This window comes from Hyla sarda, unplaced genomic scaffold (assembly GCF_029499605.1).
Source record: "Hyla sarda isolate aHylSar1 unplaced genomic scaffold, aHylSar1.hap1 scaffold_1945, whole genome shotgun sequence".
Lineage (NCBI taxonomy): Eukaryota > Metazoa > Chordata > Amphibia > Anura > Hylidae > Hyla > Hyla sarda.
The window spans coordinates 1-55000 of record NW_026608601.1 but is presented as its reverse complement, the minus strand read 5'-3'; the positions used below and the strand labels follow the sequence as shown (position 1 = coordinate 55000).

Genomic DNA, 55000 nt, shown 5'->3' with positions numbered 1-55000 from the left:
ATCCTGATCTCATATCTCATCCTCATATCCCGACCTCATATCCTGATCTCATATCTCGTCCTCATATCTCATCCTCATATCCCGACCTCATATCCTGATCTCATATCTCATCCTCATACCTTATCCTCATATCTCATCCTCATATCCTGATCTCATATCCTGATCTCATATCTCATCCTCATATCTCATCCTCATATCCCATCCTCATATCCTGATCTCATATCCTGATCTCATATCTCATCCTCATATCTCATCCTCATATCCCATCCTCATATCCTGATCTCATATCCTGATCTCATATCTCATCCTCATATCCTGATCTCATATCCTGATCTCATATCTCATCCTCATATCTCATCCTCATATCCCATCCTCATATCCTGATCTCATATCCTGATCTCATATCTCATCCTCATATCCTGATCTCATATCCTGATCTCATATCTCATCCTCATATCTCATCCTCATATCTCATCCTCATATCCTGATCTCATATCTCATCCTCATATCTCATCCTCATATCTCATTCTCATATCTCCTTCTCATCCTCATATCTCATCCTCATATCCCGACCTCATATCCTGATCTCATATCTCATCCTCATATCTCATCCTCATATCTCATTCTCATATCTCCTTCTCATCCTCATATCTCATCCTCATATCTCCTTCTCATCCTCATATCTCATCCTCATATCCCGACCTCATATCCTGATCTCACATCTCCTTCTCATATCTTGTCCTCATATCCCGACCTCATATCCTGATCTCATATCTCATCCTGATATCCTGATCTCACATCTCCTTCTCATATCTCGTCCTCATATCTCATCCTCATATCCCGACCTCATATCCTGATCTCATATCTCATCCTCATATCCTGATCTCATATCTCATCCTCATATCCCGACCTCATATCCTGATCTCATATCTCGTCCTCATATCTCATCCTCATATCCCGACCTCATATCCTGATCTCATATCTCATCCTCATACCTTATCCTCATATCTCATCCTCATATCCTGATCTCATATCCTGATCTCATATCTCATCCTCATATCTCATCCTCATATCCCATCCTCATATCCTGATCTCATATCCTGATCTCATATCTCATCCTCATATCTCATCCTCATATCCCATCCTCATATCCTGATCTCATATCCTGATCTCATATCTCATCCTCATATCCTGATCTCATATCCTGATCTCATATCTCATCCTCATATCTCATCCTCATATCCCATCCTCATATCCTGATCTCATATCCTGATCTCATATCTCATCCTCATATCCTGATCTCATATCCTGATCTCATATCTCATCCTCATATCTCATCCTCATATCTCATCCTCATATCCTGATCTCATATCTCATCCTCATATCTCATCCTCATATCTCATTCTCATATCTCCTTCTCATCCTCATATCTCATCCTCATATCCCGACCTCATATCCTGATCTCATCCTCATATCTCATCCTCATATCTCATTCTCATATCTCCTTCTCATCCTCATATCTCATCCTCATATCCCGACCTCATATCCTGATCTCACATCTCCTTCTCATATCTTGTCCTCATATCCCGACCTCATATCCTGATCTCATATCTCATCCTGATATCCTGATCTCACATCTCCTTCTCATATCTCGTCCTCATATCTCATCCTCATATCCCGACCTCATATCCTGATCTCATATCTCATCCTCATATCCTGATCTCACATCTCCTTCTCATATCTCGTCCTCATATCTCATCCTCATATCCCGACCTCATATCCTGATCTCATATCTCATCCTCATATCCTGATCTCATATCTCATCCTCATATCCCGACCTCATATCCTGATCTCATATCTCGTCCTCATATCTCATCCTCATATCCCGACCTCATATCCTGATCTCATATCTCATCCTCATACCTTATCCTCATATCTCATCCTCATATCCCGACCTCATATCCTGATCTCATATCTCATCCTCATATCTCATCCTCATATCCCGACCTCATATCCTGATCTCACATCTCCTTCTCATATCTCATCCTCATATCCCGACCTCATATCCTGATCTCACATCTCCTTCTCATATCTCATCCTCATATCTCATCCTCATATCCCAACCTCATATCCTGATCTCACATCTCCTTCTCATATCTCATCCTCATATCTCATCCTCATATCCCGACCTCATATCCTGATCTCACATCTCCTTCTCATATCTCGTCCTCATATCTCATCCTCATATCCCAACCTCATATCCTGATCTCACATCTCCTTCTCATATCTCGTCCTCATATCTCATCCTCATATCCCGACCTCATATCCTGATCTCACATCTCCTTCTCATATCTCGTCCTCATATCTCATCCTCATATCCCGACCTCATATCCTGATCTCACATCTCCTTCTCATATCTCTTCCTCATATCTCATCCTCATATCCCGACCTCATATCCTGATCTCACATCTCCTTCTCATATCTCATCCTCATATCTCATCCTCATATCTCATCCTCATATCCCGACCTCATATCCTGATCTCACATCTCCTTCTCATATCTCATCCTCATATCCCGACCTCAAATCCTGATCTCATATCTCCTTCTCATATCTCATCCTCATATCCTGATCTCATATCTCCTTCTCATATCTCATCCTCATATCCCGACCTCATATCCTGATCTCATATCTCATATCCTGATCTCATATCTCCTTCTCATATCTCATCCTCATATCTCATCCTCATATCCCGACCTCATATCCTGATCTCATATCTCCTTCTCATATCTCATCCTCATATCTCATCCTCATATCTCATCCTCATATCTCATCCTCATATCTCATCCTTATATCTCCTTCTCATATCTCATCCTCATATCTCATCCTCATATCCTGATCTCATATCTCATCCTCATATCTCATCCTCACATCTCATCCTCATATCCTGATCTCATATCTCATCCTCATATCCTGATCTCATATCTCCTTCTCATATCTCGTCCTCATATCTCCTTCTCATATCTCGTCCTCATATCTCGTCCTCATATCTCATCCTCATATCTCCTTCTCATATCTCATCCTCATATCCTGATCTCATATCTCCTTCTCATATCTCATCCTCATATCTCATCCTCATATCTCCTTCTCATATCTCATCCTCATATCCTGATCTCATATCTCCTTCTCATATCTCGTCCTCATATCTCATCCTCATATCTTATCCTCTTATCCTGATCTCATATCTCATTCTCATATCCTGATCTCATATCTCATCCTCATATCTCATCCTCATATCCCGACCTCATATCCTGATCTCATATCTCATCCTCATATCCCGACCTCATATCCTGATCTCATATCTCATCCTCATACCTTATCCTCATATCTCATCCTCATATCTCATCCTCATATCTCATCCTCATATCTCGTCCTCATATCTCGTCCTCATATCTCATCCTCATATCTCATTCTCATATCTCCTTCTCATATCTCATCCTCTTATCCTGATCTCATATCTCCTTCTCATATCTCATCCTCATATCTCCTTCTCATATCTCATCCTCATATCTCGTCCTCATATCTCATCCTCATATCCTGATCTCATATCTCGTCCTCATATCTCATTCTCATATCTCGTCCTCATATCTCATCCTAATATCTAATCCTCATATCCTGATCTCATATCTCATCCTCATATCTTATCCTCATATCTCATCCTCATATCCTGATCTCATATCTCATCCTCATATCTCGTCCTCATATCTCATCCTCATATCCTGATCTCATCCTCATATCTCGTCCTCATATATCATCCTCATATCCTGATCTCATATCTCCTTCTCATATCTCGTCCTCATATCTCCTTCTCATATCTCCTTCTCATATCTCGTCCTCATATCTCATCCTCATATCTCGTCCTCATATCTCGTCCTCATATCTCATCCTAATATCTCATCCTCATATCCTGATCTCATATCTCATATCTTATCCTCATATCTCATCCTCATATCCTGATCTCATATCTCATCCTCATATCTCGTCCTCATATCTCATCCTCATATCCTGATCTCATCCTCATATCTCGTCCTCATATCTCATCCTCATATCCTGATCTCATATCTCATTCTCATATCTCGTCCTCATATCTCATCCTCATATCTCCTTCTCATATCTCATCCTCATATCTCATTCTCATATCTCATTCTCATATCTCATCCTCATATCTCATCCTCATATCTCCTTTTCATATCTTGTCCTCATATCTCGTCCTCATATCTCATTCTCATATTTCATCCTCACATCTCATCCTCATATCCTGATCTCATATCTCCTTCTCATATCTCATCCTCATATCTCCTTCTCATATCTCATCCTCATATCTCGTCCTCATATCTCATCCTCATATCCTGATCTCATATCTCGTCCTCATATCTCATCCTTATATCTCGTCCTCATATCTCGTCCTCATATGTCGTCCTCATATCTTATCCTCATATCCTGATCTCATATCTCGTCCTCATATCTCATCCTCATATCTCGTCCTCATATCTTTTTTTTTTTTAAATCAGATATTTTTATTAAGGTTTCAAATTATAACACATTTAAACAGCAACATACAGTGCCCAACAACTCCCCCCCCCCCACAGAACAAATCCGTCTCAACCCACCCCCACATAAACTCCTCAGCCCTTAATAGCATGAAAGTACAATCCTGCTCCCTCAATCCCACCATAAAAGTACAGACGAAAAGTGAAGCTCACACTCCTACACCCATGCAAAAGCACACCATCAGCCAGTTCCCACCAGGTCACCCAAACTCCATCCTCCACACATAGCACGAGGGCAAGCACATTCACAGGTCACCACCTCCACAGCTCACTAGCCATCCCCACAGCACAGAACCACATACTAACGGCATACCTCCCCTTAAGTGGCCCTCACAGGGGGATCAAACCTCCATACCCAGGGACCCCAGATACCATCAAATTTTTTCTCCGCTTTGCGTTTGACATAGATTCCTTTTTCCAACCGAACCACATGCGTTATCCGCGTGATGAGATCAGCCACCTCCGGAGGAGAGGATCTGATCCAAAATTGCGCTATCAACTTCCTGGCCTGATAAAAAATTCTCAGAATCCCTATCTCCACCATTGAAGGCTCCCGACTACATCCTATCAGCCCAAGCAGACATTTCCTGGGGTCCCTAGATACAGTTATTCCATAGACCGATCTAATGAGCTGTAGCACCCCAGTCCAATATGCAGTCAAACAAGGACACGACCACATCATATGTACAAGGTGTGCCTCCACCTCGCCACACCTCGGGCAGGTAGAATCAGACCGCACCCCAATTCTGTGGAGGAAAAGTGGAGTCTTGTACACTCTGTGTATTAAAAATAGTTGAGACAGACGGTAAGCTTCAGACACCGACAGAAAGGGGGTAAGCGCCAGTACAATACTCCACTCCTCGTCAGTCAGAATCCCAAGGTCTCTCTCCCATTTGGATCTAACTGTTAAAGGGAAGCCCGCATGATAAAAGGAAAGTAACTCCCCATATAGCCCGGAAATTACCCCAGCCGATTCTCGCTTCCGTACAACTGATTCCAACACCCCATTAGAATGTACAGCTAACTGTCCCCTCCGATTCTGAGACTCATAGGCATGACGGAGTTGTAAATACCGGTAAAAGGAGGAGCGTGGTAGGGCAAACTCCACCCGCAAGTCTTCAAAGGGCCGAACTACCCCCTGATCAGCTAATTGACCCAGTTCACAGAGTCCCCTCCTCTCCCAGAACTCAGCATCAACAAAAGAATTAAAAACAGGTAAGCCAGGGTTGTGCCACAGCAGGGTGCAGGCAAGATAACCAGGTATGCCCAACAATTTTTTGTGTGACCCCAAAGCTTACATAACAAGCGAGTCGTGGGGGAGGAGTCCGGAGGTCTGGTAAGAGCCCCAATCTCCAAGACATGTAGAGGTATTCTGCCCCCGTGCTTAAGCATAAACAGCCGACCTGTAGGACCCAATGTAGATAGTGCAGCCCACCCTCTCACCTGATGCAGTTGTGATGCAATATAGTATAACCACGGATTCGGTAGAGCAAGTCCTCCTGCTAATTTACCCCTCTGTAACGTTTCTAGCCTAATCCTGGCAGTCTCGCCCCCCCAAACCAACTGTCTGAAAAGTCGTTGAATCCTCTGAAAGTGAGCCATCGCAATCCAAACCGGAGAATTCTGCAGGATATACAATAGCTGAGGCATAAGGACCATTTTAGCTAGATTAGTACGACCTACTACCGAGATTGGGAGCTTACACCACACCGACACTTTTTGAGAACTCCTGTCTAGAAGGGGGAGGAGATTGCAAGGAACAAAGTCATGTATGTAGGGAGTAATGTTAACCCCTAGGTACTTAAAACTAGAGACCACTTGTATTTTGGAAATAGCTATTTGAGGGATATCTGGCAAAGGATCAAGAGGTCGTCCTCATATCTTGATCTCATATCTCCTTCTCATATCTCATCCTCATATCCTGATCTCATATCTCTTTCTCATATCTCGTCCTCATATCTCATCCTCATATCTTATCCTCATATCCTGATCTCATATCTCCTTCTCATATCTCATCCTCATATCTCGTCCTCATATCTCCTTCTCATATCTCATCCTAATATCTCATCCTCATCTCTCGTCCTCATATCTCATCCTCATATCTTATCCTCATATCCTGATATCATATCTCCTCATATCTCATCCTCATATCTCCTTCTCATATCTCATCCTCATATCCTGATCTCATATCTCCTTCTCATATCTCGTCCTCATATCTCATCCTCATATCTCCTTCTCATATCTCATCCTAATATCTCATCCTCATCTCTCGTCCTCATATCTCATCCTCATATCTTATCCTCATATCCTGATATCATATCTCCTCATATCTCATCCTCATATCTCCTTCTCATATCTCATCCTCATATCCTGATCTCATATCTCGTCCTCATATCTCATCCTCATATCCCGACCTCATATCCTGACCTCATATCTCATCCTCATATCTCATCCTCATATCCTGATCTCATATCTCATTCTCATATCTCATCCTCATATCTCCTCCTCATATCTCCTTCTCATATCTCATCCTCATATCTCATCCTTATATCTCCTTCTCATATCTCATCCTCATATCTCCTTCTCATATCTCCTTCTCATATCTCCTTCTCATATCTCCTTCTCATATCTCATCCTCATATCCTGATCTCATATCCTGATCTCATATCTCCTTCTCATATATCGTCCTCATATCTCCTCCTCATATCTCCTTCTCATATCTCATCCTCATATCTCATCCTTATATCTCCTTCTCATATCTCATCCTCATATCTCCTTCTCATATCTCCTTCTCATATCTCCTTCTCATATCTCATTCTCATATCCTGATCTCATATCCCATCCTCATATCTCCTTCTCATATCTCATCCTTATATCTCCTTCCCATACCTCATCCTCATATCCTGATCTCATTGTTACGCCGAGCGCTCCGGGTCCCCGCTCCTCCCCGGAGCGCTCACAGCATTCTCCTATTCGCAGCGCCCCGGTCAGACCTGCCGACCGGGTGCGCTGCGATTATGTTCCCAGCCGGGATGCGATTTGCGATGCGGGACGCGCCCGCTCGCGATGCGCATCCCGACTCGCTTACCAGACCCGTTCCCCGTCTGTGCTGTCCTGGCGCGCGGCCCCGCTCCTTAGGGCGCGCGCGCCGGGTCTTTGTGATTTAAAGGGCCGGTGCGCCACTGATTGGCGCATGAGGTTTTAATCAGTACCTTCACCTGTGCACTTCCCTACTTATACCTCACTTCCCCTGCACTTCCTTGCCGGATCTTGTTGCCATTGTGCCAGTGAAAGCGTTTCCTTGTGTGTTCCTAGCCTGTGTTCCAGACCTCCTGCCGTTGCCCCTGACTACGATCCTTGCTGCCTGCCCTGACCTTCTGCTACGTCCGACCTTGCTCTTGTCTACTCCCTTGTACCGCACTTATCTCAGCAGTCAGAGGTTGAGCCGTTGCCGGTGGATACGACCTGGTTGCTACCGCCGCTGCAAGACCATTCCGCTTTGCGGCGGGCTCTGGTGAATACCAGTAGCAACTTAGAACCGGTCCACCAGCACGGTCCACGCCAATCCCTCTCTGGCACAGAGGATCCACCTCCAGCCAGCCGAATCGTGACAGTAGATCCGGCCATGGATCCAGCTGAGGTCCCGCTGCCTGTTGTCGCTGACCTCACCACGGTGGTCGCCCAGCAGTCGCAACAGATAGCGCAACAAGGCCACCAGCTGTCTCAACTGACCGTGATGCTACAACAGCTACTACCACAGCTTCAACAATCATCTCCTCCGCCAGCTCCTGCACCTTCTCCGCAGCGAGTGGCCGCATCCAGCCTCCGTTTATCTTTGCCGGACAAATTTGATGGGGACTCTAAATTTTGCCGTGGTTTTCTTTCACAATGTTCCCTGCATTTGGAGATGATGTCGGACCAGTTTCCAACTGAAAGGTCAAAGGTGGCTTTCGTAGACAGCCTTCTGTCTGGGAAAGCCCTGTCATGGACCACACCGCTCTGGGACCACAATGATCCTGTCACTGCCTCTGTACACTCTTTCTTCACGGAGATTCGAAGTGTCTTTGAGGAACCTGCCCGAGCCTCTTCTGCTGAGACTGCCCTGCTGAACCTGGTCCAGGGTAATTCTTCTGTTGGCGAGAACGCCATCAAATTCCGTACTCTCGCCTCCGAATTGTCCTCGAATAACGAGGCCCTCTGCGCGACCTTTAAAAAAGGCCTATCCAGTAACATCAAAGATGTGCTGGCCACACGAGAAATCCCTGCTAACCTGCATGAACTTATTCATCTTGCCACCCGCATTGACATGCGTTTTTCCAAAAGGCGTCAGGAGCTCCGCCAGGATATGGACTTTGTTCGCACGAGGCGGTTTCTCTCCCCGGCTTCTCTCTCCTCTGGTCCTCTGCAATCCGTTCCTGTGCCTCCCGCCGTGGAGGCTATGCAAGTTGACCGGTCTCGTTTGACATCTCAAGAGAGGACACGACGCCGCATGGAGAACCTTTGCCTGTACTGTGCCAGTACCGAACATTTCTTGAAGGATTGTCCTACCCGACCTCCACGTCAGGAAAGACGCACGCTGACTCCGCACAAAGGTGAGACAGCTCTTGATGTGAACTCTGCTTCTCCACGTCTTACTGTGCCTGTGCGGATTTCTTCTTCTACCTTCTCCTTCTCAGCTATGGCCTTCTTGGATTCCGGATCTGCAGGAAATTTTATTTTGGCCTCTTTCATCAACAGATTCAACATCCCGGTGACCAGTCTCGCCAGACCCCTCTACATCGCCTCTGTTAATAATGAAAGATTGGACTGTACTGTGCGTTACCGCACGGAACCTATCCTAATGTGCATCGGACCCCATCACGAAAAAATATAATTTCTGGTCCTCTCTAACTGCACTTCGGAAATTCTTCTTGGACTACCGTGGCTTCAACGCCATTCCCCAACCCTCGATTGGACCACCGGGGAAAATCAAGAACTGGGGTACTTCTTGCCACAAGGACTGTCTTAAGCCTGCTCCCTGTACTGTCAGTCAAGACCCTGTGGTTCCTCCGATATCTGGTCTCCCCAAGGCCTATCTGGATTATGCTGATGTTTTCTGCAAAAAACAAGCAGAGACTTTGCCTCCTCACAGGCCTTATGACTGTCCTATTGACCTCCACCCTGGTACTACTCCACCCCGGGGCAGAATCTATCCTCTGTCTGCTCCGGAAACACAAGCCATGTCGGAGTACATCCAAGAGAATTTAAAAAAGGGGTTTATCCGCAAGTCTTCCTCCCCTGCCGGAGCTGGATTTTTTTTCGTTTCCAAAAAAGACGGCTCCTTACGCCCTTGCATTGATTACCGCGGACTTAATAAAATCACTGTAAAAAAACGCTATCCCCTACCTCTTATCTCGGAACTCTTTGACCGCCTACGAGGCTCCCACATCTTTGCCAAGCTGGACTTAAGAGGTACATATAATCTCATCCGCATCAGGGAGGGGGACGAGTGGAAGACCGCGTTTAACATCAGAGATGGACACTTTGAATATCTGGTTATGCCCTTTAGGCTTTGCAACGCCCGTGCCGTCTTCCAAGACTTTGTAAATTAAATTTTTCGTGATCTTCTATATACCTGTGTTGTGGTTTACCTAGACGATATTTTGATCTTTTCTGCTAACCTAGAAGAACACCGCCAGCATGTCCGCATGGTTCTTCAGAGACTTCGGGACAATCAATTATATGCCAAAATGGAAAAATGTCTCTTTGAATGTCAGTCTCTTCCCTTCCTAGGATACTTAGTCTCTGGCCAGGGACTACAAATGGACCCAGATAAACTATCAGCCGTATTGGATTGGCCACGCCCCTCCGGACTCTGTGCTGTCCAACGTTTTTTGGGGTTTGCCAATTATTACAGACAATTTACTCCGCACTTTTCCACTATTGTGGCTCCTATCGTGGCCCTAACCAAGAAAAACGCCAACCCTAAGTCCTGGCCTCCTCAAGCGGAAGACGCATTTAATCATCTCAAGACTGCCTTTTCTTCTGCTCACGTACTCTCCAGACCTGATCCATCTAAGCCCTTCTCAATGGAGGTTGACGCCTCCTCGGTGGGAGCTGGAGCAGTACTCCTACAAAAAAATTCTTCCGGGCATGCTGTTACTTGTGGTTTCTTTTCTAGGACCTTCTCTCCGGCGGAGAAAAACTACTCCATTGGTGATCGAGAACTACTGGCCATAAAATTGTCGCTTGAGGAATGGAGGCACCTGCTGGAGGGATCCAAATATCCAGTTATTATATACACTGATCACAAGAATCTCTCTTATCTTCAGTCTGCCCAACGGCTGAACCCTCGCCAGGCTAGGTGGTCGTTGTTCTTTGCCCGTTTTAACTTTGAAATTCATTTTCGCCCTGCTGACAAGAACATTAGGGCTGATGCCCTCTCTCGTTGATCGGATGCCTCTGAAGTGGAAGCTTCCCCGCAATACATTATTCCTCCGGACTGTCTGATCTCCACTTCTCCAGCTTCCATCAGACAAACTCCTCCAGGGAAGACCTTCGTCTCTCCACGCCAGCGCCTCAGGATTCTCAAGTGGGGACACTCCTCACACCTCGCAGGCCATGCTGGCATCAAAAAATCCGTCCAGCTCATCTCTCATTTTTATTGGTGGCCTACCCTGGAAGCTGATGTTGTTGAGTTCGTGCGGGCTTGTACAGTCTGTGCCCGGGACAAGACCCCTCGCCAGAAGCCTGCTGGTCTCCTCCATCCTCTGCCTGTTCCTGAACGACCATGGTCTCAGATTGGTATGGACTTTATTACTGACTTACCTTTATCCCATGGCAACACAATTATTTGGGTGGTCGTTGATCGATTCTCCAAGATGCCACATTTTATCCCTCTTCCAGGTCTTCCTTCTGCGCCTCAGTTGGCGAAACAATTTTTTATACACATTTTTCGCCTTCACGGGCTGCCTACGCATATCGTCTCGGATAGAGGCGTTCAATTTACATAGTTACATAGTTACATAGTTAGTATGGTTGAAAAAAGACATACGTCCATCAAGTCCAACCAGGGAATTGAAGGGAAGGGTGTAAGGGGATAAGGGGGAGGGATGTAGTTTTATAATTCTGCATAAGCATTAATGTTATTTTGTTCCAGGAATGTATCTAACCCTGTTTTAAAGCTGTTAATTGTTCCTGCTGTGACCAGTTCCTGAGGTAGACCGTTCCATAAATTCACAGTCCTCACGGTAAGAAGGCGTGTCGCCCCTTTAGACTAAACCTTTTCTTCTCCAGACGGAGGGAGTGCCCCCTCGTCCTTTGCGGGGGTTTAACCTGGAACAGTTTTTCTCCATATTTTTTGTATGGGCCATTTATATACTTATATACGTTTATCATATCCCCCCTTAAACGTCTCTTCTCAAGACTAAACAATTGTAACTCCTTTAATCGCTCCTCATAGCTAAGATGTTCCATGCCCCATATTAGTTTAGTCACGCGTCTCTGCACCCTTTCCAACTCTGCAGTGTCCCTTTTATGGACTGGTGCCCAAAACTGAACAGCATATTCCAGGTGAGGCCGTACCAATGCTTTATAATGGGGGAGAATTATACACTATAGACTGTACCAATGCTTTATAAAGGGGGAGTATTATACACTATAGACTGTACCAATGCTTTATAAAGGGGGAGTATTATACACTATAGACTGTACCAATGCTTTATAAAGGGGGAGTATTTTACACTATAGACTGTACCAATGCTTTATAAAGGGGGAGTATTATACACTATAGACTATACCAATGATTTATAAAGGGGGAGTATTATACACTATAGACTGTACCAATGCTTTATAAAGGGGGAGTATTATACACTATAGACTGTACCAATGCTTTATAAAGGGGGAGTATTATACACTATAGACTGTACCAATGCTTTATAAAGGGGGAGTATTTTACACTATAGACTGTACCAATGCTTTATAAAGGGGGAGTATTATACACTATAGACTGTACCAATGATTTATAAAGGGGGAGTATTATACACTATAGACTGTACCAATGCTTTATAAAGGGGGAGTATTATACACTATAGACTGTACCAATGCTTTATAAAGGGGGAGTATTATACACTATAGACTGTACCAATGCTTTATAAAGGGGGAGTATTATACACTATAGACTGTACCAATGCTTTATAAAGGGGGAGTATTATACACTATAGACTGTACCAATGCTTTATAAAGGGGGAGTATTATGTCCCTGTCCCTTGAGTCCATGCCTCTTTTTATACATGACAATATCCTGCCGGCTTTGGAAGCAGCAGCCTGACATTGTGCTATTCTGTAGTCTGTGATCTACAAGTCCCCCAGATCCTTCTCTTCCAGTGACTCTGCCAGTTTAATCCCCCCTAAGACATACGACGCATGCAGGTTATTAGTATACACAGCCCCCCTCTATATACACAGCCCCCCTCTATATACACAGCCCCCCTCTATATACACAGCCCCCCTCTATATACACAGCCCCCCTCTATATACACATCCTCTATAGACTGTACCGTGCTACAAAGCTTGGTGTCATCTGCAAAGATAGAAACAGAGCTGTTATTACCATCCTCTATATATACACAGCCCCCCCTCTATATACACAGCCCCCCCTCTATATACACAGCCCCCCCCTCTATATACACAGCCCCCCTCTATATACAGAGCTGTTATTACCATCCTCTATATCATTGATAAATAAATTAAACAGCAGCGGGCCCAGTACTGAACCTTGGGGTCACCACTAATAACCGGGGACCAATCAGAGTACGAATCATTGACCACCACTCTCTGGGTACGATCCATGAGCCAGTGTTCAATCCAGTTACAAACTAAAGTTTCCAAACCCAAAGACCTTAACTTACCTGTCAGACGTCTGTGAGGGACAGTATCAAACGCTTTGGCAAGATCCAGAAACACTATATCCACAGCCATTCCTCTATATACACAGCCCCCCCTCTATATACACAGCCCCCTCTATATACACAGCCCCCCTCTATATACACAGCTATTCCTCTATATACACAGCCCCCCTCTATATACACAGCCCCCCTCTATATACACAGCCCCCCCTCTATATACACAGCCCCCCTCTATATACAGAGCTGTTATTACCATCCTCTATATCATTGATAAATAAATTAAACAGCAGCGAGCCCAGTACTGAACCTTGGGGTCACCACTAATAACCGGGGACCAATCAGAGTACGAATCATTGACCCCCACTCTCTGGGTACGATCCATGATCAGTGTTCAATCCAGTTACAAACTAAAGTTTCCAAACCCAAAGACCTTAACTTACCTGTCAGACGTCTGTGAGGGACAGTATCAAACGCTTTGGCAAGATCCAGAAACACTATATCCACAGCCATTCCTCTATATACACAGCCCCCCCCCCTCTATATACACAGCCCCCTCTATATACACAGCCCCCCTCTATATACACAGCCATTCCTCTGTCAAGGCTTCTACTCACCTCTTCATAAAAGCAAATTAGATTGGTTTGACACCTTCTATCCTTAGTAAACCCATGCTGGCTATCACTTATAATACAATTATCCCCTATGTATTCCTGTATGTAGTCCCTTATAAGTCCTTCAAACAATTTACCCACAATGCACGTTAGACTTACCGGTCTATAATAGCCTGGCGAAGACCTAGAGCCCTTCTTGAAGATTGGTACCACATTCGCCTTGCGCCATTCTCTTGGCACAATACCAGACACCAGAGAATCTCTAAATATCATGAACAAGGGTACAGATATTACTGAACTTACCTCTCTAAGAACTCTTGGGTGTAGTCCATCCGGCCCTGGAGATTTGCTTACATTTACTTTACTTAACTTACCTTGTACCATCTCTACATTAAGCCAGTTCAGTACATTACATGATGTGTTACCAGCACTGACCTGTACATGATGTGTTACCAGCACTGACCTGTACATGATGTGTTACCAGCACTGACCTGTACATGATGTGTTACCAGCACTGACCTGTACATGATGTGTTACCAGCACTGACCTGTACATGATGTGTTACCAGCACTGACCTGTACATGATGTGTTACCAGCACTGACCTGTACATGATGTGTTACCAGCACTGACCTGGCCAATGTCAGCTCCTTTTTCCATGGTGTATACAGAACTAAAGAACCCATTCAGTAGCTCCGCCTTCTCTTGATCGCCCGTGACAACCTCCCCATTATCATTATTAAGGGGTCCTACATGCTCTGTCCTTGGTTTTTTTGTATTTATATATCTAAAAAAATATTAAGGATTAGTTTTGCTTTCTTTGGCCACCTGTCTCTCGTTTTGAATTTTTGCTGTTTTTATTACATTTTTACAGATTTTATTAAGCTCTTTGTACTGTTTAAATGTTATAGCTGACCCATCAGCTATTTTTTTGTTGTTTATTGCTCTTTTAACATCATTTGTCAGCCATGTAGGATTTAGTTTTAATGGTTTATATTTGTTCCCCTTTGGTATATATTTAGCTGTATAGTTATTTAGAGTTGATATAAAGATGTCCCATTTCCCTTCTGTATCAGTATTTGAGAACCCCTCCCCCAGTCTATGTCCTGTAGTGCAGATCTCAGCCCAGGGAAATTTGCCTTTTTAAAGTTATATGTTTTTGCTTTCCCCGTCTGTCTTTGTTTTCTACATTTTAAGTGAAAAGTAACTATATTGTGGTCGCTATTCCCAAGGTTTTCCCGCACAGTTACATTACCAACCAGCTCTGCGTTGTTGGAAATGATCAGATCCCACAAGGCATCACTTCTTGTTGGGTCCTCCACAAACTGGCCCATAAAATTATCCTGCAATAAATTTAGGAATTGTCGCCCCTTTGTAGTTTTAGCCAACCCCCGGCCCCAATCTATATCTGGATAGTTAAAATCTCCCATTATTACCACTGTACCTGCCCGGGCGGCCCTCTCTATTTGTTTATACAGCCGACCTTCTATCTCTTCAGTGATATTAGGGGGTCTGTAGATTACACCAAATATTATTTTTTCAGTATTTCCCTCCTTTTGTAATTCTACCCACAGTGATTCCACCTCCTCAGAATCATCACACACTATGGCATCGTTCACACTGACTTTCATACCACTTCTTACATACAGACAGACTCCACCACCTTTTCTGTTCATTCTATCCTTGCGAAACAATGTAAACCCCTGCAGATTAACGGCCCAGTCATGTGAGGAGTCCAGCCATGTCTCAGTGACCCCAACTATATCACCAGCCATGTCTCAGTGACCCCAACTATATTAGCAGCCATGTCTCAGTGACCCCAACTATATCACCAGCCATGTCTCAGTGACCCCAACTATATCACCAGCCATGTCTCAGTGACCCCCAACTATATCACCAGCCATGTCTCAGTGACCCCAACTATATCACCAGCCATGTCTCAGTGACCCCAACTATATCACCAGCCATGTCTCAGTGACCCCAACTATATCACCAGCCATGTCTCAGTGACCCCAACTATATCAATATGTTACTCCAGTATCAAGGCCTCAAGCTCCCCCATTTTATTTGCTAGGCTTCTGGCATTTGTGAACATACACTTTACATTTCCATTAAGTTTTACACATCTAGTCTCACTAATGGGATTTTCAGAGTTATTGGGGTTAATGTTATTATTTGAGTTATAAGGGCTAATTGTACTATTTAAGTTATTGGGGCTAATGGGATTTTTTTGAGTTGTTGGGTCTAACGTTATTATTTAAGTTATTGGGGCTAATGGGATTTTTTGCGTTATTGCGTCTAACGTTGTTATTTAAGTTATTGGGGCTAACGGTATTTTTTGAGTTAATGGGGCTTATTGTAGTTATTGGGACGAATTTTTTGAATTATTGGGATTACAATTTTTCGGGCTGCATTTATTTTTACGGCTGGTTTGTAACCCATGGATCTCCTTATCCACTGCTCTTACCCTCCCCCCACAGGACTCGTCTCCACCCGCCATTATGTCCTGACCCCTCTCTAACCTATCCATCCCACTGTCTGCTTTCTTTGCTTTATTATCCTCCCCCCACTCACCTAGTTTAAATACTCTGCCCCCCCTTCCAGGATTCTCTCCCCCAGCACAGCGGACCCCCTTCCATTCAGGTGCAAATTATCCGTAGAATAGAGTTTGTACCCCAATGAAAAGTCAGCCCAGTGCTCTAAAAACCCAAACCCTTCCCCCTCACACCACGACTTAAGCCATGCATTTAACTCCCTAAGCTCCCGCTGTCTTTCCTGCGATGCGCATGGCACAGGAAGTATTCCAGAGAACACAACCTTAGAGGTCCTTCCCTTCAGCTTGGCACCTAGTTCCTTGTAATTATTCTTCAAGGACCTCCACCTACCATGTATTCTGTCGTTGGTTCCCACATGGACCACGACAGCTGGGTCATCCCCAGCCCCCCCTAGTAATTTGTCCACCCTTTCCACCACATGCCGAACCCTGGCACCAGGGAGACAGCAAACCATTGGGTTGAGGTGGTCTTGGCGACAAATTATTCTATCCGTCTTCCTGATTATAGAATCCCCTACCACAACTAACTGTCTTGGCCTACCTGCGTTACCATCCCCCACACTACTAGTTGAGCTGTTCCCCCGGCTGTTAGGGAGACCAGTATCCACTAGGGTTGCCATCTCTGATACTGAGACTAAATTCTGGAGGGCCCTCTGTAATCAACTCAAAATCAAATTAAACTTTTCATCTTCTTATCATCCCCAATCCAATGGGCAAGTAGAAAGAATTAATCAGGTTCTGGGTGACTATTTGCGACATTTTGTTTCCTCCCACCAGGATGACTGGGCAGATCTTCTACCATGGGCCGAATTCTCGTACAATTTCAGAGTCTCTGAATCTTCCGCTAAATCCCCATTCTTCGTGGTGTACGGCCGTCACCCTCTTCCCCCCTTCCCACTCCCTTGCCCTCTGGTTTGCCCGCTGTTGATGAGGTGACTCGGGACTTCTCCACCATATGGAAAGAGACTCAAAATTCTCTCTTACAGGCTTCATCCTGGATGAAAAAACATGCCGATAGGAAAAGAAAAACTCCCCCCATTTTTTCTCCCGGAGACAAGGTATGGCTCTCCGCCAAGAATGTCCGCTTTCGTGTCCCCAGTTATAAACTGGGACCACGTTATCTTGGTCCTTTCAAAATCAAGTGCCAGATCAACCCTGTTTCTTACAAACTCCTTCTTCCTCCTTCTCTCCGTATTCCCAATGCTTTTCATGTCTCTCTCCTTAAACCACTCATCATTAACCGCTTCTCTCCCAAAGTTGTTTCTCCCACTCCAGTTTCCGGGTCCTCTGACGTTTTTTCGGTGAAAGAAATTCTGGCATCCAAGACGGTCAGAGGTAAAAAAAATGTTTGGGTTGATTGGGAGAATTGCGGCCCAGAGGAGAGGTCATGGGAACTTGAGGACAACATCCTGGACAAGAATCTTATCCTCAAATTCTCAGGTTCCAAAAAGAGGGGGAGACCCAAGGGGGGGGGGGCATTGTTACGCCGAGCGCTCCGGGTCCCCGCTCCTCCCCGGAGCGATCACGGCGTTCTCCTATTCGCAGCACCCCGGTCAGACCTGCCGACCGGGTGCGCTGCGATAATGTTCCCAGCCGGGATGCGATTCCCGATGCGGGACGCGCCCGCTGGCGATGCGCATCCCGACTCGCTTACCAGACCCGTTCCCCGTCTGTGCTGTCCCGGCGCGCGCGGCCCGCTCCTTAGGGCGCATGCGCGCCGGGTCTTTGCGATTTAAAGGGCCGGTGCGCCACTGATTGGCGCATGAGGTTTTAATCAGTACCTTCACCTGTGCACTTCCCTACTTATACCTCACTTCCCCTGCACTCCCTCGCCGGATCTTGTTGCCATTGTGCCAGTGAAAGCGTTTCCTTGTGTGTTCCTAGCCTGTGTTCCAGACCACCTGCCGTTGCCCCTGACTACGATCTTCGCTGCCTGCCCTGACCTACTGCTACGTCCGACCCTGCTCTTGTCTAATCCCTTGTACCGCGCTTATCTCAGCAGTCAGAGGTTGAGCCGTTGCCGGTGGATACGACCTGGTTGCTACCGCCGCTGCAAGACCATCCCGCTTTGCGGCGGGCTCTGGTGAATACCAGTAGCAACTTAGAACCGGTCCACGCCAATCCCTCTCTGGCACAGAGGATCCACCTCCAGCCAGCCGAATCGTGACACTCATATCCCATCCTATCTCCTTCTCATATCTCATCCTCATATCTCCTCCTCATATCCCAATCTTATATCATGTGATCATCCCCGTCCTCATATCCTGATCTCATCTCCCGTCCTCATCTCATCCTCATATCCTGATCTCTTATCCCAACCTCCTATCCCGAAGTCATATTTCATTCTCATATCACGACCTCCTATCATGTCCTCATATCCCATTCTCATATCCCGTCCTCCTATCCCGACCTCATATCTCATCCTGTCCTCATATCTCATCCTCATATCACAACCTCATATTTTGTCCTCATATCCCGACCTCATATCTCGTCCTCATTTCCCGACCTCATATCTCGGCCTCATATCCCGACCTCATATCCCATCCCCATATATCATCTTCATATCCAGTCCTCATATCTCATTTCCCCGTCCTCATATCCCGACCTCCTATCCCATCCAGTCCTCATATCCCGTCCTCCTATCCCATCCTCATATCCTGTCCACTATCTCTGATGCTCTTCCTCCTACTCCTGGACCGGCTGCAGACTCATACACATCTATAATAGTAGGATACACAAACCATCTTACTAAACGTTTGCTTTTTCTCCCTAATCCAGTGGTCTCAAACTGTGGCCCTCCAGATGTTGCAAAATTTGAACTCCCAGTAGCCAACGGCTACAACATCTGGAGGGCCACAGTTTGAGACCACTGTATAATCTGTTTGGATTATTGGACTCGTTTTCTGCCCATCTTTATGTTCAGAACGCCAGATGTGCTTGGCTGGCGGCGGCCATGTTAGTCACACCCCCTTCTAGTGATGTCTATGGGAGGGGGTGTGATGGTTGTGGTTCCCTCCTAATTCTGCGTCTTTCAATCCACACATCCAGATTACGGGGTGCCGAGGCAGAGATTGCGGGGGGCTCCCAGCTGCCTTTGGATCGGGGATTAGATAACTAGGTGCGGAGTACTCTTTTACAGTTTATGGGTAAATTCTTTGATATCCTAAGAGGAGTGACTTCACTATTCAAGTTCTACATTTGTCGCGTATTCAACTCATACTCGCACATATTCTGGCTACTTAGGGTTCTCTCTATTAAAGGAGAACTCCGGGATACATTTTTTTTCAAACTTCCCCAGGGACCCGGGATTTAAGAAAACAAACCGTACATACCTGCTGCTGCTCCCCCAATAACCTGCTCCGACCACCGCAGCGATCCTCTTCCTGGTTGCTGGTGGTTACAGTGATGTCCAGCCTCGGCAAGAAACCAGGAAGAGGATGGCTGTGGAGGGCAATACAAACCCTAAATGGCCAAACCAAACCCCCGCTTTATGGAGATGCTGGGGACGTATATCTGGTGGTGCATTCTCTCCATGGAAAATAGACCTATGAGAGGTTCTCTTATATATAACATGATTTATCTATAAAACATTTCCCACATTCTGCACATGAAAACAGCTTCTCTCCTGTGTGACCTCTCACATGTGCATCAAGATGTGATTAATGTGAGAAACATTTCCCACATTCTGAACATGAATAAGACTTCTCTCCTGTAGAACAAGATCAGGATAGTCAGAGAAACCAGGTCGGCAACACGTGGGCAAACGCAGCACAAAATCACAGAACCAGAGTCAGGACAAGCAATGGGTCAAACCTATACAGCAGTGCAGTACAAAATCAACAGGAAAAGGCAAGGTCAGGTGACAGGAGATCAGAAGATTAGTCTAGCGGTGTATTCTCTCCATGGAAACAAGACTCGCCCTATAAGAGGTTAATAGACCTTAAAACATTTCTATGGAAAGAAACATGAGCAGATATGAAATATACGAGCCTTATAACAAGCATCTTTTATTTATTTTTTATTCAGCTTTATCACCTTTATTTTTATATATTGTGTGGAAAAAGATTAAGTTTAAAAAAAAAAACTACATGGGGTGTCCTGATCTTTCCCCTGTGTCACTATGGTTTCTCCTGCAGTGGGGTCAATAATAGGAAGGTTCACGGTGACAATTCAGCTTTATGGCTTTGGAAGTCACCAACGCTCCACTTGACTTCTCTGATGATACGTTAATTTGACTTTAGTAATAAAACATTTCCCACATTCAGAACATAAATAATGCTTCTCTCCTCTGACTTCTCTCACCGATAACAAGATGTGATTTCTGTATAAAACATTTACCACATTGTGAACATAACTATGGTTTTTCCCCTGTGTAAATTTTCCTATGAGTAAAAAGACTTGATTCATCTGTAAAACATTTTCCACATTCTGCACAGGATTATGGCTTCTCTCCTGTGTGACCTCGCACATGTGTATCAAGATATGATTTACGTGAGAAACATTTCCCACATTCTGAACATGAATACGGTTTCTCTCCTGTGTGAAATCTCTCATGTGTAACAAGATTCGATTTATCTTTAAAACATTTCCCACATTCTGCACATGAAAATGGCTTCTCTCCTGTGTGACCTCGCACATGTGTATTAAGATATGATTTTCGTGAGAAACATTTCCCACATTCTGAACATGAATACGGTTTCTCTCCTGTGTGACTTCTCTTATGTGTAACAAGATTAGATTTATCTATAAAACATTTCCCACATTCTGCACATGAAAATGGCTTTTCTCCTGTGTGACCTCGCACATGTATATCAAGATGTGATTTACGTGAGAAACATTTCCCACACTCTGAACATGAATACGGCTTCTCTACTGTGTGAATTCTCGCATGTGTAAAAAGATTCAATTTATCTATAAAACATTTCTCACAGTCTGCACATGAAAATGGCTTCTCTCCTGTGTGACCTCGCACATGTGTATCAAGATATGATTTACGTGAGAAACATTTCCCACATTCTGAACATGAAAATGGTTTCTCTCCTGTGTGATTTCTCATATGTATATCAAGATTTGATTTACGTGAGAAACATTTCAAACATTCTGAACATGAGAATGGTTTCTCTCCTGTGTGATTTCTCATATGTATATCAAGATTTGATTTACGTGAGAAACATTTCCCACATTCTGAACATGAAAATGGCTTCTCTCCTGTGTGACTTCTCATATGTATATCAAGATTTGATTTACGTGAGAAACATTTCCCACATTCGAAACATGAATACGGATTCTCTCCTGTATGTCTTATCTCATGTATGACAAGATCTGATTTACTTGTAAAACACTTTTTACATTCTGAACATGAAAACGGCTTCACTCCCGTGTGACTTCTCTCATGTGTATCGAGCTGTGATTTCCTTGAATAGCACTGACCACATACTGAACACGAATATGGCTTCTCTCCTGTGTGACTTCTCTCATGTAGGACAAGATTTGATTTACATGTAAAACATTTCCCACATTCTGAACACGAATATGGCTTCTCTCCTGTGTGGCTTCTCTGATGTTTAAGAAGCTCAAATTTATATGTAAAGCATTTCCCACATTCTGAACATGAATATGGCTTCTCTCCTGTGTGAATTCTCTCATGTCTAACAAGATGTGATTTACATAAATAGCATTTCCCACATTTTGAACAGGAAAAAGGCTCCTCTCCTGTGTGCCTTCTCTGATGTATAACAAGATATGACTTACTTGAAAAACTATTTCCACATTCTGAACATGAAAATGGCTTATTATTTTCTGTGTGAGTTCTCTCATGTTTATCATAGTTAGACTTGCTTATAAAACATTTCCCACATACTGAACAGGAATATGGCTTCTCTCCTGTGTGAATTCTTTTATGTATAACCAGATTTGATTTATTTTTAAAGCATTTTCCACATTCTGAACACGAATATGGCTTCTCTCCAGTGTGACTTCTTTCATGTGTAATAAGATTTGATTTCTTTTTAAAGCATTTCCCACATTCTGAACATGAATATGACTTTTCTCCTGTGTGACTTCTTCTGTGTGTAATAAGATTTGATCTTTTTGTAAACTCTTTCCCACATTCATCACATTGGATCTTTTTCCCCCCTTTCTTCTCTGTCCTTGTGGTAACAATGTGTGGTTGGTGAGGAGAAGGTTCCCCATGACCAGGGGGATCATTATAGGATAGATCTGGATGGACATTAGGGGTAAGGAGGTCTTCTCCTGAGCAGCGCTCCATGATCTCTCCATCTTCTCCTGAGGAGCGCTCCATGATCTCTCCATCTTCTCCTGAGAAGCGCTCCATGATCTCTCCATCTTCTCCTGAGGAGCGCTCCATGATCTCTCCATCTTCTCCTGAGGGGCGCTCCATGATCTCTCCATCTTCTCCTGAGGAGCGCTCCATGATCTCTCCATCTTCTCCTGAGGGGCGCTCCATGATCTCTCCATCTTGTCCTGAGGAGCGCTCCATGATCTCTCCCTCTTGTCCTGAGGAGCGCTCCATGATCTCTCCATCTTCTCCTGAGGAGCGCTCCATGATCTCTCCATCTTCTCCTGAGGAGCGCTCCATGATCTCTCCATCTTCTCCTGAGGAGCGCTCCATGATCTCTCCATCTTCTCCTGAGGAGCGCTCCATGATCTCTCCATCTTCTCCTGAGGAGCGCTCCATGATCTCTCCATCTTCTCCTGAGGAGCGCTCCATGATCTCTCCCTCTTGTCCTGAGGAGCGCTCCATGATCTCTCCCTCTTGTCCTGAGGAGCGCTCCATGATCTCTCCCTCTTGTCCTGAGGAGCGCTCCATGATCTCTCCATCTTGTCCTGAGGAGCGCTCCATGATCTCTCCATCTTGTCCTGAGGAGCGCTCCATGATCTCTCCATCTTCTCCTGAGGAGCGCTCCATGATCTCTCCATCTTCTCCTGAGGAGCGCTCCATGATCTCTCCATCTTCTCCTGAGGAGCGCTCCATGATCTCTCCATCTTCTCCTGAGGAGCGCTCCATGATCTCTCCCTCTTGTCCTGAGGAGCGCTCCATGATCCCTCCATCTTCTCCTGAGGAGCGCTCCATGATCTCTCCATCTTGTCCTGAGGAGCGCTCCATGATCTCTCCATCTTCTCCAGAGGAGCGCTCCATGATCTCTCCATCTTCTCCTTTATCACTCACAGATAACATGATGTTTCCCTCACAGTTATTATTCGTATTTCCTGTTGGGATAAAACTGATTTTGTTATTTTGTTTTCCAAAGAAATGTATAACATTTTTATTAGGCCAAAAAAGAACACACGCAGTTTTTGATCCACTCTGATGTGCACTTTTTTGGAAGTAGAATTGGTCTGTATATTTTTATTACTTTTCAGTCCACTTTTTTTTTTTTGGCTTTTGGCTAAAGAAAAACTGCAAAAAAATAATCTGCATGCTGGTGATCATGTATAGAAAAAACTGCTTAAATTAAAATTATTCACCACTTCAGAGTAGTCAGGATAGTCAGACAAGCAATGGGTAAAAACCTAGACAGCAGCGCAGTACAAAATCACAGAATCAGACGCAGGACAAGCAATGGATTAAACCTAGACAGCGGCGCAGTACAAAATCACAGAACCAGATGCAGGACAAGCAATGGATTAAACCTAGACAGCGGCGCAGTGCAAAATCAACAGGAAAAGGCATGGTCAGGTGACACGAGGTCAGAAGATTAGTCAGGCAGAGGGGATACAGAAATACTGGTGATGGGAAGAACCTATCAGGGGAACAGGTTTGGAATCAGTAACGTTTGTTACGTGGAATGTAAGAGGCCTAAGTTTTTGTTTTTTTTTATTTCATTTTGACATTACAAAAATAAAAAAAGGAACATATCCTCATGTACAAAAAAGGTAAACTATTTGACCTCCTATCCCGACCCGTAACATGTGACCAAGTATTATGGAAATATCTCCAGCTGTTTGGAAGTTCTGCAGTAACATATATTTCCCATAGACTTGTATGGGACTTTAAACAAAAACAAAAAAATCTTTTCACCCCTTAAGGGTGGAATTTCGAAAAATCCTTTCTTATTCCTTGTCTAGGTCTTAAAAACACCTGTGAAAAAATTCAGGTTTCTAGGTCCAAGGGTTTAGGTTGATTCAGCGAGTCAGGTCTCCCCCCATTTATATATAAGATTATTGATTTGTCACTTATAATATATCATCTATCTCTCTTTCATACGTTCCATTCCAATCTGTCCCTCTAATTCCGCACCCCTTCACATCTCACAAATTTACACTAATGGTACAAAGGAGAGGGGGGGGGGGGGGAAGCCTCTCTACCCCCCCCCCCCCTTACAATATAACCCTTTATCCTCCTCATATTATTATACCAGTCAACACAGATAGGACTCCTAAGGGGAAATCATATTTTTAACAATCATTAAACGGGCATAGAATAACATCTTTAAAGGGGAATTCCAGGAAAAAACTGGCTCCAGAAAGTTAAACAGATTTGTAAATTACTTCTATTACATAAAATCTTAATCCTTTCAGTACTTTTGAGCTTCTGAAGTTAAGGTTGTTCTTTTCTGTCTAAGTCCTCTCTGATGACACGTGTCTCGGGAACCGCCCAGTTTAGAAGCAAATCCCCATAGCAAACCTCTTCTAAACTGGGTGGTTCCCCAGACATGTGTCATCAGAGAGCACTTAGACAGAAAAGAACAACCTTAACTTCAGAAGCTCATAAGTACTGAAAGGATTAAAACATTTTAATAGAAGTAATTTACAAATCTGTTTAACTTTCTGGAGCCAGTTGATATATAAAAAAAAAGTTTTTTCCTGGATAACCCCTTTAAGCATATATTTTTTTACTAACTTTAATACCTGTGTCCTCACCCAGGGGTGCTATCGGGGGGAGAACTCCATACATACACCAGTTATCTCTTTGATTTTGAAATACAGTGGTCCCTCAACATACGATGGTAATCCGCTCCAAATGGACCATCGTTTGTTGAAACCATCGTATGTTGAGGGATCCGTGCAATGTAAAGTATAGGACAGTGGTCTACAATCTGCGGACCTCTCCAGATGTTGCAAAACTACAACACCCAGCATGCCCGGACAGCCAACGGCTGTCCGGGCATGCTGGGAGTTGTAGTTTTGCAACATCTGGAGGTCCGCAGGTTGAAGACCACTGGTATTGGAGGTTATACTAGAGTGTCCCCGCCGCTCCGGACCGTCACCGCTGCCCTGGATGTCGCCTTCCATCGCTGTCACCGCGTCCCTGGGTTGTCCCCGACGCTCTGGTAAGGCCTCTGCTTCCCCGGCATCCTCGCTCTACGTCGCCGCCATCACGTCGCTACGCACGCCGCTCCTATTGGATGACTGGACAGGGACGTGATGACGACGATGGAGAGCACCGACGATACAGGGGATCCCGAAGAGGACGCACCGGAGCCCCGAGGACAGATAAATGATCGTCAGCGGACCACACTGGGCACCGTAAACGGCTATCCGGGGGCAGCTGAAGCAGTCTGATAGCTGTTTATGCGATGGCCCCGACATACAAAAGCATCGTATGTTGAAATGATCGTATGTCGGAGCCATCGTAGGGGGGGGGGGGGGGGGGGGGGGGGGTCACTGTATATTTCTTATCAATAATTAACAATGTCCTTAATGGAACTAATCTCCTCCTCCCATTTCTGAAAGATTCTGAAAACTCTTATGCATTAGTTTATTTTTTTTCTAAATTTGTCAGAGCTGTATACACATACGAAATATATGTTTTTTTTAAATTATTTTACCATCCATAATAATTACAATCTCAGGGTATATTGAATATATACATCCTCCATTACTAAACTCAGTGAAAGCTTTTTTTAAGCCAATATAATCCAACCATCCTCCCTCCTTTAGATTTGTCGAGCTAATTAGGCCCCAAAAATGAATCACTAGGTTTAATGTTTCATAGCATAATAGCATAATCATAGCATAATAGCATAATCATAGCATAATAGCATAATCATAGCATAATAGCATAATCATAGCATAATCATAGCATAATAGCATAATCATAGCATAATAGCATAATCATAGCATAATAGCATAATCATAGCATAATAGCATAATCATAGCATAATAGCATAATCATAGCATAATAGCATGATGTTGGCCATTTTGTGTATAATCTACGTAGGCCACAATTCTAAAGTTCTGTTCTAAAAGTGCCAGTCTGAAGAATACTTAGATGTCTCCTTAGTTATTTATGGCTGTTTAGATAAGACAGACAGATTAGGGGGCTGGTTACACTCGCTAGACGACACTACTACAATTCACCCAATGTAAAGGGGGGTGAATGGAGAGAAAGGGGGTGAGATAAGAATAACTATGTCTCATCCGAATGAACATTAGTTCTTTATATATATGGTAATCAGAAGGACATATGATATTGTCATATACTGTTAGTATTGTAAAGGACATCAGTATATATCTATCTTATATATGACTGCTCAGCATTGCTCAGTGTTTACATTCCTAAGACCTAGTGGAAAGATCTCAAGTATGGAATTTGAGAATGAGTCTTTGTTAAGGGCTAGTTTGCCAGTCTTGTGAATGTTATTGTAACTAACAATCAAATACCAAGATAAGACAGAGATTCACACGTCTGTGTGAAAGAGACCTCCATGGGACTCTTATCTCTCCAATAAATTTGATAGTGTTGAGAACGTCTAGTTGGTGACTCTATGTCTGGAGAAACCATGGTTTGATTACTTATATGTGTCACACCTATTGAATTATGGCTCCATATGTCAAGTGTGGAATGGGGGTTTAAGACCAGTTATTGACAGTTAACCCTTAATGGTAATGATGCTAATTGCTTATGCAATAGCACCCCCTAGCGGATGGGTAGGTGACATTACACCGACAGGAAAGGCATTATGGGTGATATGCTCAATGCATTCTTGGTATTATAGTAATGTCATAGTCATTACCTAAGTACACGCCCAACCAACTTTCATTGGAGAATTCCAATTTAGGAAGGTGTGTCTAACTAATTAAAAAGTCTGGTAAACCAGATGTTAGGCAGACTCTAGACTGTGGGCGTTGACATGGATTCTATCAACGCTCTTGTAACTATCTTACTCCCGGCCAAATCGGTATACAGATTTAATATACCGAAGTATACCAAAGTAAATCAAACTGAGCCATTGTCAGTTTCAAATGCTTCTGTGTTTTTTTAGGCTGTCCACTGGGTTATATAACCTCTGTACTTAGCATAAGTTCCCACCCTCACTAGTGGGATGTTCTAGCATATAGGGAGTGAGCAAATAGCAGAGAGTAGCATTGTCCTCATGGCCAGCAACTTCCTCTACACGATGGTGGGGGCGAGATAGGAGAGAGCAGATGGGGGAGGGGTGAGCAAGTAACAGAGAAGCATGGAGTCCCCATTCCAAATGGGCATTTTAGGTAAATATAAGTATACCAATATACATACATTACAACGGTACTGAACTGTGCTGTAGACTGGAGAGAACACAGACAAAGACAAAGAGGTCTTCCACTGAAAGAGGTCCACAAGATGGAAGCCATGAAAGCCATGTGAGATCCCAGCAGACGGCCTAATCACAAGGTACCGACCCAATGGCTATCCATGACAATGAGATGGACCGTTCAGTGTTCCTAAGAGCCAAAGCGAGGTTCTTACATAGACTTGGTAAGAGACACAAAAATGGTATTCCGTTTCATTAAGACCAATTTGGATAATGTGGATGGAATTATACCATTTAGATTGGCAAATAAATAAATTAAATAATTAATTATCTCCATATTGAGATTATAGTTTTAGGATATTGTGAGGCTTAATTTTACCTGCAGAAGAATCAAGACTCAAATCTATCAAAGCATTAAATCATTGCTTAGACACTGATAGAATTCCTACTCGCCAAACTAAGTGTTATAAATATATTTCCCACACAGGAAACTTGTTTCAAGTTCTGCCTCCTAAAATATAGTCTAACGAGATCATATATCTCTGCTAAATGTCTTAATGTCTTACCAAGATCATGTATAGAAAATAGTCCAGAATGGGGCGGAAATATATCATAGTTCTTCCATGTTTATATCCTTAGATGGATTTCCTCATTCTTGGAGTCATGCCATGAGTAGTTGGATAGAAGGAGGCGGAGTGTATTTAGCATTCCATATTGATGTCTATGATTAGAAGGGGGCGGAGTGTATTTAGCATTCCATATTGATGTCTTTGATTAGAAGGGGGCGGAGTGTATTTAGCATTCCATATTGATGTCTATGATTAGAACGGGGCGGAGTGTATTTAGCATTCCATATTTGTCTATGATTAGAAGGGGGCGGAGTGTATTTAGCATTCCATATTGATGTCTATGATTAGAAGGGGGCGGAGTGTATTTAGCATTCCATATTGATGTCTATGATTAGAAGGGGGCGGAGTGTATTTAGTATTCCATATTGATGTCTACGATTAGAAGGGGGCGGAGTGTATTTAGTATTCCATATTGATGTCTACGATTAGAAGGGGGCGGAGTGTATTTAACATTCCATATTGATGTCTACGATTAGAAGGGGGCGGAGTGTATTTAACATTCCATATTGATGTCTATGATTAGAAGGGGGCGGAGTGTATTTAGCATTCCATATTGATGTCTATGATTAGAAGGGGGTGGAGTGTATTTAGTATTTCATATTGATGTCTATGATTAGAAGGGGGTGGAGTGTATTTAGTATTCCATATTGATGTGTATGATTAGAAGGGGGCGGAGTGTATTTAGCATTCCATATTGATAGGTCTATGATTAGAAGGGGGTGGAGTGTATTTAGCATTCCATATTGATGTCTATGATTAGAAGGGGGTGGAGTGTATTTAGCATTCCATATTGATGTCTATGATTAGAAGGGGGTGGAGTGTATTTAGTATTCCATATTGATGTGTATGATTAGAAGGGGGCGGAGTGTATTTAGCATTCCATATTGATGTCTATGATTAGAAGGGGCGGAGTATATTTAGCATTCCATATTGATGTCTATGATTAGAAGGGGGCGGAGTGTATTTAGGATTCCATATTGATGTCTATGATTAGAAGGGGGTGGAGTGTATTTAGTATTCCATATTGATGTGTATGATTAGAAGGGGGCGGAGTGTATTTAGCATTCCATATTGATGTCTATGATTAGAAGGGGCGGAGTGTATTTAGCATTCCATATTGATGTGTATGATTAGAAGGGGGCGGAGTGTATTTAGCATTCCATATTGATGTCTATGATTAGAAGGGGCGGAGTGTATTTAGTATTCCATATTGATGTCTATGATTAGAAGGGGGCAGAGTGTATTTAGCATTCCATATTGATGTCTATGATTAGAAGGGGGTGGAGTGTATTTAGGATTCCATATTGATGTCTATGATTAGAAGGGGGCGGAGTGTATTTAGTATTCCATATTGATGTCTATGATTAGAAGGGGGCAGAGTGTATTTAGCATTCCATATTGATGTCTATGATTAGAAGGGGGTGGAGTGTATTTAGGATTCCATATTGATGTCTATGATTAGAAGGGGGTGGAGTGTATTTAGTATTCCATATTGATGTGTATGATTAGAAGGGGGCAGAGTGTATTTAGCATTCCATATTGATGTCTATGATTAGAAGGAGGCGGAGTGTATTTAGTATTCCATATTGATGTCTTTGATTAGAAGGGGGCGGAGTGTATTTAGCATTCCATATTGATGTCTATGATTAGAACGGGGCGGAGTGTATTTAGCATTCCATATTGATGTCTATGATTAGAAGGGGCGGAGTGTATTTAGCATTCCATATTGATGTCTATGATTAGAAGGGGGCGGAGTGTATTTAGCATTCCATATTGATGTCTATGATTAGAAGGGGGCGGAGTGTATTTAGCATTCCATATTGATGTCTATGATTAGAAGGGGGCGGAGTGTATTTAGCATTCCATATTGATAGGTCTATGATTAGAAGGGGGCGGAGTGTATTTAGGATTCCATATTGATGTCTATGATTAGAAGGGGCAGAGTGTATCAAAGGCTTTAGCTAATAGAATACAGAGGATAGGGGATAAGATGCCTGATCAAGGGGGTCCCACCACTGGGGACCCCCGTGATCTTGCACACAGCACCCCGTTACAATCAGTCCCCGGAGCATGTTCACTCCGGGGCTGATGACTGCCGCTCTGGGGACTGATTGTAACGGGGTGCTGTGTGCAAGATCACAGGGGTCCCCAGCGGCGAGACCCCCGCGATCAGGAATCTTATCGCCTATCATTTGGATAGGGGATAAGATGTCTTAGCGCCGGAGTACCTCTTTAATATCTGTATTCAACAGTGATATAGGTCTATACGATTCTTTTTCTTCCTTTTATCTGGTTTTAACAATAATATTATATTGGCCTCACTCATTGGGTTTGGCAGTACCCGTTTCCAGAGAATTATTTATAACCCTGACCAAAGCCGGAAATGAGTATCTCCCTATACCGCCGATAGATTTCAAAGGGGAACCCGTCCCCTCCTCGGGACATGTTTCCCTTAACCCCTTGGGGACGCAGGGTTTTTCCGTTTTTGCACTTTCATATTTTCCTCATCACCTTTTAAAAATCATAACCCTTTAAATTTTTCACCTAAAAATCCATATTATGGTTTATTTTTTGCACCACCAATTCTACTTTGCAGTGACATCAGTCATTTTACCCAAAAATCTACAGCGAAACGGGAAAAAAAACATTGCGCGACGAGAAAACGCCATTTTGTAACTTTTGGGGGCCTCCGTTTCTACGCAGTACATATTTCGGTATAAATGACCCCTTCTCTTTATTCTGTAGGTCCATACGGTTATAATGATCCCCGACTTATATAGGTTGGATATTGTCTTCTGGAAAAAATCATAATTACATGAAGGAAAATTAATACATTTAAAATTGTCATCTTCTGACCCCTATAACTTTTATTTTTCCGCGTACAGGGCGGTATGAGGGCTAATTTTTTGCGCCGTGTTCTGAAGTTTTAATCGGTACCATTTTTGTTTTGATCGGACTCTGATCGCTTTTTATTCTTTTTTTTATGGTATCAAAAGTGACCAAAATACGCTATTTAGGACTTTGGAATTTTTTTTGCGCATACGCCATTGACCGTGCGGTTTAATTAACATATATTTTTATAATTCGGACATTTACGCACGTGGCGATACCACATGTTTATTTTTATTATGTTTATATATTTTTTATATGGAATTTGGGAAAAGGGGGGTGATTTAAACTTTTAATAAGGAAGGGGTTAATGTGTGTGTGTTTTTTTTTTCTCTTTTAGTCCTTAGGGGACTTTTAGGAGGAATCATTCCGCATACAGATCAATGTAGTTCCATAGAACCACATTGATCTGTGTGCTCTGCACTCGATTGATAAAGCCTGGTCCTGACAGACTTTATCATTCTGAGCACCAGAGCCGGCATGGAAGCAGAGGCAAGTCCTCAGGCTACCCCCACAGTGAATCGCCGCGGGAGGGGGGGGGGGGGCAATCCACGCCACTGGACCACCAGGGACAGGATAAAGGCACCTTTAGACGCCACTGTCAAAAGGGTTAACCACTTAAGGACCTAGGGCGTATGGATACGCCTTGACGTCCTGGTACTTAAGGACCCAGGGCGTATCCATACGCCCGTGGGAATTTCGGTCCCCGCCGCGCGCCGGGCAGGGACCGGGCCGGGGTGACTGCTGATATCTATCAGCAGGCACCCCGTGCAAATGCCCAGGGGGGTCATCAGACCCCGCCACGTCGGCGATCGGCGCAAATCGCAAGTGAATTCACACTTGCGATTTGCGCCGATTCCGGGTCATACGGGTCTATTGTGACCCGGTGACCCGGAATAGAAGGGGGATCGCGGTTGTCCAAGACACCCACGATCCCCCTGTAGGCATAGGAGTGAGGTGGCAGGGTTGCCACCCCTCCTATCCCTGCTATTGGTCTGCTATTGATCGTCAGAGGGGACGACCAATAGCAGACCGGGGGCGGGGGGGTTAACTTTCGTTTTCCCCGTCCTGCCCACCCACAATAGGCGGGGCAGAACGGGGAACCGAAGGGGACCGGGCGCCGACGTCCACTTACCCGTCCGGAGGCTGCGGCGACGTTGATCGGCGGGCGGCGTCACGTGCTTCTGAAGAGGACGGCTGCCGGGATCCTACGGAAGCCGGTAAGTAGATCTGGAGGGCTACAGTCTGAGACCGTGGTCTCTAACTGTAGCCCTCCAGATGTTGCAAAACTACAACTCCCAGCATGCCCAGACAGCTGTTTGGGCATGCTGGAATATGTAGTTTTGCAACAGCTGGAGGGCTACAGTTTGAGACCACTATACAGTGGTCTCTAAACTATATCCCTCCAGATGTTGCAAAACTACAACTCCTAGCATGCCCACATAGCTGTTTGTTGTCTGGACATGCTGGGAGTTGTAGTTTTGCAACATCTGGAGGTCCACAGTTTGGAGATCACTGTGCAGTGGTCTAAAAACTGTAGCTCTCCAGATGTTGCAAAACTGCAATTCCCAGCATGCCCAGAAAGCAAACAGCTGTCTCGGCAGGCTGGGAGTTGTAGTTGGGTACCTCCAGCTATTGCATAACTACATCTCCCAGCATGCCCTTCGGTGATTAGTACATGCTGGGAGTTGTAGTTTTGCAACAGCTGGAGGCACACTGGTTGGAAAATATTGAGTTTGGTAACAGAACCTAACTGAAGGTTTTCCAACCAGTGTGCCTCCAGCTGTTGCAAAACTACAACTCCCAGCATGCACGGTCTGTCAGTACATGCTGGGAGTTGTAGTTTTGAAACAGCTGGAGGTTTGCCCCCCCCCCCCATGTGAACGTACAGGGTACATTCACATAGGCGGGTTTACAGTAAATTTCCTGCTTCAAGTTTGGGCTGCGTCAAATTTTTTGCCGCAGCGCAAACTCCTAGCGGGAAATTCACCGTAACACACCAGTGCGAATGTACCCTAAAAACACTACACTACACTAACACCTAATAAAGAGTAAAACACTACATATACACCCCCTTACACTGTCCCCCCCCCCAATAAACAATTTAAAACGTCTTGTACGGCAGGGTTTCCAAAACGGAGCCTCCAGCTGTTGCAAAACAACAACTCCCAGCATTTCTGGACAGCCACTGACTGTCCAGGCATGCTGGGAGTTTAGCAACAGCTGGAGGCACCCTGTTTGGAAATCACTGGCGTAGAATACCCCTATGCAATCCCTAATTTAGTCCTCAAATGCGCATGGTGCTCTCTTACTTTGGAGCCCTGTCGTATTTCAAGGAAACAGTTTAGGGCCACATATGGGGTATCTCCGTACTCGGGAGAAATTACACTACAAATTTTGGGGGGCTTTTTTTCCTTTTACCGCTTGTGAAAAGGAAAAGTTGGGGGCTACACCAGCCTGTTAGTGTAAATTTTTTTTATTTTTTTACACTAACATGCTGGTGTTGCCCCATACTTTTTATTTCCACAAGTGGTAAAAGGAAAAAAAGACCCCCAAAATTTGTAACGCAATTTCTCCTGAGTACAGAAATACCCCATATGTGGGCGTAAAATGCTCTGCGGGCACACAACAAGGCTCAGGAGTGAGAGTGCACCATGTACATTTGAGGCCTAAATTGGTGATTTGCACAGGGGTGGCTGATTTTACAGCGGTTCTGACAAACGCAAAAAAAAATAATACCCACATGTGACCCCATTTTGGAAACTACACCCCTCACCGAACGTGACAAGGGGTATAGTGAGCCTGAACACCCCACAGGTGTTTGACGAATTTTCATTAAAGTTGGATGGGAAAATGAAAAAAATTATATTTTTTCACTAAAATGCTGGTGTTACCCTAAATTTTTCATTTTCACATCGGGAAATAGGAAAAAAGCCCCCCCAAATTTGTAAACCCATCTCTTCTGAGTAAGAACATACCCCATATGTGAATTTAAAGTGCTCTGCGGGCGAACTACAATGCTCAGAAGAGAAGGAGCGCCATTGGGATTTTGTAGAGAAAATTTGTCCGGCATTGAAGGCCACATGTGTTTACAAAGCCCCTATAGTGCCAGAACAATGGACCCCCGACACATGTGACCCCATTTTGGAAACTACACCCCTCACGTAATGTAATAAGGAGTACATTGAGAATTTACGCCCCACAGATGTCTGACAGATTTTTGGAACAGTGGTCCGTAAAAATGAAAAATAAACTTTTTCATTTGCACAGCCCACTGTTCCAAAGTCCTGTGGGGTGTAAATACTCACTGCACCCCTTATTAAATTCTGTGAGGGGTGTAGTTTCCAAAATAGGGTCACATGTGGGGGGTTCCACTGTTCTGACACCACGGGGGGCTTTGTAAACGCACATGGCCCCTGACTACCATTCCAAACTAATTCTCTTTCCAAAAGCTCAATGGCGCTCCTCCTCTTCTGAGCATTGTAGTTCGCCAGCAGAGCATTTTACGTCCTAACATGGGGTATTTCCATACTCAGAAGAAATGGGGTTACACATTTTGGGGGTCATTTTCTCCTATTACCCCTTGTAAAAATGTAAAATTTTGGGGAAAAACTGCATTTTAGTAAAAAAAAAATAATTTTTCATTTACACATCCAAATTTAACGAAAAGTCGTCAAACACCTGTGGGGTGTTAAGGCTCAGCGGACCCCTTGTTACGTTCCTTGAGGGGTGTAGTTTCCAAAATAGTATGCCATGTGGGTATTTTTTGCTGTTCTGGCACCACAGGGGCTTCCTAAATGCGACATGCCCCCAAAAAACCATTTCAGCAAAAGTTACTTTCAAAAAGCCAAATGTGACTCCTTCTCTTCTGAGCATTGTAGTTTGCCCGCAAAGCATTTTACATCCTAACATGGGGTATTTCCATACTCAGAAGAGATGGGGTTACAAATTTGGGGGGGCATTTTCTCCCATTACCCTTTGTAAAAATGGTAAATTTGGGGGAAAAACTGCACTTTAGTGAAAAAATTTTTTTTTTCATTTACACATCCGACTTTAACGAAAAGTCGTCAAACACCTGTGGGGTGTTAAGGCTCACTGGACCCCTTGTTACGTGCCTTGAGGGGTCTAGTTTCCAAAATGGTATGCCATGTTGGGGTTTTCTGCTGTTCTGGCACCATAGGGGCTTTCTAAATGTGACATGCCCCCCAAAAACCATTTCAGCAAAATTCCCTCTCCAAAATCCTATTGTCGCTCCTTCCCTTCTGAGCCCTCTAGTGCACCCGCCGAACACTTGACATACACATATGAGGTATTTCCTTACTCGAGAGAAATTGGGTTACAAATTTTGGGGGGATTTTTCATCTATTACCCCTTGTAAAAATTCAAAAACTGGGTCTACAAGAACATGCGAGTGTAAAAAATGAAGATTTTGAATTTTCTCCTTCACTTTGCTGCTATTCCTGTGAAACACCTAAAGGGTTAACACACTTACTGAATGTCATTTTGAATACTTTGAGGGGTGCAGTTTTTATAATGGGGTCATTTGTGGGGCATTTCTAATATGAAGGACCTTCAAATCCACTTCAAAACTGAACTGGTCCCTGAAAAATTCTGATTTTGAAAATTTTGTGAAAAATTGGAAAATTGCTGCTGAACTTTGAAGCCTCTGATGTCTCCAAAAGTAAAAACTCATCAATTTTATGATGCAAACATAAAGTAGACATATTGTATATGTGAATCAATGTATAATTTATTTGGAATATCCATTTTCCTTACAAGCAGAGAGCTTCAAAGTAAAAAAAATGTAAAATTTTCAATTTTTTCATCAAATTTTGGAATTTTTCACCAAGAAATGATGCAAGTTTCGACAAAATTTTATCACTAACATAAAGTAGAATATGTGACGAAAAAACAATCTCGGAATCAGAATGAAAGGTAAAAGCATCAGAGTTATTAATGCTTAAAGTGACAGTGGTCAGATGTTCAAAAAATGGCCGGGTCCTTAAGGTATATTTGGGCTGGGTCCTTAAGGGGTTAAAGAGCCACCTGCAGTGATCGCCGCATGTCGACTATTAATGCCGGCCCCCAGTTACAGGAATCAGCTGGGGGCCGGCCGGTATGACGCGGGTTTGAGTCAGGAGCCTGCGTCATATCTCGTTAAAGGCACATGGACTAGCATAGACGTCAATGGTCGTTATCGGGTTAATTGTTTCCAGGGCTTTATATAATTCATTATCAGTTAACTGTTTTATTACCTCGTTATCCAAATTCTCGAACCAATATGCATTAATTTTAACCCCCATAAACCGGCCCCAGCTTGACAAAGTTGTTAGAAATAACAGGTTAATCTTACCTTTTACTGCTTTCTAGCAGCTTTAACGATGCTAAAAAATGCTTTTAACGATAATCAGCAACAGTCGGATAGGCATGGCTATGCCCGCAGCCTCCACACCTATCCCCTGTATGTCAGTGCTGGGGACGCTGTGTGATTGGTCCACAGGTCCCAGCACTGAGAGTCCTTATTACTGTAGAAGAATAAACGGCGTCCGCTGATCTATGCGCTCCGGTGATGCAGGCAGGCAGCACTTACAGTATTACTGTACTGTAGAAGAATAAACGGCGCCCGCTGATCTATGCGCTCCGGTGATGCGGGCAGGCAGCACTTACAGTATTACTGTACTGTAGAAGAATAAACGGCGCCCGCTGATCTATGCGCTCCGGTGATGCGGGCAGGCAGCACTTACAGTATTACTGTACTGTAGAAGAATAAACGGCGCCCGCTCATCTATGCGCTCCGGTGATGCAGGCAGGCAGCACTTACAGTATTACTGTACTGTAGAAGAATAAACGGCGCCCGCTCATCTATGCGCTCCGGTGATGCAGGCAGCACTTACAGTATTACTGTACTATAGAAGAATAAACGGCGCCCGCTGATCTATGCGCTCCGGTGATGCAGGCAGCACTTACAGTATTACTGTACTGTAGAAGAATAAACGGCGCCCGCTCATCTATGCGCTCCGGTGATGCGGGCAGCACTTACAGTATTACTGTACTGTAGAAGAATAAACGGCGTCCGCTGATCTATGCGCTCCGGTGATGCGGGCAGCACTTACAGTATTACTGTACTGTAGAAGAATAAACGGCGCCCGCTGATCTATGCGCTCCGGTGATGCGGGCAGGCAGCACTTACAGTATTACTGTACTGTAGAAGAATAAACGGTGCCCGCTGATCTATGCGCTCCGGTGATGCAGGCAGGCAGCACTTACAGTATTACTGTACTGTAGAAGAATAAACGGCGCCCGCTGATCTATGCGCTCCGGTGATGCGGGCAGGCAGCACTTACAGTATTACTGTACTGTAGAAGAATAAACGGCGCCCGCTGATCTATGCGCTCCGGTGATGCGGGCAGGCAGCACTTACAGTATTACTGTACTGTAGAAGAATAAACGGCGCCCGCTGATCTATGCGCTCCGGTGATGCGGGCAGCACTTACAGTATTACTGTACTGTAGAAGAATAAACGGCGCCCGCTGATCTATGCACTCCGGTGATGCGGGCAGCACTTACAGTATTACTGTACTGTAGAAGAATAAACGGCGCCCGCTGATCTATGCGCTCCGGTGATGCGGGCAGCACTTACAGTATTACTGTACTATAGAAGAATAAACGGCGCCCGCTGATCTATGCGCTCCGGTGATGCAGGCAGCACTTACAGTATTACTGTACTGTAGAAGAAAAACGGCGCCCGCTGATCTATGCGCTCCGGTGATGCAGGCAGGCAGCACTTACAGTATTACTGTACTGTAGAAGAAAAACGGCGCCCGCTGATCTATGCGCTCCGGTGATGCGGGCAGGCAGCACTTACAGAATTACTGTACTGTAGAAGAATAAACGGCGCCCGCTGATCTATGCGCTCCGGTGATGTGGGCAGGCAGCACTTACAGTATTACTGTACTGTAGAAGAATAAACGGCGTCCGCTCATCTATGCGCTCCGGTGATGCGGGCAGGCAGCACTTACAGTATTACTGTACTATAGAAGAATAAACTGCGTCCGCTCATCTATGCGCTCCGGTGATGCAGGCAGCACTTACAGTATTACTGTACTGTAGAAGAATAAATGGCGTCCGCTCATCTATGCGCTCCGGTGATGCGGGCAGGCAGCACTTACAGTATTACTGTACTGTAGAAGAATAAACGGCGCCCGCTCATCTATGCGCTCCGGTGATGTGGGCAGCACTTACAGTATTACTGTACTGTAGAAGAATAAACGGCGCCCGCTGATCTATGCGCTCCGGTGATGCAGGCAGGCAGCACTTACAGTATTACTGTACTATAGAAGAATAAACGGCGTCCGCTCATCTATGCGCTCCGGTGATGTGGGCAGCACTTACAGTATTACTGTACTGTAGAAGAATAAACTGCGCCCGCTCATCTATGCGCTCCGGTGATGCGGGCAGCACTTACAGTATTACTGTACTGTAGAAGAATAAACGGCACCCGCTGATCTATGCGCTCCGGTGATGCAGGCAGGCAGCACTTACAGTATTACTGTACTATAGAAGAATAAATGGCGCCCGCTCATCTATGCGCTCCGGTGATGCGGGCAGCACTTACAGTATTACTGTACTGTAGAAGAATAAACGGCGTCCGCTCATCTATGCGCTCCGGTGATGCAGGCAGGCAGCACTTACAGTATTACTGTACTGTAGAAGAAAAACGGCGCCCGCTGATCTATGCACTCCGGTGATGCAGGCAGGCAGCACTTACAGTATTACTGTACTGTAGAAGAATAAACTGCGTCCGCTCATCTATGCGCTCCGGTGATGCAGGCAGGCAGCACTTACAGTATTACTGTACTGTAGAAGAATAAACGGTGCCCGCTCATCTATGCGCTCCGGTGATGCGGGCAGCACTTACAGTATTACTGTACTGTAGAAGAATAAACGGCGCCCGCTCATCTATGCGCTCCGGTGATGCGGGCAGGCAGCACTTACAGTATTACTGTACTGTAGAAGAATAAACGGCACCCGCTGATCTATGCGCTCCGGTGATGCGGGCAGCACTTACAGTATTACTGTACTGTAGAAGAATAAACGGCGCCCGCTCATCTATGCACTCCGGTGATGCGGGCAGGCAGCACTTACAGTATTACTGTACTGTAGAAGAATAAACGGCGCCCGCTGATCTATGCGCTCCGGTGATGCAGGCAGGCAGCACTTACAGTATTACTGTACTGTAGAAGAATAAACGGCGCCCGCTGATCTATGCGCTCCGGTGATGCAGGCAGCACTTACTGTATTACTGTACTGTAGAAGAATAAACTGCGTCCGCTGATCTATGCGCTCCGGTGATGTGGGCAGGCAGCACTTACAGTATTACTGTACTGTAGAAGAATAAACGGTGCCTGCTGATCTATGCGCTCCGGTGATGCAGGCAGCACTTACAGTATTACTGTACTGTAGAAGAATAAACGGCGCCCGCTCATCTATGCGCTCCGGTGATGCGGGCAGGCAGCACTTACAGAATTACTGTACTGTAGAAGAATAAACGGCGCCCGCTGATCTATGCGCTCCGGTGATGCGGGCAGGCAGCACTTACAGTATTACTGTACTGTAGAAGAATAAACGGTGCCCGCTGATCTATGCGCTCCGGTGATGCAGGCAGGCAGCACTTACAGTATTACTGTACTGTAGAAGAATAAACGGCGCCCGCTCATCTATGCGCTCCGGTGATGTGGGCAGGCAGCACTTACAGTATTACTGTACTATAGAAGAATAAACGGCGCCCGCTCATCTATGCGCTCCGGTGATGCAGGCAGGCAGCACTTACAGTATTACTGTACTGTAGAAGAATAAACGGCGCCCGCTGATCTATGCTCTCCGGTGATGCGGGCAGGCAGCACTTACAGTATTAATGTACTGTAGAAGAATAAACGGCGCCCGCTGATCTATGCGCTCCGGTGATGCGGGCAGGCAGCACTTACAGTATTACTGTACTGTAGAAGAATAAACTGCGTCCGCTCATCTATGCGCTCCGGTGATGCGGGCAGGCAGCACTTACAGTATTACTGTACTATAGAAGAATAAACGGCGCCCGCTCATCTATGCGCTCCGGTGATGCGGGCAGGCAGCACTTACAGTATTACTGTACTGTAGAAGAATAAACGGCGCCCACTGATCTATGCGCTCCGGTGATGCGGGCAGGCAGCACTTACAGTATTACTGTACTGTAGAAGAATAAACGGCGCCCGCTCATCTATGCGCTCCGGTGATGCGGGCAGGCAGCACTTACAGTATTACTGTACTGTAGAAGAAAAACGGCGCCCGCTGATCTATGCGCTCCGGTGATGCGGGCAGGCAGCACTTACAGTATTACTGTACTGTAGAAGAATAAACGGCGCCCGCTGATCTATGCGCTCCGGTGATGCAGGCAGGCAGCACTTACAGTATTACTGTACTGTAGAAGAATAAACGGCGCCCGCTCATCTATGCGCTCCGGTGATGCAGGCAGCACTTACAGTATTACTGTACTATAGAAGAATAAACGGCGCCCGCTCATCTATGCGCTCCGGTGATGCAGGCAGCACTTACAGTATTACTGTACTGTAGAAGAATAAACGGCGTCCGCTCATCTATGCGCTCCGGTGATGCGGGCAGGCAGCACTTACAGTATTACTGTACTATAGAAGAATAAACGGCGCCCGCTCATCTATGCGCTCCGGTGATGCAGGCAGCACTTACAGTATTACTGTACTGTAGAAGAATAAACGGCGCCCGCTCATCTATGCACTCCGGTGATGCGGGCAGGCAGCACTTACAGTATTACTGTACTGTAGAAGAATAAACGGTGCCCGCTGATCTATGCGCTCCGGTGATGCAGGCAGGCAGCACTTACAGTATTACTGTACTGTAGAAGAATAAACGGCGCCCGCTGATCTATGCGCTCCGGTGATGCAGGCAGGCAGCACTTACAGTATTACTGTACTGTAGAAGAATAAACGGCGCCCGCTGATCTATGCGCTCCGGTGATGCGGGCAGCACTTACAGTATTACTGTACTGTAGAAGAATAAACGGCGCCCGCTCATCTATGCGCTCCGGTGATGCGGGCAGCACTTACAGTATTACTGTACTGTAGAAGAATAAACGGCGCCCGCTCATCTATGCGCTCCGGTGATGCAGGCAGGCAGCACTTACAGTATTACTGTACTGTAGAAGAATAAACTGCGTCCGCTCATCTATGCGCTCCGGTGATGCGGGCAGCACTTACAGTATTACTGTACTGTAGAAGAATAAACGGCGTCCGCTCATCTATGCGCTCCGGTGATGCGGGCAGCACTTACAGTATTACTGTACTGTAGAAGAATAAACGGCGCCCGCTGATCTATGCGCTCCGGTGATGCGGGCAGCACTTACAGTATTACTGTACTGTAGAAGAATAAACGGCGTCCGCTCATCTATGCGCTCCGGTGATGCGGGCAGCACTTACAGTATTACTGTACTGTAGAAGAATAAACGGCGCCCGCTGATCTATGCGCTCCGGTGATGCAGGCAGGCAGCACTTACAGTATTACTGTACTGTAGAAGAATAAACGGCGTCCGCTCATCTATGCGCTCCGGTGATGCGGGCAGCACTTACAGTATTACTGTACTGTAGAAGAATAAACTGCGTCCGCTCATCTATGCACTCCGGTGATGCAGGCAGCACTTACAGTATTACTGTACTGTAGAAGAATAAACGGCGCCCGCTGATCTATGCGCTCCGGTGATGCGGGCAGGCAGCACTTACAGTATTACTGTACTGTAGAAGAATAAACGGCGCCCGCTCATCTATGCGCTCCGGTGATGCAGGCAGGCAGCACTTACAGTATTACTGTACTGTAGAAGAATAAACGGCACCCGCTGATCTATGCGCTCCGGTGATGCGGGCAGCACTTACAGTAAGCACTAGATCTCTTTCTGCTAGTACTTGCTCCCTATAGCCCAATGCGCGGCGTAATGCTGTAGCGAAACGATCTGGGCACCCACATTGCATCACAGCAGTAGATAAGACCGGGCGGCCAGATCATTCTGCTGCAGCATTCCGCTGGGCGGTAGACTAGAGCTTGGCGGTATGACCAAATGTGTGTATCACGGTATTTTTTTACTTATGGCGGTTCTACGGTATATAACTGTATCCCACCCCCCAAAAAATCATGTGACCTGTGAGCGCTGTTCTGCTTCTCATCCCCCCCCCCTGCAAATTCATTATCAGGGCTGCGCTGTCCCCATCAGGATAAATACTCATGTCACCCGCATGCGCTGCCTCCTCGTCCTGATTGTTGCGGCCGCAGGCGCTGACCTGTATACTGCGCTGTATCCCTATGCCCGGGCTGCAAAAGATAAACAAAATAAACTTTAACGCACCTTCCTACGTCGGCCTTACGCTGGGGACGGGAACGTCGGAGAGTCGTCAGCCTATCAGAGATGTTCTGCCTCGGCTGGTGATAGGTTGAACGCACTGTCATGTATGATGCCGCTTCTTAGGCTGAATGCACTGTCATGTAAGGAGCGGCATCATACATGACAGTGCGTTCAACCTATCACCAGCCGAGGCAGAACATCTCTGATAGGCTGACGACTCTCCGACGTTCCCGTCCCCAGCGTAAGGCCGACGTAGGAAGGTGCGTTAAAGTTTATTTTGTTTATCTTTTGCAGCCCGGGCATAGGGATACAGCGCAGTATACAGGTCAGCGCCTGCGGCCGCAACAATCAGCACGAGGAGGCAGCGCATGCGGGTGATGTGAGTATTTATCCTGATGGGGACAGCACAGCGCTGATAATTAATTGGGGGGCAGAACAGCGCTCGCGGATCACATATGATTAGTTCCCCGATGTGGGGACAGCGCAGCCCTGATAATTAATTGGGGGGCAGAACAGCGCTTGCGGGTCACATATGATTAGTTCCCCGATGTGGGGACAGCGCAGCACTGATAATTAATTGGGGGGCAGAACAGCGCTCACGGGTCACATATGATTAGTTCCCCGATGTGGGGACAGCGCAGCCCTGATAATTAATTGGGGGGCAGAACAGCGCTCACGGGTCACATATGATGAGGTCCCTGATGTGGGGACAGCGCAGCCCTGATAATTAATTGGGGGGCAGAACAGCGCTCACGGGTCACATATGATTAGTTCCCCGATGTGGGGACAGCGCAGCACTGATAATTAATTGGGGGGCAGAACAGCGCTCGTGGGTCACATATGATTAGTTCCCCGATGTGTGGACAGCGCAGCACTGATAATTAATTGGGGGGCAGAACAGCGCTCGTGGGTCACATATGATTAGTTCCCCGATGTGGGGGCAGCGCTGGGCTGATAATTAATTGGGGGGCAGAACAGCGCTCGCGGGTCACATATGATTAGTTCCCCGATGTGTGGACAGCGCAGCACTGATAATTAATTGGGGGGCAGAACAGCGCTCGTGGGTCACATATGATTAGTTCCCCGATGTGTGGACAGCGCAGCACTGATAATTAATTGGGGGGCAGAACAGCGCTCGTGGGTCACATATGATTAGTTCCCCGATGTGGGGGCAGCGCTGGGCTGATAATTAATTGGGGGGCAGAACAGCGCTTGTGGGTCACATATGATTAGTTCCCCGATGTGTGGACAGCGCAGCCCTGATAATTAATTGGGGGGCAGAACAGCGCTCGCGGGTCACATATGATTAGTTCCCCGATGTGTGGACAGCGCAGCCCTGATAATTAATTGGGGGGCAGAACAGCGCTCGTGGGTCACATATGATGAGGTCCCTGATGTGGGGACAGCGCAGCCCTGATAATTAATTGGGGGGCAGAACAGCACTCGCGGGTCACATATGATTAGTTCCCCGATGTGTGGACAGCGCAGCACTGATAATTAATTGGGGGGCAGAACAGCGCTCGCGGGTCACATATGATTAGTTCCCCGATGTGGGGACAGCGCTGGGCTGGTAATTAATTGGGGGGCAGAACAGCGCTCGCGGGTCACATATGATTAGTTCCCTGATGTGGGGACAGCGCAGCCCTGATAATTAATTGGGGGGCAGAACAGCGCTCGCGGGTCACATATGATGAGGTCCCTGATGTGGGGACAGCGCAGCACTGATAATTAATTGGGGGGCAGAACAGCGCTCGCGGGTCACATATGATTAGTTCCCTGATGTGGGGACAGCGCAGCACTGATAATTAATTGGGGGGCAGAACAGCGCTCGCGGGTCACATATGATTAGTTCCCTGATGTGGGGACAGCGCAGCCCTGATAATTAATTGGGGGGCAGAACAGCGCTCGCGGGTCACATATGATTAGTTCCCCGATGTGGGGACAGCGCAGCACTGATAATTAATTGGGGGGCAGAACAGCGCTCGCGGGTCACATATGATTAGTTCCCCGATGTGGGGACAGCGCAGCACTGATAATTAATTGGGGGGCAGAACAGCGCTCGCGGGTCACATATGATTAGTTCCCCGATGTGTGGACAGCGCAGCGCTGATAATTAATTGGGGGGCAGAACAGCGCTCGCGGGTCACATATGATTAGTTCCCTGATGTGTGGACAGCGCAGCGCTGGTAATTAATTGGGGGGCAGAACAGCGCTCGTGGGTCACATATGATGAGGTCCCTGATGTGGGGACAGCGCAGCCCTGATAATTAATTGGGGGGCAGAACAGCGCTCGCGGGTCACATATGATTAGTTCCCCGATGTGGGGACAGCGCTGGGCTGATAATTAATTGGGGGGCAGAACAGCGCTCGTGGGTCACATATGATGAGGTCCCTGATGTGGGGACAGCGCAGCCCTGATAATTAATTGGGGGGCAGAACAGCGCTCACGGGTCACATATGATTAGTTCCCTGATGTGGGGACAGCGCAGCACTGATAATTAATTGGGGGGCAGAACAGCGCTCGCGGGTCACATATGATTAGTTCCCCGATGTGGGGACAGCGCAGCACTGATAATTAATTGGGGGGCAGAACAGCGCTCACGGGTCACATATGATTAGTTCCCCGATGTGGGGACAGCGCAGCGCTGGTAATTAATTGGGGGGCAGAACAGCGCTCGCGGGTCACATATGATTAGTTCCCCGATGTGGGGACAGCGCAGCGCTGGTAATTAATTGGGGGGCAGAACAGCGCTCGCGGGTCACATATGATTAGTTCCCCGATGTGGGGACAGCGCAGCGCTGGTAATTAATTGGGGGGCAGAACAGCGCTCGCGGGTCACATATGATTAGTTCCCCGATGTGGGGATAGCGCAGCGCTGGGCTGATAATTCATTCCCGAGGGGGAGGGGCCAAACCCGTATTGCGGTATGGGAAAAATTCATGTCGTGCAGCCCAAGAGTTTTGTTACTTGGTATGAAGCGGTATATACCGCCAGCACTAACAGACACATGAACATTTCCCACCATCGCTCTTCTCACAAAGTATTACGTGTTACGGCCGTTCATCCCCTTCAGAGAGAGATATAGAGATCGGGGACATCGCACCCGTCCTGCAGCTTTGTCCTCAGTCCTCGGCCCGTTTCCCTCCTTGTTCTCACCACACAATGGGGACCCAGCTCCTCTGCACCCGCTGCTCCCTCTACCACCATCACATGGTTTCCGGGTTCCCGACACGCTCCCTATGCAGACTGCTGTAATGGCAGCGCACCGCTCCCGACCCCTCGCTCCACCTCACCTCCAGCAGCTTCCAATGGACTCCCCGGCGCTCTCAGGGGGTTCCGGCTTCATCCACTGCCTCAGCGTTCCACCCCTCCCCGCTCCCCAGCACCGGCCTTTAGCATGAACCCCCCCTGTCTTCTGGGGCTCGGTTCTCACTGGGTCCCACAGCATGGCGTGATGCACAAGGTGGAGGGAGGGGGCGGAGCTTAGCTTTCTGCCACCATGTTCCCTTTCCTAACAATCACATGGTATGTGAGAGGCCCAAGTAATAGGAGGCGGAGATCACTATATGTCATGTGACAGGGGAACAGACTGAAGAACCGCCCCTGAGGATCAGGACTCAGATGTTCTGTGGACCTGAGATGCCTTTAGTCATGGATTAGAGGCGGGGAGTCTCCTCCCGACTGACTGAACCGGAGAGGGAGGTCCTGGCCTCAGAATTTGAGGACATTCGGTCTCCGGACAATACACAGAAATGTCTTCCCACTAAGCAGGTGTATCAGGAGCGGGGACGGAGCAGCGTCAGTATGAACAGACATGGGGGGAGGGAACAGTGTTGGGGTGTATAGGTGGATACTGCACCCCGTCCACCACCATAGTATGATCCCACAGGCTATTCTCTTACTGACCACACTCAGGTTTACCCCTCTACTTCAACGGCCTTCATCTCCAATTCCTTCCAGTACTTATCAAACACCCCACTACCAACCTGACAGTATAGAGCACCTGAGGGAACCCATCACCCCAGAGCCATTTCCTCTCTCCAGAATAATAAGTCCCCGGTATAACCGGCTGAATTCTGTAAGACCTTCTCCCCTGTCTCCTATATAAATCTCCTCCTCCTTTCCTGTGGTGTTCCCCTTTATGTATATAAAGTCTCTATAATTTCCTCCGTCTCCTCTTTCTTCTATACATGAGAAGATCTTGGAACCTTTCCTGGTCAGTTTTATCCTCAGTCCATGGACTAGTTTAGTATGGTCTCCACTGCTAATACCTCTCCCTATACACCCATGAGCACCTCCCTCTACTGCTAATACCTCTCCCTATACACCCATGAGCACCTCCCTCTACTTCTAATACCTCTCCCTATACACCCATGAGCACCTCCCTCTACTGCTAATACCTCTCCCTATACACCCATGAGCACCTCCCTCTACTGCTAATACCTCTCCCTCTACACCAATGAGCACTTCCTCTACTGCTAATACCTCTCCCTATACACCCATGAGCACCTCCCTCTACTGCTAATACCTCTCCCTCTACACCAATGAGCACTTCCCTCTACTGCTAATACCTCTCCCAATACACCCATGAGCACTTCCCTCTACTGCTAATACATCCCCCTATACACCCACGAACACCTCCCTCTACTGCTAATACCTCCCCCTATACACCCATGAGCACCTCCCTCTACTGCTAATACCTCTCCCTATAGACCGATGAGCACCTCCATCTACTGCTAATACCTCTCCCTATACACACACATGAACATCTCCCTCTACTGCTAATACCTCTCCCTATACATCCATGAGCACCTCCCTCTACTGCTAATACCTCTCCCTATACACCCATGAGCACCTCCCTCTACAGCTAATACCTCCCCCTATACACCCATGAGCACCTCCCTCTACTGCTAATACCTCACCCTATAGACCCATGAGCACCTCCCTCTACTGCTAATACCTCTCCCTATGCACCCATGAACACTTCTCTCTTAGTACTGCAAATACCTCTCCCTATACACACACATGAACATCTCCCTCTACTGCTAATACCTTTCCCTATACACCCATGCACTTCCCTATCTACTAAAACCTCTCTATACATCCATGAGCACCTCCCTCTACTGCTAATACCTCCCCCTATACACCCATGAGCACCTCCCTCTACTGCTAAAACCTCTCCCTATACACACGAGCACTTCCTTCTACTACACCCATGAACACTTCCCTCTTTCTACTGCTAATACCTCTCCCTATACACTAAAGAGCACTTCCCTCTACTGCGAATACCTTTATCTACACACCCATGAGCACCTCCCTTTACTGCTAATACCTCTTCCTATACACCCATGAGCACCTCCCTCTACTGATGATACCTCTCCCTGTACTCCCATAAGCAACTCCCTCTACTGATAATACCTCTCCCTTTACACCCATAAGCACCTCCTTCTACTGCTAATACCTCTCCCTATACACCCATGAGAACCTCCCTCTACTGCTAATACCTCTCCCTATACACCCATGAGCACCTCCCTTTACTGCTAATACCTCTCCCTATACACACATGAGCACCATATACGTCTGTTCTACCTGACCTACAATTGTATTATTGGGGGCTCAGTTGTCACATGTGCTACATACCTGGGACAAAACCTCCTGGAATTATTACATACCTGGGGTAACACCTCCTGGAATTATTATATACCTGGGGTAACACCTCCTGGAATTATTATATACCTGGGGTAACACCTCCTGGGATTATTATATACCTGGGGTAACACCTCCTGGAATTATTATATACCTGGGGTAACACCTCCTGGAATAATTACATTCCTGGGGTAACACCTCCTGGAATAATTACATACCAGGGGTAACACCTCCTGGAATAATTACATACCTGGGGTAACACCTCCTGGCATTATTACATACCTGGAGTAACACCTCCTGGCATTATTACATACCTGGGGTAACACCTCCTGGCATTATTACATACTTGGGGTAACATCTCCTGGAATTATTACATACCTGGGGTAACACCTCCTGGCATTATTACATACCTGGGGTAACACCTCCTGGAATTTCCTCCTTCACTTCCCTCATACACGGGTGATGGCCCCTCATCCTCTCTTCTTCATCCTCCACTTTATTATTAGTCAGATCTCCCCCCTGATGTGACATATAGAACAATTCACTACAATACAGCAGACAGGAGGAGCAACAGAGACCCCCAAAATCTATGACTGCAGGACCCCCCTATAGAGATATAGGATCAGCCTCATCTACCTGATGCTTCTCTGGGACATTTCCCTCTGGACAGTCCTGGGAATACAGAGGGCGGGGACACCTCTCGGGTGGAATTCTATCAATGACTCCATCTGTAGGGAACACACAGGGAATGAATACATCAGTGCTGGATAGATTTCTATGTTACTAGGTAGTGAGAGTGATATCTATATATATATGTCTCTTCTTACCTTGTGATGTGAGGGGCCGGTGATCCTTCATCATGACTATGTCCTGGTACAGATCCTTGTGTCCTTCTACATACTCCCACTCCTCCATGGAGAAATAGACCGCCACATCCTGACACCTTATAGGAACCTGACACACAATGATACCGTCATCACTAGACCCCTCCAATACTGTATAATGTCCCAGCAGTGTCACCTCTCTAATCATCACCAGACCCCTCCATTACTGTATAATGTCCAAGCAGTGTCACCTCTCTAGTCATCACCAGACCCCTCCATTACTGTATAATGTCCCAGCAGTGTCACCTCTCTAATCATCACCAGACCCCTCCATTACTGTATAATGTCCCAGCAGTGTCACCTCTCTAATCATCACCAGACCCCTCCATTACTGTATAATGTCCCAGCAGTGTCACCTCTCTAATCATCACCAGACCCCTCCATTACTGTATAATGTCCCAGCAGTGTCACCTCTCTAATCATCACCAGACCCCTCCATTACTGTATAATGTCCCAGCAGTGTCACCTCTCTAATCATCACCAGACCCCTCCATTACTGTATAATGTCCCAGCAGTGTCACCTCTCTAATCATCACCAGACCCCTCCATTACTATATAATGTCCCAGCAGTGTCACCTCTCCAGTCATCACCAGACCCCTCCATTACTGTATAATGTCCCAGCAGTGTCACCTCTCCAGTCATCACCAGACCCCTCCATTACTGTATAATGTCCCAGCAGTGTCACCTCTCTAATCATCACCAGACCCCTCCATTACTGTATAATGTCCCAGCAGTGTCACCTCTCTAATCATCCCCAGACCCCTCCATTACTGTATAATGTCCCAGCAGTGTCACCTCTCCAGTCATCATCAGACCCCTCCATTACTGTATAATGTCCCAGCAGTGTCACCTCTCTAATCATCACCAGACCCCTCCATTACTGTATAATGTCCCAGCATGGTCACCTCTCCAGTCATCACCAGACCCCTCCATTACTGTATAATGTCCCAGCAGGGTCACCTCTCCAGTCAGCAGCTCAGTGATCCTGTGGGTGAGTTCTAGGATCTTCTTCTCATGTATCGGTGAGGGAGGTGGAGGCTCCATGATGGGGCCCCGGGCCCTGCTCCGTCCTCCTGACTCATGGAGATGGCTGCTGGGGGCCACACACTCCCCCCATGTCTTCTTCACTATGGTGTAATCCTGTGTATGGAGAGAGACAATGAGGGGACTGACCCCAGTATTCCTCCCCCACTACAAAGAGGAGATTGTGCCCCCTGTATAGAGCTCTAGTGAGCACATCTGGAATACTGGGGTCAGTTCTGGAGACCTCACCTACAAAGAGACATCCAGAACATAGAGCGGGGCCAAAGATGGGGGACAACAATGGTGGAAATGTAGGTGGGGACAACAATGGTGGAAATGTAGATGGGGGACAACAATGGTGGAAATGTAGATGGTGGACAACAATGGTGGAAATGTAGATGGGGGACAACAATGGTGGAAATGTAGATGGGAACAACAATGGTGGAAATGTAGATGGGGACAACAATGGTGGAAATGTAGATGGGGACAACAATGGTGGAAATGTAGATGGGGGACAACAATGGTGGAAATGTAGATGGGGGGACAACAATGGTGGAAATGTAGATGGGGACAACAATGGTGGAAATGTAGATGGGGGAGAACAATGGTGGAAATGTAGATGGGGGGACAACAATGGTGGAAATGTAGATGGGGGGACAACAATGGTGGAAATGTAGATGGGGGGACAACAATGGTGGAAATGTAGATGGGGACAACAATGGCGGAAATGTAGATGGGGACAACAATGGTGGAAATGTAGATGGGGGACAACAATGGTGGAAATGTAGATGGGGGGACAACAATGGTGGAAATGTAGATGGGGACAACAATGGTGGAAATGTAGATGGAGACAACAATGGTGGAAATGTAGATGGGGACAACAATGGTGGAAATGTAGATGGGGGGACAACAATGGTGGAAATGTAGATGGGGACAACAATGGTGGAAATGTAGATGGGGGGACAACAATGGTGGAAATGTAGATGGGGGGACAACAATGGTGGAAATGTAGATGGGGGGACAACAATGATGGAAATGTAGATGGGGGGACAACAATGGTGGAAATGTAGATGGGGAACAACAATGGTGGAAATGTAGATGGGGGGACAACAATGGTGGAAATGTAGATGGGGGGACAACAATGGTGGAAATGTAGATGGGGACAACAATGGTGGAAATGTAGATGGGGACAACAATGGTGGAAATGTAGATGGAGATAACAATGGTGGAAATGTAGATGGGGACAACAATGGTGGAAATGTAGATGGGGGGACAACAATGGTGGAAATGTAGATGGGGACAACAATGGTGGAAATATAGATGGGGGGGACAACAATGGTGGAAATGTAGATGGAGACAACAATGGTGGAAATGTAGATGGGGGGACAACAATGGTAGAAATGTAGATGGTGGGACAACAATGGTGGAAATGTAGATGGTGGGACAACAATGGTGGAAATGTAGATGGGGGGACAACAATGGTGGAAACGTAGATGGGGGGACAACAATAGTGGAAACGTAGATGGGGACAACAATAGTGGAAACGTAGATGGGGACAACAATGGTGGAAATGTAGATGGGGACAACAATGGTGGAAATGTAGATGGGGACAACAATGGTGGAAATGTAGATGGGGACACAACAATGGTGGAAATGTAGATGGGGACAACAATGGTGGAAATGTAGATGGGTCACCTCACCTCTCCGGTCAGCAGGTGGAGGATCTCCAGAGTGAAGTGTAATATTCTCTTAGTCGTCTCATTCCTGTCCTTGTCCATCCTTGGGGGTCATTCAGGAGAAGAGGAGACAACTGGATAAGCTGGAGGGGAATCACAGAACCAGCGACACTATAACAAACCTCCTCCTCATGTAATCTCCTTACTACTGGGGTGACACACTGTAACAAACCTCCTCCTCATGTAATCTCCTTACTACTGGGGTGACACACTGTAACAAACCTCCTCCTCATGTAATCTCCTTACTACTGGGGTGACACACTGTAACAAACCTCCTCCTCATGTAATCTCCTTACTACTGGGGTGACACACTGTAACAAACCTCCTCCTCGAGTAATCTCCTTACTACTGGGGTGACACACTGTAACAAACCTCCTCCTCATGTAATCTCCTTACTACTGGGGTGACACACTGTAACAAACCTCCTCCTCATGTAATCTCCTTACTACTGGGGTGACACACTGTAACAAACCTCCTCCTCGAGTAATCTCCTTACTACTGGGGTGACACACTGTAACAAACCTCCTCCTCATGTAATCTCCTTACTACTGGGGTGACACACTGTAACAAACCTCCTCCTCATGTAATCTCCTTACTACTGGGGTGACACACTGTAACAAACCTCCTCCTCATGTAATCTCCTTACTACTGGGGTGACACACTGTAACAAACCTCCTCCTCGAGTAATCTCCTTACTACTGGGGTGACACACTGTAACAAACCTCCTCCTCATGTAATCTCCTTACTACTGGGGTGACACACTGTAACAAACCTCCTCCTCATGTAATCTCCTTACTACTGGGGTGACACACTGTAACAAACCTCCTCCTCGAGTAATCTCCTTACTACTGGGGTGACACACTGTAACAAACCTCCTCCTCATGTAATCTCCTTACTACTGGGGTGACACACTGTAACAAACCTCCTCCTCATGTAATCTCCTTACTACTGGGGTGACACACTGTAACAAACCTCCTCCTCATGTAATCTCCTTACTACTGGGGTGACACACTGTAACAAACCTCCTCCTCATGTAATCTCCTCACTACTGGGGTGACACACTGTAACAAACCTCCTCCTCATGTAATCTCCTTACTACTGGGGTGACACACTGTAACAAACCTCCTACTCATGTAATCTACTTACTATTGGGGTGACACACTGTAACAAACCTCCTCATGTAATCTTACTACTGGGGTGACACACTGTAACAAACCTCCTCCTCGTGTAATCTCCTTACTACTGGGGTGACACACTGTAACAAACCTCCTCCTCGTGTAATCTCCTTACTACTGGGGAGACACACTGTAACAAACCTCCTCCTCATGTAATCTCCTTACTACTGGGGTGACACACTGTAACAAACCTCCTCCTCATGTAATCTCCTTACTACTGGGGTGACACACTGTAACAAACCTCCTCCTCATGTAATCTCCTTACTACTAGGGTGACACACTGTAACAAACCTCCTCCTCATGTAATCTCCTTACTACTGGGGTGACACACTGTAACAAACCTCCTCCTCATGTAATCACCTCACTACTGGGGTGACACACTGTAACAAACCCCCTCCTCATGTAATCTCCTTACTACTGGGGTGACACACTGTAACAAACCTCCTCCTCATGTAATCTCCTTACTACTGGGGTGACACACTGTAACAAACCTCCTCCTCATGTAATCTCCTTACTACTGGGGTGACACACTGTAACAAACCTCCTCCTCATGTAATCTCCTTACTACTGGGGTGACACACTGTAACAAACCTCCTCCTCATGTAATCACCTCACTACTGGGGTGACACACTGTAACAAACCTCCTCCTCATGTAATCTCCTTACTACTGGGGTGACACACTGTAACAAACCTCCTCTTTCTACAATCCTCTCACCGTCCGATCAGGACCTTTTCTGTGGCAGTCAGGTGCGGAGGAGTAGCACCTGTGATGATGTCACAATCATGTGACCAGTACATGTAGGGGCGGAGTTCAGCAGGATGGTCATGTGGTGAAGGACCTGTTAGGATGGTCATGTGACAGTGAAGGGCGGGGCTCGGGCTGTGCTCTTAGTAGTAAGGTAAGTACTGTATATAGTAGGGCAGTGACGTAGTATATAGGTCAGTATACCGGGCTCTACTGAGATAACTCACCTGTGACGGGGCCCCGCCCCCTGACGTTCAATGACCCCGCCCCCTGGTGTCTGCAGGGCTCGTATAGGTGGAGGAGCCGATCACATGACCAGGAAGAGGAAGATTCCCAAACAGTTTGTGTTCAGTTTATGTCATAGAAACGTCCCCACGTGACTGAAGAAGGGTAAGAATGAGGAGGGGGACACTATATACAGGGAGGAGGAGGGGGACACTATATATACAGGGAGGAGGAGGACACTATATATACAGGGAGGAGGAGGAGGACACTATATATACAGGGAGGAGGAGGAGGAGGAGGACACTATATATACAGGGAGGAGGAGGAGGACACTATATATACAGGGAGGAGGAGGACACTATATATACAGGGAGGAGGAGGGGGACACTATATACAGGGAGGAGGAGGACACTATATACAGGGAGGAGGAGGACACTATATATATATATAGGGAGGAGGAGGACACTATATACAGGGAGGAGGAGGAGGACACTATATATACAGGGAGGAGG

At 46.0% G+C, this 55000-nt stretch overlaps 1 protein-coding gene across 5 annotated transcripts; it reads right to left on the bottom strand.

The window, feature by feature from the left end:
* Window positions 1-20298: 20298 nt before the first annotated feature.
* On the bottom strand, window positions 20299-54659 carry LOC130316661 (oocyte zinc finger protein XlCOF7.1-like). 5 transcript variants are annotated; one of them, XM_056552801.1, is made up of 7 exons: window positions 54234-54659; window positions 52308-52386; window positions 50545-50724; window positions 49527-49653; window positions 49336-49427; window positions 49110-49218; window positions 20299-23886 (listed from the first exon to the last, which is right to left on the bottom strand). In XM_056552801.1, exons 1-7 carry the CDS (start codon window positions 54371-54373, stop codon window positions 21095-21097), a joined length of 3519 nt encoding a protein of 1172 aa, XP_056408776.1. In that variant the 5' UTR covers window positions 54374-54659; the 3' UTR covers window positions 20299-21094. The 5 variants fall into 5 exon arrangements, with proteins under 5 accessions (XP_056408776.1, XP_056408778.1, XP_056408779.1 ...); XM_056552803.1 differs by having other exon boundaries at window positions 20300-23886; window positions 52308-52426; window positions 54491-54659; XM_056552804.1 differs by having other exon boundaries at window positions 20300-23886; window positions 52308-52426; window positions 54234-54357.
* Between the last annotated feature and the right edge of the window lie 341 nt (window positions 54660-55000).

Bases quoted from the DNA above. Each gene is read 5' to 3' on its own strand.
- LOC130316661 (XM_056552801.1), bottom strand. From the start codon at position 54,373: ATGACCATCCTAACAGGTCCTTCACCACATGACCATCCTGCTGAACTC. The intron at 49,654-50,544 runs GTGACCCTGCTG...ATTGTGTGTCAG, and splicing joins CTGAGCTGCTGACTGGAGAG to GTTCCTATAAGGTGTCAGGA. The intron at 49,219-49,335 runs GTAGATGAGGCT...ATGTCACATCAG, and splicing joins ATGTCCCAGAGAAGCATCAG to GGGGGAGATCTGACTAATAA.